Source organism: Pistacia vera, unplaced genomic scaffold (genome assembly GCF_008641045.1).
Source record: "Pistacia vera cultivar Batoury unplaced genomic scaffold, PisVer_v2 Contig432, whole genome shotgun sequence".
NCBI classification, from domain to species: Eukaryota; Viridiplantae; Streptophyta; class Magnoliopsida; order Sapindales; family Anacardiaceae; genus Pistacia; species Pistacia vera.
In genome coordinates this window covers 1386565-1458653 of record NW_022196260.1, presented here as the reverse complement: position 1 = coordinate 1458653, position 72089 = coordinate 1386565, and the positions used below count along the sequence as shown (strand labels likewise).

At 35.3% G+C, this 72089-nt stretch overlaps 4 protein-coding genes across 4 annotated transcripts; 2 read left to right on the top strand and 2 right to left on the bottom strand.

The window, feature by feature from the left end:
* The first annotated feature begins 5092 nt into the window (after positions 1 to 5092).
* Positions 5093 to 7289, top strand: LOC116143808 (WAT1-related protein At4g30420-like). The gene is made up of 7 exons (XM_031429267.1): positions 5093 to 5368; positions 5457 to 5522; positions 5617 to 5733; positions 5816 to 6050; positions 6143 to 6301; positions 6763 to 6914; positions 6996 to 7289. The coding sequence occupies exons 1-7, from the start codon at positions 5190 to 5192 to the stop codon at positions 7195 to 7197; spliced, it is 1110 nt and encodes a 369-aa protein (XP_031285127.1). The 5' UTR covers positions 5093 to 5189; the 3' UTR covers positions 7198 to 7289.
* Positions 7290 to 10560: 3271 nt separating this feature from the next.
* On the top strand, positions 10561 to 12727 carry LOC116143799 (WAT1-related protein At4g30420-like). The gene is made up of 7 exons (XM_031429257.1): positions 10561 to 10794; positions 10867 to 10938; positions 11028 to 11144; positions 11251 to 11482; positions 11621 to 11779; positions 11868 to 12016; positions 12114 to 12727. The coding sequence occupies exons 1-7, from the start codon at positions 10613 to 10615 to the stop codon at positions 12286 to 12288; spliced, it is 1086 nt and encodes a 361-aa protein (XP_031285117.1). The 5' UTR covers positions 10561 to 10612; the 3' UTR covers positions 12289 to 12727.
* A 39242-nt stretch (positions 12728 to 51969) lies between these two features.
* Positions 51970 to 54109, bottom strand: LOC116143721 (amino acid transporter AVT1I-like). The gene is made up of 2 exons (XM_031429155.1): positions 53615 to 54109; positions 51970 to 52488 (listed from the first exon to the last, which is right to left on the bottom strand). The coding sequence occupies exons 1-2, from the start codon at positions 54107 to 54109 to the stop codon at positions 51970 to 51972; spliced, it is 1014 nt and encodes a 337-aa protein (XP_031285015.1).
* Positions 54110 to 65667: 11558 nt separating this feature from the next.
* Positions 65668 to 69981, bottom strand: LOC116143719 (amino acid transporter AVT1I-like). Its single transcript, XM_031429154.1, has 3 exons — positions 69832 to 69981; positions 67665 to 67940; positions 65668 to 66194 (listed from the first exon to the last, which is right to left on the bottom strand). The coding sequence occupies exons 1-3, from the start codon at positions 69905 to 69907 to the stop codon at positions 65668 to 65670; spliced, it is 879 nt and encodes a 292-aa protein (XP_031285014.1). The 5' UTR covers positions 69908 to 69981.
* Positions 69982 to 72089: the final 2108 nt, after the last annotated feature.

Genomic DNA, 72089 nt, shown 5'->3' with positions numbered 1-72089 from the left:
CGCTTCAAGCTCTCAGATCATAGTCCTAACTCTCAGCACCTAATAGCGTCAAGCATAGTTCGAGACTACAGCCTATAGTGCGACAACCATTCAGATCTAAGACATGAGTTTTTGAAGTGCAATTACGCACTACAAAAAGGGGATCCGGGGGGGGGGGGGGGGGGGGGGGGGGGGGGGGGGGGGGGGGGGGGGGGGGGGGGTGTCTGTTGTGCCTAAAAAATCGCACTGATGTCAGCACCAACCAATAAGAGTTCATGAAGGCTTTGTGTCGTCCAGGAGCTATCACATCGCTCCAAGATAGAAGAGATACGACTGTCACTAACCCAGCAGATTCAAGTTTTGTCTATGAGTGGATGAGGATCACACACTTGTCCCAACTTTATCAAAATAAAAAGATAAGGATTAAGGAGTGATCCCTACGTGTCATAACAACTTACAGAAATTGACCTAAAATGTGTATATATGAGCATCTCTCTTCACAAAAAGAAGAGGTTGGACATATGAGAGCTAGACATAAATTTGAGTTTTATTATTTCTCTCTGTAAAGCAAAGTATTTCTTCATCTTTGTATACCTTATGGACAATATCATAAAAATAGTCAGAGAATAATAAAATAACAGTGAATGTAGGATTTGTTTTAAGTATTCGAACCACTATAAAAACCTCTATTATCAGTCTATTATTTATGTTTCTGTAACATATATAATCTCAGTACCATATTCAAATCTCATGGATCAATCACGTATAATTTTTAAGTTTTTTTAATACTTTATATATACGAGTCGTTGGTGTCTAAAATCAAGCATTAACACCTATCTAATCCCGGTCATCACCCTATTTTAAGATTTTTCAAGCTAATATGAACATTTATTTCTCGTCAAAATATCAAAGTGATTTGGTAAAACGAACAAATTGTCATATTAATTTCTTGCTGGCTCATTAAATAAATGTTGGTTAGGCATAGCTTGTGTTGCACAATGTATATAGCCAACTACTAAGACATTAATTGTTACCAGTTACCACACAAGGCCACGTTGAATCTTTATGCTTAACTGTGTTGAACATTTTTTCGCCTAATTAATGTGGACATTTAATTTCTTCAGGGTGCTGATATTACCAGACCGATATATCGTACATAGTTATGATTTTCCCAATAATAAGGTGGGGTAATCCATAAAATAGGAATATATTGGTAATTCTGATATACACAAAGAGAGCGTTTGAGAAATGATGTTTAACTGCAACAAAGAATCGTACATTTGTAAAAAATTAGGAATGGTCAAAGCTTTCCATAAACTTAAAAGGGCAATTTGTAATTGCCTATAACAATATAAAATAAGGTTTTTAAAATTGTCCTATGTTTAACAAGTAATAAATCTCATTAGTTTATTTAAAGAAATATTTTAAATGAAAATTTTATTTGAAAGCTTTACTATAATAAAATAGTAATTATAGTCTTTACAGGGTTATTTATAGTAACTCTAGTGTGTTTGGCTTTTTTTGGAATGAGCGACTGCCGACTTCAGAATCTCATCAATTCAACCATCAAACTTATTAACAATTTAATTTAACTTCCAAAAAATATATTAACCCTTTAGTATTGTTGGAGAAGTCTATTAATCTCATTTCCTTCAAACTTAAATAAAATATCCTAATGATCTGTAAAAAAATGAGAGTTAGTTTCTAAAACCAAAGAGTGCTCACTACAAAACAGGCCAAAGACTTTAGGGTTAGACTCATATTTTTAAAACTAACTGATACTCACTAAAAAAATGCCAAACACTTTAGGGTTAGACTATATTTTTAAAACTAACTGATACTCACTATAAAAATGCCAAATACATAGGGTTTACTATTAAAAAAAAAAAAAAAATTTAATTTAACATATACATAAAAGGAACCCAAATCATGACAACAAAACCAAAAAAAATATCCTTTATTGAGAATCATAGTTGGAGAGGCCTTGAATTAGGCCTTGGAATAAGATCCTCATGTAAATTGTGTGGGAAAGATAGTGTCTTTTGCCACCCCCAAGGTTTAGTGAAAATAATAATTTCCCCCAGATTTTTGAAATTAACATTGGCACCCTTGATGTTACTTTCCGTCAATATTATTTTACTTTTACTTTGGCCATCTCTTATCAAATTGAGGTTTAATGGAAAGACAATCTCCCTCCCCTTGGGCTGGGGTTTGATAATACATTAATAAATACTACCCCAACAAGCCATCTGGGAGCTTTGATTACTTCCTGACTAAGTATAATTACTTTCTCACATTTTCTTTCCAAAATTTTGTATCATTAATGCGACCACATTAATAATCCTAACTTTATAAATATGTATTATATATTCTATGAACAACTTCATAAAGTTCATCTATCTTCTTTAATTATTTTAATGAATCAATTAGTATTACATTAAAACAAAGTAAATATAAATAATGGGAAATATATTTTGATATTTCTTTCTTTCTGTCCAGGTTAACTTACGTGCACCTCAACTAATCTTCGGGATTCATTGAACATTCTACAAGTCCAAAGGATCAGGTAAGTCACGTTGTGATAGATGACTCTAAGATTCGAACCCAGAAACTCAATAAAGAGAACAAACCCTCTTGACCGAATATATAAATAATTTGTACTCATTTATTAAGTTTTTACAATGTAAGGGATAGGAAACATTTTGTATGTATGTACTATATTGTATAAGAACACTATATAAGAGTAATTAATACAATACAACGCTTGGCGTAATCTTAAAAATCGATAATATATTAAGGGCACAATTGAATTAGATGAGAACAGTAAGGGTTCAAAAAAAGTTTCTAATTTCAGGGGGGGCATGTGCACCTGTTGATTGTGTGGGGATGGTGACCCACTTGATATATAAAATATTAATTCAAGCCAAACTGCCAACAAATTGGTACGTGCTCCAAAATCTAGTGGCACATATCATGGCATGATCAAAAAAATTGTTAAGGACGGTGCTACTACAATTAATAGAATGGTCCAAGTTTTAATGTGACATGTCAATATATTATTTCAACTTGTAATAATTGATTAATTAATCCAAAGATTCAAAAAAAAAAAAAAAAACCCATTTCTACAATCATCGATGTGTTATTGCCAGCACTTGCATCCCCAAAAATATGGACCAAATTTGGCAATTTGCTTACCAAATAGCCTTTGATAATTAAAACTCATGACACATCTTCTTGATTGGTACTCAATTTCAACACATTTTACAATTAATATTATCGATTTGTCAAAAATTTTATATAGTAATCATGAGACACAATGGGTCGTTAGTTTTATTCAATTTAATTAAAAAATTAGTTATATTCAGTACGGTATACCAAGCATATCCTTAAAAATGAATATAGTAAATTAGCCTTTGATAATGTACTATATGGTTTTCACCAAACATTACCATAAAAGGCTAGAAAACAATTTTTAAGAAATTAATATAATTTATTGTGAATTTCATACATATTTCAAAAGCTAACTTTGAAATATTTAACAAATTAATAAAATTTGGACCTTAGCCCATTAGAGGTTGTAATTCACAGCCCATTTATGTATGAGAGATATTGCCTAGTCCCTATGAACTGAAATCTCTAAGCCCAAAAGGGATTCAAATTATTAAAAATTAAAAGAAAAATTGCTAGTTAGAATATTAAGTTATCTAGTTGTTCATAAAAATAATTAATAACCTCAGCTTCATCAAAAGATAATAAGCCACCATATTATAAAATTAAGAAATGAATCTGGACATAGAAGAATAGAAGGGAATTAAAATGGGATAAGAAGAATATCCATTGCATAACAGTATTATTACTATATAATATAAAATAATAATAAAAAGCTGACATTATATAATTATATATTAGTCTACCACAACTTGTCAATCTTCAAAAGGTATGTGCTGATTCAGATGAAATCGACAAACAGATATTGAAATTCATTTAATGATCTTTTATTAACATGGTGCCAATCAATAACCCATCACTGCCAACTTAGACCACATGCTTAATAGAGTAAGAATAATATTCATGGGAAATTAATATTTCAATTTAGTTATATGGTAAATAAAACAGTGTTTATCTTTCAACTTATACTGTGTAACATTCTAACGTTAATATAGATAATCAATTAACTATAATATTAGATTTTTTTTTTTTTTTAAGTACAACGTTTGTTTCATACTATAAGTATAACGTTTAGGGATTCAAAAATGTGTTCTAGTCAAATTTGCTAAGTTATTTTATGATTTAAAGAATAAATCGTATCATGTATGTTGCTAAGTTATTTTATGATTTAAAGAATAAATCGTATCATGTATGTTTGAAAGCATGGAATGTAAAATTCGGATTCCTCGAGAGCTTCCTCAATTTGTTCTTACATTTTTCTAACCAAAGGAGTAATGAATTTGAAGCCCGTGAAGTATCTCTAGGTAACTTAGTGGTTCGCTTGAAACTCTTGAATGTATTACTTAAGAGGTCATGAATTTGAATTCACATGACTACTAATAAGGGGTAACTACTGAAGGTTTACTTGACCGTTAACTTCAAGGTCTCAAAGACTAGTTCAAATACGCGTAAACTGTTTAGACACTTTGGATAAAAAAAAAAATAAAAAAAAAAAATTGAAGCCCGTGGATGATCTAGATGTAGCCAGACAGGCTGTTTAACGTAGTGACAAACAATAATTGTTTAGATTTGTTGAATGAATTTGAAGAGTGTTACACATGAAGCATGTGACAGCAGAGTCAGAATCGGAAGTTTCCTTTGGCTTATATTGGAAATGTTACGCGGAGCCACATCAGATACTTAAAATGTTACGTGGAGCCACATCAGGTACTTAAACGTGTCTCCTTTTCCATGTGATTTCATGGCTTATATTTTCCTATAAACATTACAAAACTGAACTTGCTTGTTGTCGCAGTATCCAAACATTTACCACAAAACCTTGATTCCAAATTAAAGAAAATCCATCGATATCCTACCGATTCCAAAACCAGCTCAATTCCATAATTCAGATTAATTGTCTTCTTCCACTAGCATTTTTTTTTTTTTTTTTTTTTGTTCACATGGGCATGCTTGAAAGTATATATATATAGAAACAACGAGCTGTACTACTTTCAAATGTCACTCAAATTATTGATTTTCTAAGTTGATCTTGCTGGTAAAAAATGGGTGGTTTAAGAGATCAAAAGCCGGCAATGGCGATGTTTGCTTTACAATTTACCTATGCTGTTGTGGCTCTCTCCACAAGAGCGGCTCTCCTGCAAGGAATGAGCCCTAGAGTTTTCACAGTTTACAGGCAAGCCATTGCAACTTTAGTCATTGCTCCCATTGCTTATTTCTCAAGGTAAATATAATGGCAACTCTCTCTATCTAATTTTTATTTCAATCAATTTGTTAATTGCTTTAATTTGTGTTGTGTTTATAATTGGCAGGGGAAAGTCAAGTTGTTCTATGGGATTAAAGAGCTTTTCTTTGATATTTTTGACCTCACTTATAGGGTATTATCATATGTGCTTTAATTTAACTTCTTCCTTTATTATTATTATTATTATTATTATTATTTTTTGGTTAATTAATTTTGAGTTGTCACAGGGTAACGATAAATCAGAACATTTATTTTGAGGGATTATATTTAGCTTCATCATCCATGGCAAGTGCAATGGGCAATCTAGTCCCCGCTATCACTTTTGTAATGGCATCCATTGTTGGGTAATTAAATAATAATTGTCAAACTTTAATTTGTTTAATTAATTAATAGAATATAACATAAATTTTTTATCTGATTTTGTAGGTTGGAGACAATAAATATTAAAAGCATTAGAAGCATTGCAAAAATTATAGGAACATTATTCTGTGTGAGTGGAGCCATTTGCATGGCAATTCTGAGAGGCCCCAAGCTTCTGAATTCAGAAATAATGCCACCACAGAAATCTTTATTTGCCTCTGGAAATAATGAGACCTGGTTGTTGGGTTGTCTCTTTCTCTTTGCAAGTGCTTGTTGCTGGTCACTTTGGCTGATTTTACAGGTATTTTGTTTTAATCGAAATTTCTCTTTCAAGATCAATGCTTCAAAATTTTATGGATAGATAATATTTGTATTATAATTTTTTGATTGCAGGTTCTAATTTCAGCCAGCTATCGTGACCACTTATCTTTGTCAGCTTGGATGTGTTTCTTGGCAACTCTTCAGTCAGTAATACTTACGTTATTCATTGAGCCAGATCCTGAAGCATGGAATTTTAATTCATTTCTTGAAATTGGTTGCTGTTTCTTCTCAGTAAGTATAAGTTCGGATAATTTTTTTACAGAATGGAACAAAAATATTATATTAACCCACCACGGACAGAAAAATAGTATAAGATAACCAACACCTGGATGACTAAGTGATTCAATAAGGATTTTTGGATGTATTACTCAAAAGATCCTGAGTTTGAGTCCCTGCTCAATTGCTAATAGGGGTGGACACTGAAACTCTTACTCAACCGATAGTTTTAGAGTTCCGATGGATTAGTTGAAGTGCACTTGGACACCTCTAACCATTAAAAAAAATATATATATATATATATAAGACAACAGAAATTTAATAGCGTATTTCTAGTGATAATATATGTAATCCGAGACGTAAAATTTCAATTACTGCATCAGAAAACACCATATTTCTTGTGATATTATATGCAATTGTTAAATTTGTCATTCAACACAATGCCTGTCGTAAATTTTTCTCAATGTGTGCAACAGGGAATTATAGGCTCAGGAGTTTCATTCATTGTTCAAGCTTGGTGCGTCTCAAAAAGGGGTCCCGTCTTCTCTGCAATGTTCAATCCTCTATGCACAGTTATTGTAACCATCTTGGCTGCTTTGTTACTAAACGAGGAGATTTACACTGGAAGGTAACATATATATTCAAAATAACCATGAAAATGAAAATTCTCTCGCGCAAACATCTTTCTTTATTTATTGTTTCATGGCAGTCTGATAGGTGCAGTTGGAGTAATTCTTGGATTATATATTGTGCTATGGGGCAAAGCCAGAGACAATAATGGAGAAGAAGATAAGAATGAAAAGTTACAGATTGAAGATTCAGAGAAAACAAGATACAGCAATGATTTAGGGGAGCCTCTTCTGTCAGATAAAACAAGAAATGTTAATGAAATTGATGTAGTACACTGCTAATTTTTGTCCTTAATTTTGTATTTTTCATTTTTGTTTTTATATAATCATTATAATTAATTTTTGTGGACAGAAGAGACCTACATACATGATTGGTCAACTCTTGTTACTAAATTTAGTTCATAATTTTAAATTATTGGAGCCAACATTAATCTTTATATAGAAATCTTAATCAATTATTTCATCTTTTTGTTCTGATTTGAGACTCAATTCTGTCGGGTATGCATGATATATAACATAACATTTATGTATAATGTCTTCATTATATTTTATATTCCTTTTCTTTTTAATATCAATATAAGAATGAGTAAATGGCTTTTTTCCACCCAAATAATGACTTACTGATACTTTTTCACCCACAGACTTTTAAAATACTACTTTATTACTCAAATTTATATTCCGTTTCTGATTTTGGTATCGTTGCAATCCCACTCCACAATCATCCTCTTCTTCTATCACCACTCATCAAAACCCCTCAAACCCTACTCCCGTTGATCTCGTCAATCGTCGGCAATCAAATGATTATGGTTTACATAGCCGTCCTCCTAAGTCAAATTCTGATCAATTCCAACCACTAAAATCTAACATTCCACCAAGCTAAAGGATTTGATATGGTAGTGAGAGGGTTGTCCCAGCTCAATTATTTATTTGAAGAAGGAAAAAAAATAAAATCAAAGCTGTATCAGACAAATAAAACTTGGGACCCTATATAATTACAATACAAGTCAGTATTGGGAATGAGAGATCTCACATAAATCTTGGAACGAGAAAAGATGTAATACTAGTTATCAGAGGAATTACAAGCAACGATGTGATCCTAGCTTTGTATTCGAACCCATCTAAAAGTTATTTTGATAGATTAATTTAATTATCATTTTATAATTAAAGAGAGATTGTCAAATCAAATTACATGCATTAATGTATCAATTTACATTCAAATTGAAATGAATCTTGGAATCAGAGTAACAATCATACATAAGCTTAAGTTTTATGGGCTTAAGATGAAGTTATCCCACAACAATCATAAGCTTAAGTTTAAGGGGTTTCAAGGAAAATTATCCCACAACAACACGTCGTGGCCTTTCAGATAAATCATAGGAAAAGATTTCTAACTGGAAATCGAACCTGGAATTGTTGATTGAAACCATGCACAACCTTTTTGGTTTGCCTTACTGTTGGACTATCCATCAGTGGGTCATATTTACTTTGATTGATGCTAAAAACATTTTTTCTTAACTGATTAAATTATTGATTACAATGTTTCGAGTTGATAAAAATTATAGTGATCAAACTGCAATTTAATTTGACAAGAAAAAAAAAAATTACTTCACTTAAATTACATGGAAAGAGGGAGAAGGATTTAAATCGAGTAACATAAATCGAATGATAGTATTCAAGTCAAAATCAAGCACCAATACAACAATTCGTGAAGACCCTTTTCTTTAAAAGTCCAAAAAGGGATCCTCTCTTATCTGAAGTTAATCGTCCAATCAACATGTTGAAAGTTTTTGTGACGTGTAGATTTAAACTTTAGTTGTGATTAGTACTTATCTTTTAAATTAAGCAGAGGATGTTCATGAATCTTGTAATGTGCCCACATACAAGTTTATAAAAATAATAACAAAAAACATATAATAAATGTCGTAAGACACACATGGTTCACCCAATTGTACTAGGCAGTATAGAGAATGTTTTACTATGAGTCAAAAGGAGTACAACTTTGCAAACACACAACTCATGATTACAAAGGCCCTATCTCTCAAACAATGGACGTTATCCTATAGTCTTGCTTCTGTGGTCTCTTAGTTAAGAATGAATTTCTTGTAGGGGTGAGCAGTTTCGGATACCTTGCATTTTTTGAAGGAATCGAAATCAGAATCGATGGGTTTTGATTTCTAGAACCCTGGAACCAGAACATGAAACATAAGTTCCAGTTCTGGTTTCGGTTCCAGTTCTGGGTACTCGAGTAAATTATTACCCCTCTACTTTTAAAAAATGACATATACACCCCCAATAGTTTACAAAAATTATAATTTAGTTTCAGTTCCTACTCAAGTAGCTAGACCTTAGTTTTGATTCTGATTTCGGTTCTGGTTCCAACACTGCAGGAACTTGAACTGGACCTGGGAATTCTTAGTTCCAATTTTCCAAAATTGAAACTGAACCCTAATGAGACCAGTTCCGGTTCAACCCTTTACCCATGCTCACCCCTAGTTTCTTGTGCCACAATTCTCGCTCACTTGAAACACACTCGTAAGACTATTTCACTCTAGGGCTAAAAATTACACTTATATAAATGGCTAGGGTATTCCAGTCTTGTCCCTAATGGTATGACTTCAGTTGGGGTACGAAATCATAAAAACAGAGGTAACAACTTCACTTACAGAGTTACATTCGCTATGGCGAACTTGGACTTGCTACTACGAATCTGACCTCATTACAATGAACTACTGAAATTTGTCAGTAAAAAATTTTTGTTATGGCGAATATGTAGCAAATTGGATTCGCTATTACAAATTAGAATTCACTATAACGAATCTGCACCCATACCAAATTCCTCTAATTCCTTCATACTCTGCAGCAGCCACACACTTCCAATTTGACGACAACTCTTAATGGCCATAAAATGGCATATGAATGAGCGACACATCACAGTTTCAACCCAGCACTTCAATTATTATAAAAGTTCAGATCAGAACACAATCCTGCTTCGCCCAAATAATTAACTATAAAAACAATTGTATTATTATATGATCAAAGCCAGCCACAAGGAGAATAGCTCCAAGCTTCCAACTCAAAGCTCTGTGAGAGCCAATCAAATTTACGTCGACAACACGTTCAGGGCCCCATCCGCTTTGCATAAAATATTATCCTGACAGCGCCAAACTCTATTTTTAAGCAGCCTGATGATGTTGAAACTAGCTAATAAATAAACAGTTCGATCCTTTCACTGTAATCTCGCCGCATCACCAACATTTGTTTATTTTATTCTTTCAACAAAGGCTGCCATATCTCTAAATGATTGTTGTTTTTATTTCATTCATTCTATTCATTTTATGCATGTACTTGGTGAATATTTTGTTCTTCCTGACAGCTCAAAATCTTATCTACAACACATTTGTCTCCTCTCTCATGCATGTCATGAATCTCCATAATTATATATATTTAGGTTATCTTAATTGTGTCTAAGCAAAAAGACTCTTGTTGATAAGAGTTTCACTAATAAAATAATCTATTTTTCAACATTATTCTTACAAGAGTCTTACATCAAACAACAGTAGTGATTAAACTCGATTTTTTTTTTTTTTAACATTTACCGTTTGAATACATGTTAAGATAACCCTATATTAAGCCCTATGGTTCTAGAACTTTCGTGTCAGGTGATTGCATTCTTCGAAGTCATTTTTCGAGAAAAAAAATGGGGGAATTGAATGGTTACAAGCCGGCAATGGCAATGGTTGCCTTGCAATTTCTTTATGCAGGAGTTGCTCTCTTCACTAGAGCTGCTTTTGTGCAAGGAATGAGCACCAGAGTCTTTGTTGTTTATAGACAAGGCATTGCAACTTTGGTCATGGCCCCTCTAGCTTATCTCTCCACAAGGTAAATAACTTAATATTCATCTCTTTATTTCTTTCTAGCTCTCTTACTTTAGTTGCTTTTGTTAATTGGAAGGAGATCAAATTCTTGTAGATCATCTTTAGGATTGAAGGGCTTTGGTTGGATTCTTTTAGCCTCTCTTATTGGGTAATTTTTTTTTTTTTTTTTTTGGAATCTATTGAATGATAATATAATGTTATTTCACTCAAACTTTGTGTTGTGAATTTCATTGGCAGTGTAACTGCTAATCAGAATGCTTATTTTGAGGGGCTATATTTATCTTCTTCATCACTAGCAAGTTCAATGACAAATCTGATCCCTGCAGTCACTTTTGTAATGGCATTCATTGCTGGGTAAATAAATATTCAGAACTCAAAAGTATATATATATCAGTTCAAAAAAATAAAAAAAAACTGAAAGAAATTGTTTGTTTCTAAAATAGTTTGATTGATTTATTAGATGGGAGAAAGTTAATATTCGGAGCTTGAGAAGTATTGCCAAGATACTAGGGACTGCCTTCTGTGTCAGTGGAGCTGTTTCCATGGCATTGCTCAAAGGTCCAAAGCTATTGAATGCAGAATTTTTACCATCAAAATCAGTATTATTCATTCCAGGAATTGATAATTGGTTACTGGGTTTCTTACTTCTCCTTGGCAGCAGCTTTTTCTGGTCCTTTTGGATGATTCTGCAGGTATTTTCTCTCAAATTCTCGGCATAATTCACATCGTACACGAGAAGCAGTCAAATAATAAGTTTTTGGGTCAAGTGGTTACTTAACTCATCGAGTTATATTCGATTACTGAGATTTTCTTTTCCAATCTATCAATAGGTTCCGATTTCGGCAAGCTGTCCAGACCACACATATTCATCCGCCTGGATGTGTTTCCTGGCAACAATAGAATCCGCAACTGTTGCATTGCTTGTAGAGGAAAGTCCTGAAGTTTGGACTTTACACTCATTTCTTGAATTGGGTTGTTGTTTATACAGTGTAAGCCTTCAATTTTCTCCATGGAGATTTGCAGATCACATTTATTCTATTCTCAAAATTACACTAAACTTGAAATAATTTTCAACAGGGAATTGGCTTGGCAGTCTCTTTCTTTGTTCAAGCTTGGTGCATTTCTCAAAGAGGTCCACTCTTCTGTGCAATGTTCAATCCTTTATGCACAGTGATTGTCACCCTTTTTGCTGCTTTATTTCTGCAAGAAGACATGTATATTGGAAGGTAATCTACACTCAAATCCATTACTTGTCTTCATGTTTTCTTTCTTAGATAATAAGATACTGATGTTGCAACGATTCGTCGGTGTTTTTCGCTTCAGCTTGCTGGGGGCTTGTGGTGTGATACTTGGTTTATATATTGTGTTATGGGGCAAAGCTAAAGACTTCGAAGAGATCAGAAAAGAAGAACATTCAGAAAAGAAAAGCAGTTGTAAAATTGATTTGGAAGAATCACTTTTATCTGAAAAATCACCAACTGTTAATTCAAATGTTTAATTTTTGAGCAAAAAAAAAGTAGATTCAAATGTTTACTATCTCATTTGATAGTTTTATCTTCAATATTTTCTACATATGTGTTACCGTTTGAGCAATAGATGAATATGAACCCAAAATTCCAAAAATTATTGCCATTAACATTATAACAGCAATGCCTGCAAGCTCAAATCCCCACTTCCTGTAAACTTGAAACATCTTCAAGTAACAAAGACATGGAAGCAAGAAGGAAACAACCATTATGAGTAATGCTCCACTGAGAGATGCCACAGACTGAAAAGATGGAAAAACTGCGGCACAAACCACAGTGCTCACCAGCAAAGCCACTCTGATGATAATTCCTGTTGGTTTACTGTCTTGATAATTGGCTGGCAATCCATTTTCAATAGCAGTGGCAATTGACATTACTGTTAATGCAAATTTGGCAATAGGGATAGCTATAACGGTGTATATTGCAACCTTTGAACTGACCTTTTCTGTAGGAAGATTTAATGTTACTTGGGATTGAACTTTCTGTCCATATATAAGGTATCCCAAAATTGCCAATGTAAGATAGGTGATGGTACAGATTATGAAGCTTTTAGCAGTAAGACCTGTGGCAGCAAAAACAGAGAAAACAGATTAGTAATCCTTCAATATTGTGACCGAATATGCTATAACAACCACAAATGGATAGAATTTGGCAAGTGGTTATTAACCCATATGCCAAGCCATTCATTAGGAATGTGGGACTATTAGGATCGTCAAAGTCTACCCCCTTGGAACCCACGTCCGCCCTTGGAGCCGATGTCCCAAGCAGCTCGATATACCCAGCCAGCAGTGGGTAGAACCTCCAGGTATTAACCCATATGCTGAGCCATCCCTTAGCAATGTAGGACTATTAGGATCGTTACAATCTACCCCGTTGGGACCAACATCCAGGCCCACTTAATAATAAAACCTCCCAAATGGTTATTAATAGAACCCCCCTAGTGGTTATAAACCCACATGTCAAACCATTCCTTAGCAATGTAGGGCTANGGCCAATTGATCCTCTGATCGAATCTTGGGTAGTTCAATAATCTTTTCATCCAGTTTTTCTTTGATGAAAAATCTATCTACTTCAACATGCTTCGTACGATCATGTTGAACTGGATTGTGAGCAATGTCATATGCTGCTTTATTATCACAATATAACTGGATTGGTTGATTAGGTTGATAACCCAAATCTTGTAGTAGAAATCTTAGCCACAAAGCTTCACAAATCCCAAGTGCCATTCCCCTAAATTCTACTTCAGCGCTTGAACGTGCCACAACATTTTGTTTCTTGCTTCTCCACGTAACTAGATTACCTCCTACAAAAGTGAAATAACCAGAAGTAGATAGTCTGTCATCCACTGCTCCAACCCAATCAGCATCAGTATATGCATGCACATTTTGGTAGTCCTTATTTTTAGAAAATAAGATTCCCTTTCCAGGAGCATGTTTTAAATATCTCAGGATACGCATAACTGTATTCATATGCTGCTCTCCAGGATTATGCATGAACTGACTGACTATACTTAATGCATAAGCAAGATCTGGCCTAGTGTGAGACAAATACATCAATCTTCCCACAAGTCTCTGGTATCTCCCTTTGTCAACTGGTACTTGATCAGTCTCGACTCCTAATTTCAAGCCTTCTTCGATTGGTGTATCAGCTAGTTGACATGCTGACATACCAGTTTCTTGCAGTACATCCAAGGCATACTTTCTTTGTGATAGAAAGATACCTCTGTTAGATCGCGACACTTCAATTCCGAGAAAATATTTAAAAGAACCTAAGTCCTTCATCTCGAATTCTTCTGATAAGTACTTTTGCAATGCCTTCCTTTCTTCTGGATCATTTCCTGTAACCACCATATCATCCACATATACAATAAGTGCAGTGGTTTTTCCTTGTTGTTTTTTAAGGAATAGTGTGTGATCTGAATTGCTCTGATGGTAGCCAAAAAACTTCATAGCTTTGGTGAATCTCCCAAACCATGCCCTCGGAGATTGTTTTAACCCATACAATGACTTCTTTAACTTACATACCTTTTAGCTACGCTTCACTGGTAAAATACACCCTGGTGGAGGATCCATATAAATTTCTTCAGACAATTCTCCATGTAGAAAGGCATTCTTCACATCGAACTGTTGTAATGGCCAATCCAGGTTTGCAGCTAAAGATAATAAGACACGTGCCGTGTTGATTTTAGCTACGGGTGCAAATGTCTCTGTATAGTCAATCCCGTGGGTTTGGGTATACCCTTTTGCTACTAGTCTTGCTTTGAATCTCTCAATTGTACCATCAGCCTTATACTTCACAGTGTAAACCCATCGACATCCAATAGTCTTTTTTTCGGGTGGACGATCAACAAGTTCCCAAGTCTCATTCTTCTGTAACGATTTCATTTCCTCATTCATAGCAACTTTCCATTTTGGATCAGATAAGGCTTCCTGCACACTGTTAGGAATAGATACAATAGATAATTGATTCACAAATGACATATTCGATTCTGATAGACGATGGTTAGACACATAATGACTCATGGGGTATTTGACTTTACTAGATAGCTCTGGTTCGTATGTTGGTTTGGGAATCCCTCTAGTACTACGTGGTGGTAACTCTTTCCTAATTGGTTCAGACTCTAAATCAAGAACATTCTCAACAAATGATGGTTGTGACATACCAAGAATAAGAGACTCGGACTGAGAAGCTTCTACGGCCAGGTTTGATACCACCTCCACATTACCATCATCCACTTCATCTTCTTGTCGAACAATAGGTCTAGTTTGTGGCTCATGGTCTACCACATCTTGAACGTCATCTTGAACTACATAGTCAAGAGTCTGAATTTCTTCTTGACAATACTCCCCCTGAAGTTCAGACTCAGAAGGAAAATACCTCAACTCTTCATGGAAAACAACATCCATCGTTACAAACGTCTGTTGAGTTGGAGGATGATAACATCGATACCCCTTTTGATGAACACCATACCAACATAAACACATTTCAATGCACGAGGGGACAACTTGTTGTGTTGATGTTTATGGAGGTGAACAAATGCAATACAGCCAAAAACATGAGGCGGTAAGTTCGGGACCATTGGAGTATTCACTGCTTTACCAAGAGCTTGAAAATGTGTCTCAAACCAAAGAGAACTAGAGGGTACCCGATTGATTAGGTAGGCTGCAGAAGTAAGTGCTTCTCCCCAAAAAGATAACAGCATGTGAGCCTCTATTAATGAGGCACGAACAACCTCTAATAAGTGCCGATTTTTTCGTTCAGCAACACCATTTTGTTGGGGTGTGTTGGGACAAGTAGTCTGATGAATGATACCATGTGTTGCTAAGTACTGTTGAAGATATGAACTTTGATATCCTCCTCCATTGTCACTTCGAAGGATCTGAACCTGTGCATTATACTGTGTACGAACCATTTTGTGAAATCTCTGAAAGAGTAAATTAACCTCCCCTTTAGATTTCATTAGACATACCCAAGTCATTCTCGTACAGTCATCAATAAAAGTAACAAACCAACGAGATCCACCTAAAGCAGTAACTGGTGATGGCCCACAGACATCTGAATGTATAAGCATAAAAGGACTTGGACTTTTAGTGATTGCTGTTGGAAATAGGACTCGATGGCTTTTTGATAGTTCACAAACATCACAACAGAAGTTACTGATATCATTTTTTTCAAACAAATTTGGAAAAAGTTTCTTCAGATAGCCAAACGAAGCATGTCCAAGGTGCCGATGCCATGACCAAATGTCGGATTTTTGTTTATCCCTTTTAGAGTAATCTACAATCAAAGCCTGTTGTAACACGGTAGAACTTTGTGACTCTAAATCCAAGTAATACAATTGCCCCAGTCTAATACCACAACAAATCGTTTGCTTTGTTTGAATACTTTTAAACTCACAAAATTCAGGCCAAAAAATCACCACACAAGATAAGCTTTTGGTTGTTTTGGAGACTGACAACATATTATAATTTAGGGATGGGACAACTAAGACAGAATCTAAGTATAAAGAGTTTTTTAGGGTTAACGAACCTTCCCCAATGACCCGGTTAGATTCACCATTGGCAGTAGAAACAAAGTTTTGTGAGGATGACTTAAGGTTAGACACATGCCTAGAATCAAATGTCATATGATCAGTAGCACCAGAATCAATTATCCATGCACTATTAGAAACAAATGTATACATATTTAAAGACTTACCATCATTTCCAACAGTAGCTACAAATGATGAAGATTGTTGGATATCTGCTTTCTTTTCCACAACAACATCAATATCAGTAGAACTTTTCATTTTGTCGTTATTGAGCATGCCAGGTTTAGTCGTCTCTGAGTAACTTGCTTCCAAATTTGGAACTGGGTTTCGTAGAATTTCTCCACACATCCTCTGCTGTTTATTTTATTTTATTTTTTTACTTTGTTGACCTTGACCCCCTTTTTGAACTATTGACCCTTTTTTGACTATTTGACCTTTTTTTTTTAATATTACTTAAAAAATATATAAATAAGGAAAAAAAAAAAAAGGAAATAAAAGCAACACCTAATGGGTAAGAAAATCCATCCAAACATGGAAGTTTTCTCCCATTTAAACTAGGAAATAAATAAAAAACAAATAAGCAAACAAAAAAGTTTAAAAAAACAAACTCTCAACACAGACATGTCACGGTGGTGCAGCAAGAGCTAATTAGAGTCGCCAGAAATAGATCGAGGTTGACGTCAACAGGTCAGCGACGGTAGCAGCAGTCGAAGATGGTGGCGACAGTGGCTTGAGACAGCAGCAAATCACGACAAGATGGCGGCAGATTGTTGAAGATGGTTGGATTTGAATTTTTTTTTTTCGTTTTCTGTGTAGTTTGGTTGTTAGTGGCTGCCAAAGTTGGTGGTTAGGAAGTTGGTATGATTAGATTTTGGTTGGAAGAAAAAAAAAAATTTTGGGTAAATTTTTTTTTTTTTGGTTGATTTGGAACTGGATTTTATGGCTGGTGGTGTTTTTCTGGTTTCAAGTTGCAGCAAGATCTGATGGTAGTAGGGTAGTAGTGGTGTTTGGGCTGGATTTTGGTTGATTTGCGGCTGGATTTTATGGCTGGTGGTGTTTTATTGGTTTTATGTTGTAGCAAGGTCTGATGGCAGTGGGGTAGTGGTGGTGTTTGGGCTGGAGATTTGTGTAGAGATGGTGGCTGATATGGCAGGAGATTGAATATTGGGAGATGATGATTAAGGTTTGTGAACTATCAAAAAGCCATCTAGTCCCATTTCCAACAGCAATCACTAAAAGTCCAAGTCCTTTTATGCTTATACATTCAGATGTCTGAGGGCCATCACCAATTACTACTTTAGGTGGATCTCATTGGTTTGTTACTTTTATTGATGACTGTACGAGAACGACTTGGGTATGTCTAATGAAATCTCTGAATCTTAACACTTTTCTGTAGGAAGATTTAATGTTACTTGGGATTGAACATTCTGTCCATATATAAGGTATCCCAAAATTGCCAATGTAAGATAGGCGATGGTACAGATTATGAAGCTTAGCAGTAAGACCAGTGGCAGCAAAAACAGAGAAAACAGATTAGTAATCCTTCAATAGTGTGACCAAATATGCTATAACAACCACAAATGGGTAGAATTTGGCAAGTGGTTATTAACCCATAAGCCAAGCCATTCATTAGGAATGTGGGACTATCAGGATCGTCAAAGTCTACCCCCTTGGAACCGATGTCCCAAGCAGCTTGATATACCCAGCCAGCAGTGGGCAGAACTTCCAGGTATTAACCCATATGCCGAGCCATCCCTTAGCAATGTAGGACTATTAGGATCGTTACAATCTACCCCGTTGGGACCAACATCCAGGCCCACTTAATAATAAAACCTCCCAAATGGTTATTAATAGAACCCCCCTAGTGGTTATAAACCCACATGTCAAACCATTCCTTAGCAATGTAGGGCTATTAGGATTGTTACAATCTACCCACTTGGAATCAACATCCGTAATGGTTTGATATACATAATTAGCAGGAATTTATACCTCTAGGTCGCGCCATCCTCTATGAGGGCCGTCCAACGTGGGTGCCAATTCTACAAGGTTTGCCCATAGGGTAGTCCTGCTCTAATACTAATTTTAACAACCACAAATGGATAGATTTAACTCTTAAAACTGACTTATAAAGGGAGAACGCCCTAGTGGTTATCAACCCACATTCCTTAGCCATATGGAACTATTAGTGATGTGATTTGGAAAGCAAATATTACATATTTACAAGATGGCAAGCTGGGATTAAGGCTTGATATCCTGAATTATTCTTCATTAATAGGTTGATTACATGTAATCTCACCATTAAGTGTAATATTGTATTACCTTATTTATACTCTAAAACATTGTATAAATTGAACTCTGTATAATCATACAAAACTCAATACAAAAGATTCAATTGGATTACTCACTGTCTCTTCTTTTAAGGCATACTCCTAGCAACATATTGCTTCTCTTGCCTCTCTCTCTGATCAGCTTCTAACATGGTATCAGAGCTATCTTGTTAATTTCTTGCTTTCACATTATTGATCCTCTCTAGCCAGTCTTCCAGATTTTATGAAGCAAGGCACTTGGGTCTCTTTCATCCAGCAACTCTTCTTTAGCCAATCTACCACACCCTACAGCAAACACATTGAGTCAGAGACTATTTTCCAATTTCCCACAACAAATTCCTTTTAGCCAATCTGTCAAAACCTGCAACCAACACATTGAGTCAGCCACATTTTTTTTTATGTTTTCTCCAAAATTTCCAGAATTAATCAAACAAATTTGCTTGAACCAAGACTTCCCACATGGAACCAACAGACAACAACCAACCCATCACATCACCAACCTCAAACCAGTCCACCCAAAATAACCAAACCAACACTCAAAATCCAGATCTATCGGGTCTGAATACCAACCCGACAAGTTCTAATCCTTACCCATTTTTCCAACTTGTATCACCCTCAGTAAAATGCCTAGAATCAGGTGATCCTCTCTATTTTCCGGCAACTTATGGCTCCGAGCTTGTGCTCGTGAAACAACCTCTCACTGGATCCAGCAACTACGCAACTTGGGCTCGCAATTTTTAGCGAGCACTGATCACAAAGGACAAAGAGAGGTTCATAGATGGAACCCTCTTGCCCCCAAAAGATCCGCAAATGCACAAATATTGGGTAAAATGCAACACACTCATCCGGGCTTGGCTGAGCAATTCCCTGACCTAAGATATTTCCGTCAGACTCCCACAAACAGAAGACGCTCACGAAATGTGGCTGAACATTCAAGAAATGTATGGCTAACTTGATCTCGCCAAAATCTTCACCCTTCGACAAAGACTTGCCGAAACAAAGCAAGGTACACTTACTGTCACAACTTACTTTAACAAACTTTATGCCCTTTGGAATGAATTAGATGCAGTAGCGGAGCCCTTTGAAGGACCGCCGGTGACTCTCCAGCAAATCCAGAGAGCCAAGGACCAAGATCGGCTCATTCATTTTCTCATGGGTCTGAACGAAGCATTCCTCCCACTTCGCACCCAAATATTGGCCACCACACTAATCCCATCATTACGCCGCACTTACCAATTGGCAATGCAAGATGAGAGTCAACACCAAACCACCCAAGATTCATCGCGACCTGTTGATCCTACCGCGTTCATTGCTACCCAAGGAGACTCTGATGTTGTAAAGAAAATTGGAAGGGGAGAAGCTTATGGGACAGCAAAGGCAGATGGTGTTTTGCGGAATGGAAATGGTGGTGGAGTTTTTGTGCAGCTGGGGATTCAAGAAGACAAAGGTTTTAACTCATATGGGGGCACTATTGTAACCAACGGCTCAGATCTAATTTTTTTCTTCCAATGGTCAAAATTCCACATCTCATATTAATGAATCTAATGGGTTTAGTGGATCTTTTCAAAATAACGGTTCTGGATCATCAAAAAGGGGTAAATTATACTATGATCATTGTAAGAGGAGAAATCACAATCGGGAAAATTGTTGGAAGCTCCATGGCCGACCATCCAATCAGAAATTTGGTAATTCATCTGTCAATCATACTTCCACTAATCCGGGAAACATTGTCACTGCACCCATGATCAGTTTAGAACAATACCAACAGCTCATCCAGATGATGAATAACAATCCTCGAGCAAACACGACATCCTATGCAGGTACTATTCTTTGTTTTAATTTAATTAAAGATGATATCTAGATTATTGATTCAGGGGCTAGTGACCACATTATTTGCAACCAAAAGTATTTTTCCCATATATCCACAGAATCCTCTACTTCCGCACGTTTGCCTAACGGAAATATCACACTAGCCACACACACAGGAACTGTTCAACTCACACAAAATTTAATTCTTAGAAATGTTTTATTTGTCTCAACTTTTAGGTTTAATCTCATTATTGTCTCCAAAATCTGTCGTGATAACAATTGCGTCCTAAAATTCCTTCCTAATATGTGTGAATTTCAGGACCCTTTGACTGGGAAACCAATGGGCTTGGATAAGGTTCAAAATGGTCTTTACTACTGGATGGGTGATTTGGTCGCAACTTTTCCAAAATTATCTTGTATTACCGAAAATAAACTTTCTGATTATAATGCAAGTATTAATAAAAAATCATTTATTATGCATCAAAGATTGGGTCATAGTGCGTCAATTCCACACCCTAAGTGTTCAATTTGTCTTCTTGCTAAACAGTTTCGCATAACCTTTCCGAATAGTGCCATACACACTACATGCCCGTTTGCTCTTATTCATCTCGATATATAGGGACCCTATCATACACCCAACAATGACGGTTCTAGATTTTTTCTAACAATAGTTGATGATTTTTCACGGGGAACCTGGGTATACCTCATGACCTCCAAAACACAAACACTGACACACATTCAGAATTTCCTATCCATGGTCACAACCCAATTCAATCTATTTGTCCAACGCATTAGAACTGATAATGAACAAGATTTCTTCAATTCCCATTGCTCATCACTGTTTCTATCCTTAGGTATCCTCCATGAAAGTTCCTGTGTCTACACCCCTCAACAGAATGGTGTCATTGAGCGAAAACATAGGCATTTGTTAGAAGTCGCTTGTGCCCTTAAACACCAAGCCAACATACTTGTCTCATTCTGGGGAGAATGTGTGGTCACAGCTACATACTTGATCAATCAGATGCCATCCCAAATTTTAAAAGGTAAAACCCCATATGAGCTACTCTTTGGAAAAGCACCAGACATTGGTCACTTCGGGTCTTTGGATGTTTGTGCTATTCAACTGTCCTTGATTCCCATGACAAGTTTGGACCTCGAGCTATTCGGTGCATTTTTATGGGGTATCCGATGCATAAGAAAGGATATCGTTTATATGATCCAGTTGAACAAAGGTTTCTAGTTTCTAGAGATGTCACATTTCATGAGGACAGTTTCCCATTTTCTGAGACGGCCACTGCTTCGGACAATAGTTCTGCACCTCCAATGCCTTTTCTGGAGGATGATCCCTCTCCAGTACCAACAAATCCTCTCTTCACCATGGAGCCTGCCACTGACACTCAGTTGCCTCCAGATCCTTCAAACAATACATCATATTCTCTCTCAGATGCTCTACTCACTCCTGAGTCTTCTCTATCTATCGACGACTCCTCTCCTACATCTCCTATTGTGGCACCTGAACCTACCCAACGGCGGTCTACATGTCCCACTTGACCTCCCATTTGAACTACTGATTATGTCTGTCCTACCATACAGGCCATTTCATGTACTCCTTATCCAACTTACAATTATGTCAGTTATGACCGACTTTCTCCTGCCCACAGGATTTGTGTTAGTCAGATCTCCGACAGCCATAAGCCCTCTAGTTACACTGATGCTGTCCAATATGAACATTGGTGGCAAGCCATGGCTGATGAACTTACAGCCTTGGCCCAGAACCATACATGGGATCTTGTCCCTTGCCCTACACACAGAAAGCCTATTGGCTGTAAATGAGTTTACAAGATCAAGCATCGAGCAGATGGTTCCATTGAACAATACAAAGCTGGCCTTGTGGCCAAGGGCTTTACTCAACGAGAAGGCTTTGACTATCAGTACATTTTTTCTCCCATTGCCAAACATGTCACCGTTAGGGCTTTCCTTTCCATTGCTGCCATTCGAGATTGGTCTCTCCACCAAATGGATGTCTATAATGCCTTTCTTCATGGTGATTTACATGAAGAGATTTATATGGATCTACCTCCGGGAATTCGCTGACAAGGGGAGAATACTGTATGTCATCTCAGAAAGTCCCTCTATGGTCTGAAACAAGCATCTCGACAATGGAACGCAGAATTCACAGAAGCTCTTGTTGGCATAGGGTTTATTCAATCCAAACATGACTATGCACCATTCTTTTGGAAAAGAGGTAACTCATTTATCGCCCTTATTATCTATGTGGATGATATCCTTATCACAGGAAATGATGATATGGCAATCAAGGCTCTAAAAGAGCGTTTACATAGACATTTTCGTATAAAAGATTTGGGGGAGCCAAAGTATTTCTTGGGAATTGAGATTGCAAGATATGCGGTAGGGATATCTCTTGGTCAACGAAAATACGTACTTGAGCTTGTATCAGACTCAGGATTATCTGTATGCAAATCAAGTGTCATACCTGTTGAACAAAATACCAAGCTCACCACTCATCAATATGACAATGCAACTTCAATCTCAGACAATGATCCACCGCTAAAAGATCCATCAAGTTATCAGAGACTTGTGGGACGATTAATCTATCTTACCATGACGCGTCTAAACATCAGCTATGCTGTCCACATCCTTAGTCAATTCATGCATGGACCAAAGCAATCCCATATGGATACTACAATAAAGGTACTCAAATATTTAAAAGGGTGCCCTGGCTTGGGACTTCTTTTACCTTGGAATGAAAATTTGAATATGGCGGCATATTGTGACTCCGATTGGGCTACATGTCCAATGACAAGAAAATCTCTTATTGGTTTCTGTATAAAGCTTGGTGGATCTCTGATCTCTTGGAAAATGAAAAAACAGTCAACAGTGTCCCTTTCCTCCGCAGAAGCAGAATATAGAGTTATGGCAAAAGCCACATGTGAAATCATTTGGATTCTCAGGTTATTAAAGGATTTAGGAGCTGAAGTAAGAAAACCAGTCATCTTGTACTGTGACAATAAGGCCGCAAACGACATAGCAGCAAATCTTGTTTTCCATGAAAGGACAAAACACATTGAAATTGACTGCCACTTCGTCAAGGATAAAATTCAGGAAGGAGTAATCAAGACCATGCATATTCGCACCTTAGAACAACCAGCGGATATCTTTACGAAGCCATTATGTAGTCGACAACATTCATTTTTGCTTGGCAAGCTTGGTGTTTTTGACATTTACAAACCACCAGCTTGAGGGGGAGTGATGTAATTTGGAAAGCAAATATTACGTATTTACAAGATGGCAAGCTGGGATTAAGGCTTGATATCCTGAATTATTCTTCATTAATAGGTTGATTACATTTAATCTCACCATTAAGGTGTAATATTGTATTACCTTATTTATACTCTAAAAAATTGTATAAATTGAACTTTGTATAATCATACAAAACTCAATACGAAAGATTCAATTGAATTACTCACTGTCTCTTCTTTTAAGGCATACTCCTAGCAACATATTGCTTCTCTTGCCTCCTCTGTTCAGCTTCTAAAAAATTAGCATGTACATGCATCATTAAATATTGTCTGAAATAATTACAGTTAGCTACTTATCAAACGTATAAATTAAGCCATACCATGGAGAACTATTTTTTTCTTCTCATGGAATTGTAGATAAGGAGGAGAAACATAGCATAAAGCACCATAGCAAAAAATGTACAAGCTAAGAGAAGTAGGCAATCCATCCAAATGAAGAGCCTTCCCTTGCCAGGAATCTGACACTCTTATCGTGCCAACGCAGAAAACACAAACAACAATAATCAATAAGAGAGCACCCCACCAGTAGAAACTAAGATAGAACACTGAGATCATTGAAGCACATAAAGGGTAAGATCATGACACCAGAAAGGATAACAAAAGCATGTCTCCATCAACTGGTAAACCCCAATCTTCAAGGCAAAGTGTTAAATTGTGATATTTTGTGGAATGTAAAGTTTGTTAAGTTAGTTTTTGAATCTGTTTTGGTGCCAAAGGAACTACAATCTGCCATCTTGTTTGTTTTGTAGCTGTATATGTTAGATTTAAGTGTGTACAACCGGGATATATGGGACTTGTCTATAATGGTTGTTGTAGTATGTCTTATGTATGTTAAGATTAATGTTGTGTAAAATATCCTTGCAAAGTGGTTGTAAACAGTGGATATTTTTGCTTTATTTGTTTTGTTGAAAAACTTGGTTATGCATGAATAAAAAAGAACATTCTCTTCAATTTCGATTATTTTTTTTTAGTATTCTTCGCATTAACAGCAAAAAAATGGTATCAGAGCTTGGTCACTTGGCCTGAAAATCTGAAACCTTTCTCCTTGTCGATCAACTTTTCACATCTCTAAAAAACTCCTCTGTATCAGAACTTTTTCTTGAACTTATGGCCACTCAGATAGCTTCTCTTTTACCTCCTGTCTTAATGATAAGCAGTACCACATATGGGCTGTCAAAATGAAGGCATATCTATGGGGTCAAGGACTTTGGCAGTACGTAGAGGAGGAGAAACAACCCCCCAGTTGGGACCAAATCCCACACTAAACCAAATCCAATGCATGAAGAAGAAGCTTCAAAGGCTCTAATAGCATTGTCCCACTTCACTCAACTATCACAGACCTGTTTTACAAGGATCATGGCATGTGAAACAGCAAAGGAATCATGGGAAAAGTTAAGAGAGGAGTTCCTGGGGAGTGATATTACAAGAATATGCGAGGTGGTGAATCTAAGAAGGGAATTTGAGACATTGAGAATGCAAGAAGTGAGAAAGTGAAGGAATATGTTGACAGATTGATGAGTGTAGTCAACAAAATCAAGTTGCTTGGAGTGAAGATGACAGATAAAAGAATAGTGGAAAAGGTGATAGTAAGCTTACCCGAAAGATTTGAAGTAAAAATCTCTTCTTTGGAGGACTACTTAAGGACCTGTCTAGATGCTTTGACTGAGGGTCCATGCTTTGTAAGCACAAGGCAGAGAAGGCTCCAGAGGCAAGAGGATGCAAGTGAGGGTGAATGTTAGCAGCTCACAAAGGCAAGCCTCACAAGGGAAAAACAAGAGGTTTGCTGGAGATAAAAAGGGAAAAGAAAGGTCTAATACTCAGTGGAAAAAGACTAGTGGAATGAAGAATTTTCACTTGTTTCATTCTAAGAAGAAGGGACATGCAGAGAATAGATTCTGGTTTAGGCCAGGAATACAATGTAAGGCCTGCAAGCAGTTTGGCCACATTGAAAGGGTCTGCAAAAAAAGGGGAGCAGACCCAACAACAAGCTCAATGGCTGATGAACAGCAGCCAAGACAAGGGACATAGTAGTTATTTGTGGCCATCCAGTTTGATTCAAGCATCGATGAAACTGGTTGATTGACAGTGGATGTACACATCACATGACACCAGACTGCAGAGTTTTATGAACATAGATCCTTTACACAGTCAAGAATCAAAGTGGGAACTGGAGGTTTGTGGAAGAAAGGGAGAGGAGATGTTATCTAGACACCAACAGGTATGAAGTTGTTATTAATGGTACTTTATGCACGACATTAGTTAAAGTTTCCTTAGTGTGGGACAGATGCTAGAAAAGGATTATGCATTGCATTTTGAAAATCAATATGCATAATCCTAGACAGTAGGAGGAGTGAGATTATGAGAGTAAGAATGGTAGGAAAGAGTTTTCCAATCATGTGGAAGAATACTCTACACAAAGCGTAATGCTAAGGAAGATAAAACTGAGATGTGGCATAAGAGATTAGGCCATGTACATTATAGAGAATTTAAGAGAAATTCAATCCAAAAATTTAGTTCAAAACTGCCAAACGTAGAAGAACCAAAAGGAGTTTGCTAGGCATGTCAGTTAGGCAAGTTAAGTAGAAAACCTTTTCCTGTGAACCAAGCTTGGAGAGCCTCTGAAAAACTTCAGCTTGTTCACTTGGATGTGTGGTGCCTTATGCAACCTTATCTCTAAATGGAGTAGGTATTTTGTGTTATTCATAGATGACTGATCGAATGTGTAGGGTCATTTTTTTAGGCAGAAAGTGAGGTGACTAGAGTATTTAAGAAATTCAAGTAGCTGGTGGAAAAAATAAACAAGAAAGACTATCAAAACCTTGAGAAGTGACAATGGCACTAAATATATTCTCAAGAGTTTGAATTGATTTGCAAGGAGGTTGGAATCAGACATCAATTCAGTAGCCCTTATACTCCACAGCAGAATAGAGTTAGTGAGAGGAGAATAGAACTGTTATGGAGATGGCAAGATGTATGGTGGCTGAGAAAAAACTTCCAAAATTCTTCTCGGCAAAGGCTATTAATATTAGGGGTGTATTTGCTTAAAAAACTTCCCACATGAGCCTTGATCAACCAAACCCCATTTGAAGCCTGGACTGATCAAGCCAGCAATGGAACCTTAAGGTTTTTGAAAGATATGCTATGTTTAGTACCAACTACAAAGAGAACAAAGCTGGATGTAAAGCTTTGATAGGAATTTTATTGGCTATAGCAGCCAATCCAAAGCTAAGGTATACATTCCTGAGTCAAAGAAATTCTAATTTCCGAGAGATGTTAAAGTTGATGAGAATGGAGTCTGGAATTGCGAGGAAGGTAACGTTGATGTAGAATCAAGACCCCAATTTGTGAAGCACCAGCTATCAGTTTGAAGAAGATCAAGGGATGAATCAGATGAAGAAATTTGTCAGAGGAACAAGATCTCTAGCTGATGTGTATGATAGATGCAATGCGGCACAAATAGAACTTCAAGCTACTCATAATTAGCAAGTAGAAGCCTGGAGGACTACCATGAAGGAGGAGTCAGCCATGATAGAAAAGAATCAGACCTGGAGCGTGGGAGAGACCAAAAAATAGAAAGTGATCCAAGTCAAATGGTTTTCAAGAAAAAGTAAAATGGATGGTTCAATCATAAGCTAAGGCTAGGTTGGGTGTTTAAGGATTTGTTCAGCAATATGAAGTACATTTCCTGGAGACATTTGCACTAGTTGCCCAGCATGATACCATCGATTGCTGCTTGCTTTGGCAGCTCAATTTTCCTGGAAAATTCATCAATTGGATGTCAAATTGCCTTCTTAAATGGCTGGTTGAATGAGGAGATTTATGTTGAACAACCAGAAGGGTATCAGATTCAAGGAGGAGAGGGAAAAGTTTACCTATTGAAGAAGGTCTTAATGGCCTAAATAGGCACCAGGCTGGTATAGTAGGTTAATGACCACACTGATCAGTTTAGACTTTATGAGAAGTCCAACTGAGCACACTTGTATGTTAGAGAATTTGAAGATGATGTGATGATCATTTCTCTGTATAGGAGATCCTCTGGTGACTGGAAGCAAACATGCTCAATTGGAGGATTCAAGAAGTCCATGACAGTAAGTTTGAAATGACAGACTTAGGGAAATGTCATACTTCCTTGGGAGGAAATTGATTAGGGTGCAGATGGAATTTTTGTGAACCAAAAGAGGTATGCAAGTGAAGTTTTAAGAAATTTAGCATGGAGAATTGTAAACCAGTGGATTACCATTGGTTCCAATGTGAAATATCAAGAATGATGAGGCTAAGAAGATTGATGAAGGGTTGTATGGGAGCTTGATTAGTTGCCTCTACTTGACAACAACCAGGCAACATAATGTATGCCATGAGTATGCTATCTAGATTTAAGAGTCACACCACAGAGATCATTCAAGGCTGCAAAAAGGGTGATGAAATATGTGAAGGGCCGCACTGACTTTGAGGTGTGGTTTAGAGATCGAAAGACTTCAAATTGGTTGGTTTCCTGACAGTGATTTGGTGGTTAATAGATGACATGAGGAGCACTTTAGGGTATGCATTTTCTTGAATTCTGGTGCAATATGTTGGTTATCTAAGATAGAAACTGTGCTCAATCCACACAGAAGCAGAATATATCTCGATGCCACGTTGTGAATCAAGCCATTTGGCTAAGGAAAATACTAGATATTTAAAATTGAAACAAGTATAGCCTGCTACAATCATGTGTGATAACCAATCAGCTTGGCAATGGCTAAAAATCCAGTGCACATGGACGTACAAAGCACATAAAAATTAAGTTTCATGTAGTGAGAGAGGCTGAGGCAAAATGGTGAAGTGGAACTGATTCATTGCAGGGGTGATTTCAAGTGGCTAACATTATGACTAAGACTGTTTCCAAAGCCAAGTTTGAAGATTTCAGACCCAGACTTGGTGTTTCCAGCAAATATATCAAGGAGGAGTGTTAAATTGTGATATTTTGCCAGAAATGTAAAAGTTTATTAGTTAGTTTTTGAATCTATTCTGGAGCCAAAAGGGAACTACAATCTGCCGTCTCTGTTGTTTTGTTGGGTATATATATGTTAGTTTGTGATAGATTTAGGTGTGTATAACTGGATATATGGGACTTGTCTATAATGGTTGTTTGTAGCAGGTCTTAATGTATAGTTAGGATTAATGTTGTGTAAAATATCCCTGCAAAGTGGTTGTAAACAGTGGATATTTGCTTAATTGTTTTGTTGAAAAACTTGGTTATGCATAAAATAAAAAAGAACCTTCTCTTCAATTTCGACTATTTCTTTTTTAGTATTCTCAGCATTACCGCACACACAAGTTTGGCGACAACTTATATAAATTGTCTCCTTCCAATTATAAAGGCCTGTGGAACAAAGTAAAGCTCTAAGTAGGTAAAATAGAAGCTAAACTATCCCTTTGCGACCGAAAGCATGGCGCAATCAATGTAGCTCATGATCTTATCGGGATTTATCCATACACAACTTTATCAGAAGCGCAGTGAAGCAGGTTGCAGCTGCAATCAACAGAAGAATGATCAAGCTTAACCAGCCTCCTGATGAGAGAGCAAATGGGACTGCTAATATGCCAATACCTGAAGAAAAAAAACAAATAAAAAGATAGCATAAGTCTCTGTTTAGTGTAAAGTTATAGTGGACTCGAAGCATTTGATAAGTGCTTTTATAGAAGACAGCTTCAAAGTACTTATTCAAAAAGTATTCTAGTCTAAAGCATTGTTTCAAAAGCATCTCAAATTGCACTTAATTAGGTTGAGTTTAAGAATGCTTTTGTAGCATTTGTAAGTGGTAACATAGAAACTTTAAAGTGCTTTTCTTTGTAACAAATGCTTTGTAGTGTATCTATCAGTGATTCTTAAAGTGCTTTTAGGGATTAAAAGTATTTAATAAAACACTGAAGATTAAAGTTAGAAGGCTTTATGTAACTGGAAAACATTTAAAGAAACTGTAGACAAGATATGAAAAGTAATACAAATTAAAAAATAAATAAATAAACACTAAACCATTTACTTTTTTTTTTTTTTTTTTTTTTGAGTTTTTTTTATCATTGACAATTTGATCAAGATCTTATAATAAATTCTCAAACATATATTTAAGATTCTATTGCAACAAAAACCCTTAAAAATAAGGTTTTTATAAATTATTCTAAAGACAAAAAATCAACAAGGGTAACTGAAAGTGCATTTAGGCATTAAAGCATGTTGAGGAAATTGGCTTCTCTCTTTCATCAATGGTCATAGATTGATTTTTTTTTTTTTTTTTACTTCGCTGAGTGAAGAAAGAGAGCCTTAGCTTAAATATACAAACAAGAAAGCAAGACTGGCCAAGAACTGAACAATCTTATTTTATCAAAAGAGTTTAAAGAGATTGAACTTCCCTCTCTCTTATAACAAACTTTGGTATTTTCTGATGGATAGTTACCAAATTTATAAAAAAAATCCAGTGACTTTCTAATTTTAGGAATTAACGACTTTTACCACCCAAATAATGGTTTAGCGACACTTTTCACCCACACAATTTAAAATATAATTTTACGACACCCAAATTATATTCTGGCAGCGACAGAGAGCAAACTCAGTGCAGGTAGTTGAGGCTTTTGAAGGGGGGAAATCGATAAGTCCTTTGGCATGGAAGGTTGGATTTGGTGGTTGAGATTGATCGGAAATTGACTTGGGAGGGATGGCTGCACAAATTTTAGTCGCTCGATTGTCATCTATTTATCAAATTTTAATTTTTATCATATCTTAGATATTATTATTAGTTCCTCTAATCTTTGTTATAATCCTTAGAGGTCTTAATTACATTTTGGTGTTTGATCAATATTTTCCATTCAATATCATTATACCAACTTTAACTTATTATCAATAATCAATTCTGTGTATAATGATTCTATTTTATTATCTTTTGACTTTGTATGACCCGTGGTGTGTATGTTCAAGCATAACAATCAACAAATTAATCTCTTAAAGAAACCAATAAACGAAAACAAGAGATGGATTTTACAGACATTGAATATAATAACATAAATGTGAAGGATTATTCGTTGATTTGTGATTGAAAAAAATCTTAAAATTTAAATAGATTCAAATTTTTATTTACATCTTAGTAGTTTTTTAATATCTGAAAATTGTTAGCTTAGCTTTAGCACTGAGAACCCTGAGGGTATGGGGGCCGAAGCTGATATGGAGACCAATTCGCTAATTTAGACAGGGGAAGGTAGGAGGATAACCTCATGGAAGGGACAAATGTGGAATCAGATGTAGCGTCAATACTGGTTTTATGAAATCAGAGAACAAGGATCCACTTGTAGCAATGGAAAATGACCAAGGGGAAGTTTGGCGAATGCCCCAACCAACTGTCCCTATCATGACTAGTTTTGCATGTTGGAATATAAAGGCCTTAACAGACCCACAAACAAGAGGAGTTCGTGTTTTTTATATGGGAGAAGGTCTCACAATTGTTCTCTCTTAGAAACTAGAGTGAAGAATCAAATGCCGATAGGATTTTTGATAAGTTTTTCGAAATTGGAAGTGGTCTTCTAATGTTGATCAGGGACTCAGGGATGCATGATTGTTTTGGGCGGAATCCAGCAATCTATGATGTTATTCAGGGGATGACAAATCAAGTTCTACACTATAAAGTTGGAAGGATGAGTAATGGTGAGGAGTTTCATTGCTCTATCATCTATGTAGTTATATATATATGGGGCGACATTACTATGGGTATTACTACGGGCATGGAGGATTTCGAAGTTGTTGGCAAATTTGAGATGGAGGATATCAGCCAAGAGGAATTATGTTCACGTGGAATGGAAACCCATGGTCTTAATGGAGTTCTAAAAAAACTAGATAAAGTTATGAGTAATGCTTGTTTCCTCTCTAAATTCCCGAGTTAACACTTTCTTCTAGCCTCAAGGGATAATGATCATAGTCCTTCAGTTATTGCTTTCCCTGTTCATGGGAAATAGAAAACTAAAGCCTTTCAAGTTCTTCAATTATTTGAGTACAAAGATGATTTAAGCCCTTAGTGCAACATGTTTGGTCTATGGATAGTGTAGGGGTCCCATGTTCTCTAGGTGAAAAAGCTGAAGTCTTTTAAACCTCATTTGTGGGCTCTTAATCAAGCCCAAGGAAACCTTAACCAAAATTTCAATGCTAAAGTTAGGAAGTGTAGCAAATCCAGCAGGCGTTAGATTGGATCCGCATAATCAAGAGTGAAGGAAGTGAGGCGGCCTTCTATAGTGCTTTCAAGGAAGCTCTTTTGGAGAGGAGAGGTTCCTTAAGCAAAAATAAGAATTCAATAGTTAAGTTGGGAGATCAAAACTCAGCATATTTCCACAATTCTCTTCGTTCTTACCACAATAGGAGAATAGTGAATCGATATTTCCGATTCAAGAGAGCTGGTTGAGGGGGGGACTTGGAAAATAATTTTGTTTCATATTTTCAAATCTCCTTGGAGTGCTCTCAGGTGAGGGCGTTGGAAAGCCTAAGGGACCTGGGTTCACGGAAGTCTCAAGTTCTAAGTGTTCGTTTATGACTAGGCCAATTACAAAGGAGGAAGTTGAGAAGGCTATGTTTGGGATTGTTGATGATAAGGCCCAGGGCCTGACAGGTTTTGGTTAAATTCTTTAAGAATCATGGGGAACGGTAGGGGAAGAGGTCTTGAAGCTATTATTGATTTCTTCATTAATCGAGAATGCTGAAAGAATTAACGTTACAGTTCTTGTCCTTGTCCAAAATTGGAGGTGTTTTATAGCCAGCAATTTCTGACCCATCTCATATTGCAAAGTCCTTATAATGCATCTCTAAAATTTTAGCTAATAGGGTTTTAGGATGCGGCTGACCTGTGGAGAATCCAAACAAACTTTTATCCTAGGAAGGCAGATTAGTGACAATGTTTTATTAGCATAGGAGCTTTCAAGAAACTACTAGAAAAATAGAGGGGCTGCTAAGTGTGCTTTTAAGGTAGACATAAGGAAAGCATAGACTGTGTGGACTGGAATTTTTTGATTTAGACGTGCATAGTTTGGGTTTCCCCACAGATGTTTTGGTTGGTCGGGAGTGTATACCTCAACCACCTTCTCGGTGTCTTTGAATGGAGAGCTTTACGGTTTCTTTCCTGGGAAGAGAGGGTTAAGGTAGGGGGATTCTTTGTCCTTATTTATTTACCCTAGTTATGCAAGTCCTCTCCCTATTATTCGTAAACGAGTTCATGTAAGTGTGGAGATTGTGATACCATTACAGATGTAATGCCCAAGAAATCACACATCTATGTTTGCAGATGATCTCTTTTTTCTATCATGGGGATCTTACTCAGTCCAAAGTGCTAAAAGATGTTTAGGTAATTTCTCGTCTGGATCAAGGTTATGACCTAATTTGACTAAAAAGCTCCTCATTTCTCTGGATTTGGGCAGCAAAACAACACCTTTATCAAAATATCCTGGGTTTTGAGGTTGTGTAATTGCCGTTAGTACTTGGGAGTGTCATTGATTGCTACTCATCTTCTACCACAAAGGATTGTATCCTCTTATCGAAAAGGTGTAAGAAAAGTGGGTGTCCCTTAGAAGAACAAGGCTCTCTTGTGGGTAGGCTTCAATTGGTGATTTTTGTTTTATCATCTATGCAGGATTGGCATTGGGCCTCAATCTTGTTCTTCCCTCTTCTGTCTCTAAGGTTATTAGAAGATCTAGATCTTTTCTTTGGGTGGTAATGATATGGGGAAAAGGAAAGCTAAAGTGGAGTGGGAAAGTATTTGGCCATACCAAAATCAGAGGGAGGTCTGGGTATTAGCCCTTTAAGCATGTGGAATTATCTCTGATAACTTACCATGCTTGGAATGTGATTTCCCGAAAGGACCTCTAATGGGTGAAATGGATCCATTCATATAGGCTCCAGTCGGATATCTTTTGGAGTGTAAATATCCCATGGGATACCAGCTAGTGTTGGCGTAAAAATCCTTTTGATGAGAGATTTGTTAAGGGCTCGTGTGGTAGTCAATCTACTGGCCAATGGACAAAACCTTCTCTATGGTTATGACTCTACCATCCTTTGCCTTGATAGCATTGTCCATGGAAGAATTGTCTTGAGAACCGAGGTTTTGGAATAATGCCAGAGTTAGTTAAGGTGGTTGATTAATGTCTAGCGGAGTGGCAACAAAAATTGTAGGGGAAAACTTTCCCTATGTTGACCAATCTCCACATTTATTTACACAAACTTATCGATGGATATCAACTTATTGGAGAACCGACAGAGGGTAAGACAACGCACATTTTTATCGAAGTACACTTGGTGGGATGTTAGAATGCAACCCCCCCCCCCCCCCCCCCCCACCCCATGCGAGTGAGTGGGACATTATCATATGGAATAGTACATGTATACTCCAAAAACCGCCTTTATTCTCTGACTTGCTATACAATGAGGAAACACTATTGACTCAGGATAGGATGCAGCTGGAACAGGGTCGGTCATGACTTAGCTTATGTCCTATGGGTAAAGCAATGGCGCATCATGACACATCTCCTTCTTTGATTTCGCCTTCCTCGAACGACCATTGGAGAGTTGGCTCAATCAATGTGTCATTTCTACGTAGATGTGATGGCTGGCATAACAGGTTGTTTGGGTTGCAACAATCCAAGTATTGAAGAACATTAGAGCTTTGATAGGGAAAGCTTTTGATTTGGGGCGGTTTGTGTATCTTATTGGCAAAAAGGAATATGCGCTACTTCAGAAGAAAATTCAAGAGCTAAACTACAAGAAACCATCAATGTTGAGGTTGTTCAGACAAGGTTAGAGCTTAAGCTAAAAAAGGATAGCACCAGAACATGTCAAGTGGTTGAAGAATGGAGGTCTTCCACAAAGGATTATAATATTAGTAGTAAATCCTACCAACAGTCAGAATGCGTTATGCAAAAGGATAGGAAAATTCTAGGATAGGTCTGCTCTTATCCTGTGAGGAATTGTCTGCTTTATGGTGATCCTTTCCTGGGTCAATTCAGATGGTTGCTAGAGGGTTGTATCGAGATCTTTGGAAGCGTTGGTTACTAAGTATGGTGGATATTGGTTGAGGATGGTGGATTCAATGGATCTGTTGTTGGTTCTGTATATGTTTTATCATCCTGGCAGGTACTAGTGCTGTGTGGATATAGGAGATACGGACCCTTCTTTCGTAAGAGAACCATTGCGATAAGGGTGTTTCTCGACAAGGCAGGATATGTGGTAGGTTGCGTTTGTATTGCTGATAATATAAGGGATTGGTGGGGCTGATGGTTTGATGGATTATGTTGGGATGGTAGATAGCACTGGAGTTACCAAATAGTGTGTTAGTTGGCTGCTATTGTGGTCAAATATATAAATATAAAGGGCAGATATAGTGGTCTCCTAGAAACTTTTTCTTTTGTTGATCTAGTGGTTTATTTGGTGACTATCGATATAATTCACAGGGTTTTGTGAATTGTTCTAAGTTGGACAGCAGTTGTTTATGGTTTGTTTATGCTTATATTTTTTTATATCTTATGTATAGGGTGGATTGCAATAGATAGCATCACTGACTTATATTTTTTTTCTTTCCTTTCCCTACTTTTGGCGTGTGATAATTGTACTAAAATTTTATATGCACGAATAGTGTTGGTCTTGGGATTGCTGGTTACTATTAGGCTTGCTTGGTGTAGTGTTGGCAGTTCAGGGGCACATGTTCCTTTGTGTTGGTTTTTGTAGATGCGTGTGTCGTGTGTAAAGGGTCTGCTATTCTGTTTGTTTTTGTGAGGGCAGCGCGTAGAGGTTGTTCTATGGCTATAGTTCCCGCTTTGGTCTATTGGGCTCACATGAGGGGTTTGGTCCATACTTTCTTTGGGATGACCTGTTTGTTTGTTTGTTTCGCATGAACCTGGATTGTCATGAATGGGTGGCTTTAGTAAAAATGTATAGAAATAAGTAAATGAAATGGGGGAATTGGTTGATGTTGCTAAATATCCTTCGATCACAAAGAAAAATAACCATATATAACATCAAAGAGAGAATAAATCTTGCTAATATAAGCCTATTGATAACAGTGATCACTATGCAAAGAATAGTTCCTAAAGTAAAAAGTCAACAAATAAAGAGAAATAACATACATATAATCTTGTGAATAATGTAGAAGATTCATAATACTCCCATCAAGTTGGAGAGTAATATCATTGAAGTGCCCACCTTGTTACGCTAACGTCATCACAATGGTCGCTTCCTTAAAGCTTTGTGTAAACCAGTCCGCCAATTGTAAGCGTATGGGCTGAGTACAGAAATCATTCTGGCGTGTTAGTTTCTCTCTACACTGTGGCAGTCTATCTCAATGGCTTTGTACGTTCATAGTAGAAACCGGGGATTTGTTGTCGATGTATAAGGGCGAGCTTGCCTGATGTCATCAAAAAGGTGTAGGAGTTTGTGTGAACCTTTAAACTCTGTCATATGTAATGTAACAGCTGTCAAACTCCAAACATGTGTTGCCATGGCTGGTATTCTGGCTTCTGCAGATGATCTAGAGACATTGGCTTGTTTCTTGGTATTTCCATGAGATGAGAGAACTCCAGAGAAAATGCAATGCAATCCTGTAGCCGATCTCTTATGGCACAACACCTCACCAATCTAAATCGCAAATGTCGCTTAAGAGTAAGGATGTTTGTAGAAAAATAGTAAACTTGACCAGGACTTCCCTGTATGTACTCTAAGAATCCGTAAAAGTCTAATCCAAGGGGGCTTTTGGGTTCATTGCATGGAATTGATCAATGTGGCGAACAGAGTATACTATGTCAGGGCGTTGTACAGTAAGATAATCAATCCTACCAACCGAACCTTGTATATTTAGTGGGATGCACTTAATAAAGCCCCATCTGTATGGAGTAAGCCTTCAAATTTGCTTCCATCCAGAAACTTGTTTGTGAGCGTTGCACAGAAGTCTGCATCTGGTAAGATGTATACTGCCATATTTCCTTTGAGCCCATGAAATTCCCTTTTTGATCAAGAACAATCAATGCCTAGAAAAAATATTTTAAGTCATCGAGATCGCTTCACGTCAAAGAAAAAAGTGTTTGAAGGAAACTTCTTGAGATTTTCGCATTTCTTGAGATCACAAACTGCCTGGTAAGGAGTATATCATGCAACACAGATCAAGGACGTCAATAGAAGATTAGTACCTCTATCTTTGGTAGAAAAGGGAACTAATCGGTTTATTGCATGACTGCTGATAACCAGGGGCATTTTGATCATCGTCCGCAGCAAAAAGGTAGAAAATCAGTTTCTTGATGCGTTGTTTGGCCGCATAGAGGGATGTATTATAGCGACATCCAAGGTTCTCCCGGTCGAACGAGACGCAGGTTGAAGGTTCTATATATTACCCCTCCGTAGGGGGGGGGGGAGCGCTGCACCATGCAAGCCAAAAAACATTTGGACATCTAATGTGACTGAACCAGTGACGTTGAAAGAACAGTAAGAGGTAACAGCGGAACTTAGAGCTTGGCTTGGGATGGGGAAGGTTTCATGGTAATCAATAGGCCTTCAACTTAAGTATATCCCTTAGCAACCAAGGCGACTTTTTTTTTTTTTATTGATGCTTTTGATGCAATAGTCCATAAATCGATATTTATTGTAGACCCCACTTGCAGCTCATGGGTTTATGCGAGCAGAACGGTAGAGGAAACATACTCCAAGTGTTATTATGTTCTACGCTATATATATCAGGCTTTCATCGCCAGTTTGGTAAGCCTTTAATGTAGAGTACATAGAATAGACTTGATGCATAGAGTGAGGTTGGAATATGTTATTATTTCAATAACCTGTAACTGTTAGCTAAAGGTACAAGCGTAGGCAAATATAGAACACCAGATATGAAAGAAAATAGAAAGAGGCATATCGAGTACGTGATGCTAACATTTGGTGTCGCGGTTGAATGATTGGCTTGAGCAGAGCAAATGTAGTCTTTGTGCCATGTCATGGATGCTTGTGAGTCGAGTGGTATTGATCGTAAAGGGGGATTAGGGGATAGCTGGGAGTTTGTATGTATCGGAGGGAAACGGTCGTAGCGTTATGGAAAGATAAGAGCTGTTTTCTGGTGAAGTTTCAGTTGCAACTGAGATTGTACATGCTGCACATCTATCCTTGAGTTTCGTGTGTTTCTAGTTAAGGATAGGACTAGTGAGCAACGAGGACTTGCGCGGTTGACATGAAGAGATGAGGAAGGGAAAGGTGAAGTGTCTAGGTTAGAATCAAAAAGGGTAAAGCAAGTGATTTGTGGCCTATCTTGCAAAATTTGGTGGGCGTAATCAGCACAAAGAAATTGGTAAATCATACCCAGAATCAGTTGAGAAAAAACCGAAGGACAATGTGGTTTTGTCAAAATTGACATTGCCGACTAAGCGAAAACAATTTTGTGTCTCCAAATGCATGAAAGTTGTAACCCTATTTGAGGCAGTGGGGTATCCCAATAAAAATGCATTGTTAACACGTGGTTCAATTTATAATGAAAAACAAGCGCTATGAACAACAGTTTCATAATAAACCACCAAAAATTATAATGATGTGGGATGTGTGAACAACTGTTCAAGAAGTCGGAAAGTTATCAGTTGGTATAGCAATGGGTGTAGGGAGTACGAGATAATTGAGGATATACAGCTGTCAATGGCATTCACCCCAAAAAATAAGAGGAGTCTAGATTGAAAAGGTAAAGCACGTGCAACAGTTAGAATATGACGATGCTTTCGTTCAACTACTCCATTTTGTTATGGAGTATAGACACAAGTACACTGATAATCTATACCATGTAATTGAAAATAATTTTGCATGGATAGAAATTCAGAGCCATTGTCTACCCGGATGGCTTTAACGGAAGCATGAAATTGAGTATGTACAAAGGTAAAGAAGGATTGTAAATTATTGAGTTTTTGATTTAAATTGCATGAGAAATACCATGTGCACCTTTTAAAATCATCCACAATAGTGAGAAAGAAACGTGCCCCTGAATGTGTAGGAATTTTGTGAGGACCCCAAATATCACAATGCAATAAATCAAATGGAGCATGAGTTGATATAAAACTAGAAGGAAATGGTAATCTAGTTTGTTTAGCCATAGGACAAACATTTCAATTATTATCAAAGGAAACTTTATTATTGGGAGACAATAACAATGATACTAATTTTAGTCGAGATGCAGACGGATGTCCAAGACGCATGTGCCATAGGTTGGAAGGTTGAGAAACTTGATGAGAGGTAGGTGTCCTTTGCAACGGAGACATATAATAAAGACCATCATATTGTTTACCCGAGCCAATCATCTTCCCCGTAGCCAAGTCCTACAAGACACAGAAAGTGGGAAAAAGAATGGCAAAACAATTTAGGGCAGTGGTGATTTTACTAACAAACATCAAATTTAAATGAAAGGATGGGACACACAAAACTTTATTTAACATGATATTAGAGTTAAATGGTATAGTTCCTGTAGACATTATAGAGGCTGAAGATCCGATAGGTAATTTTACAATTGGTGTTGGTGATATGTCTGTGTGGGTGAAAAAAGTGGAATCTGTGGTAATATGGTATGTTGCTCCGCTATCCAATATCCAAGGCTCAGTGAAAACAGAATTAATAGCATTAGAAGAAGAAAACAGACCTACAGCATTTGCATATGCGTTGTCATTACTAGTGGTGTGATTTTGTGTCATCTGAGACAAAGCATGAGCAAGTTGTTGCAATTGATCAGTAGTAAATCCATGTGTTGCGTTTAGCGAGTTATTGTCTTCAGAATTAACTCCATGCATAGATCGCGAAGACTCTGTTGCATTGGCAGCATGAAAAGGATGGGATCCATGTTGTTGTTGTTGTTGTTGTTGTTGAGATTGATTATTTTGATTCCTTGGAGTTGCTGAGTTGTTGGAATTCCAAGTGCCATTTTTTAATTTGCACCTATCTTCAGTGTGACCTCTCTTATTGCAAAATTTGCAATAAAATTTCAGAGTTCGATAGTTGTCAATTGTATGGCCATCTCTATTACAATGCTCACAATGTTTGTCTTTGGGCTTGCTGAAATAATTGCTCTGGCGGCTTTGAGTTGTTGCTGCAATGGAAAAGTTCTTTGTACTTTCTAATGTCATTTGTCGCTATGTTTCTTCTTGAATAACAAGGGAGTGTGCTTGACGCACATTGGGCAGCGGCGGCATCATGAGGATGTTGCTACGAACAGTGTTATAGGCATCGTTAAGGCCCATGAGAAATTGCATCATTCGATCTTCTTCTCTTTGCTCAATATGTGCTTTAAATTGATCACAATGAGGGATGGTTCGATATGAGTCTAGCTCATCCCATAAGCCTTTAAGCCTTGTGTAATATGAGGATACAGACATGTTACCTTGTGAGAGTGATGCTAATGATTTCTGAAGCTAATAGATGGCTGGTGCATTTTTTTTGTGAAAACTGATCTTTGAAATCTTCCCATACTTGATAAGCTATCTTTGCATGAATGACCCCTTTGGCTAAATCTGGTTCTATTGAGTGAGTGAGCCATGATAAAATCATGATATTGCACTGATTCCAAAGAGCAAACTCAGTTGGTTGTTTTGTCTCTGATGGAGGCTTGACAGAACCATTGATGAAACCAATTTTGTTCTTGGTTGTCAGGGAATGGATCATGGATTTACTCCATGATTGATAGTTGGTGCCATTCAATTTTGTCGAGACAAGCATGAGGCCAGGATGATCTGAATGATGAACAAAGAATGGATTTGATGGGTCCATATTTGAATGGATATTGCTGGAGTTTGAGTGTTTGGAATGAGACTGGTCTTCTTTGGACATTGGAATTGTTGTTGTTGGAGTTTAAGTGTTGCTAGAGTTTGAGTATTTGGAATGGAAATTGTGTTTGAAAAAAAAAGAACTTTAAAGAAAAATTTGCTCTGATACCATAATAAATTACTAAACAAAACTAAGAAATGAAATGGGAATTGGTTGATGTTTTTCTATATTCCTTTGGTAAAAGAAAAATACGCATATATACACAAAAGAGAGAATGAAATCTTTGCTAATTACAAGCCTATTATAACGTGATCCTATATCAAAAAGATATTTCCTAAAGTAAAAAAGTCAACAAATAAATGAAATAAATACATAAAATCTTGTGATAATGCAGAAAATTCATAATATTAGGATGTATTCTTTTATTCCTTTATAAAATTACCATGCTTACCGAAAAAAAAAACATTTAAAAACTATTTTTTAGATCTAAAACTATAGAAATCTATGAAAACTTATTTTTAAGAATAATGTTACATATACAAACTATTCCTTACAAAATGTATCAATCCTCCATGTTTAACATATCATCTACTGTTCAAATTATCTTTATTTTAACATTATCCAATCACATTAAAACACAGTAGTTTGTATGTATGGTTTTATATCAAAATTTGTANTATTATTAGTTCCTCTAATCTTTTGTTCATAATCATTAGATGGTCCTTAATTACCATTTTGGTGTTTGATCAATATTTTCCATTCTAATCATCATATATACCAACTTTTAACTTATTATCAATAATCAATTCTTGTGTATAATGATTCTATTTTATTATCTTTTAACTTTGTATGACCATCGTGATGTGCATGTTCAAGCATAACAATATCAACAAATTAATCTCGTAAAAGAAACAAATAAACGAAAACAAGAGATCGAATTTTCATGAACATTGAATATAATAACATAAATGTAAAGGGATTATCCGTTTGATTTGTGATCTGAAAATAAATATTAAAATTTAAAATAAGATTCAAATTTTTTATTTACATCTTAATAGTTTTTTAATATCTGAAAATATGTTAGCTTAGCTTTACCACCTGAGAACCCTGAGGGTATGGGGGCCGAAGCTGATATGGAGCCCAATTCCGCTAATGTTAAGACAGGGAATGGTATGGAGGCTGATTAACCCTCAATGGAAGGGACAAATGTGGAATCAGATGTAGCGTCAATACATGGTTTTATGAAATCAGAGAACAAGGATCCACTTGTAGCAATGGAAAATGACCAAGGGGAAGGTTTGGCGAATGCCCCAACCAACTGTCCCTATCATGACTAGTTTTGCATGTTGGAATATTAAAGGCCTTAACCAGGCCCACAAACAAGAGGAGGTTCGTGTTTTTATACGAGAGAAGCGTCTCGCAATTTGTTCTCTCTTAGAAACTAGAGTGTAGAATCAAAATGCTGATAGGATTTTTGATCGAGTTTTTCGAAATTGGAAGTGGTCTTCTAATGTTGACTCAGGGACTCAGGGATGCATGATTGTTTTGGGCTGGAATCCAGCAATCTATGATGTTATTATACAGGGGATGACAAATCAAGTTCTACACTATAAAGTTGGAAGGATGAGTAATGGTGAGGAGTTTCATTGCTCTATCATTATGCAGTTAATGATTATATGGGGCGGCGGAACTTATGGAGTGATTTATGCTAGTATAACTTGGGTATAGTTGGTCAGCCTTGGCTAATTCTGGGAGATTTTAATGTTACTCTCAATCCTAGTGAAAGTATAGGAGGTAACTCGACTATTACTATAGGTATGGAGGATTTTCGTAATTGTATGGCAAATTTAGAGATGGAGGATATCAGCCAAGTAGGAATTATGTTCACGTGGAATGGAAAACCCAATGGTCTTAATGGAGTTCTAAAAAAACTAGATAGAATTATGGGTAATGCTTGTTTCCTCTCCAAATTCCCTAGAGTTAGCACTTTCTTCTAGCCTCAATGTATTATTGATCATAGTCCTTCAGTTACTGTTTTCCCTGTTCATGGGGAAATCGAAACCAAAGCCTTTCAAGTTCTTCAATTATTTGACGTACAAAGATGATTTTAAGCCCTTAGTGCAACATGTTTGGTCTATGGATAGTGTAGGGGTTCCTATATTCTTTATGGTGAAAAAGCTCAAGTCTTTTAAACCTCATTTGTGGGCTCTTAATCAAGCCCAAGGAAACCTTAACCAAAAAGTTTCAATGCTACGTTAGGAAGTGTAGCAAATCCAGCAGGCGTTAGATCTGGATCCGCATAATCAAGAGTTGAAGGAATGTGAGGCGGCCTTCTATAGTGCTTTCAAGGAAGCTCTTTTGGATGAGGAGAGGTTCCTTAAGCAAAAATCAAGAATTCAATAGTTAAGTGTGGGAGATCAAAACTCAGCGTATTTCCACAATTCTCTTCGTTCTTACCACAATAGGAGAATAGTGAATCGCATTATTTCTGATTCAAGAGAGCTAGTTGAGGGTGGGGACTTGAAAAATGCTTTTGTTTCATATTTTCAAAATCTCTTTAGAGTAGCTCCTCAGGTGAGGGCGTTGGAAAGCCTAAGGGACCTAGGTTCAAGGAAAGTCTCAAGTTCTCAGTGTTCATTTATGACTAGGCCAATTACAAAGGAGGAAGTTGAGAAGGCTATGTTTGGGATTGTTGATGATAAGGCCCAGGGCCTGACAGTTTTTTGGTTAAATTCTTTAAGAAATCATGGGGAACGGTAGGGGAAGAGGTCTTTGAAGCTATTATTGATTTCTTCATTAATGGGAGAATGCTGAAAGAAATTAACGCTACAGTTCTTGCCCTTGTCCCAAAATTGGAGGTGCATTTATTAGCCAGCAATTTCTGACCCATCTCATATTGCAACGTCCTTTATAAATGCATCTGTAAAATTTTAGCTAAGAGGATTTTAGGATGCCTGGCTGCCCTTGTGGATGAATCCCAAATAGCTTTTATCCCAAGAAGGCATATTAGTGACAATGTTTTATTAGCATAGGAGCTCTTCAAGAACTACCACAAAAATAGAGAGGCTACTAAGTGTGCTTTTAAGGTAGACATAAGGAAAGCATATGACTGTGTGGACTGGAATTTTTTGATTTAGACGCTGCATATGTTTGGGTTTCCCCCACAGATGTTTGGTTGGATTCGGGAGTGTATTACCTCAACCACCTTCTCGGTGTCTTTGAATGGAGAGCTTTACGGTTTCTTTCCTGGGAAGAGAGGGTTAAGGTAGGGGGATTCTTTGTCCCCTTATTTATTTACCCTAGTTATGCAAGTCCTCTCCCTTATTATTCGTAAACGAGTTCATGTAAGTGAGAGATTGCGATACCACTACAGATGTAATGCCCAAGAGATCACACATCTGTGTTTTGCAGACGATCTCTTTCTCTTCTGTCATAGGGATCCTTACTCGGTCCAAATGCTAAAAGATGTTTTAGGTGATTTCTCGTCCGTATCAGGGTTACGGCCTAATTTGACTATAAGCTCCTCCTTTCTTTGTAATATTGGGCAACAAGACAACACCTTTATCCAAAATATCATGGGTTTTGAGGTTAGTCAATTGCCTGTTAGTTACTTGGGAGTGCCATTGATTACTACTCATCTCTACCACAAGGATTGTATCCTTCTTATAGAAAATGTGAAGAAAAGGGTGTCCTCTTGGAAGAACAAGGCTCTATCCTATGTGGGTAGGCTTCAATTGGTGATTTTTATTTTATCATCTACATAGGTGTATTGGCCATTGGACCTCAATCTTTATTCTTCCTTCTTCTGTCTCTAAGGCTATTGAGAAGATCCTTAGATCCTTCCTTTGGGCTGGTAATGATATGGGGAAAAGGAAAAGGAAAGCTAAGGTGGAGTGGAAAGATATTTGCCTACCAAAATCAGAAGGAGGTCTGGGTATTCGACCTTTAAGCATGTGGAATTTATCTCTGATAACTTACCATGCTTGGAATGTGATTTCCCGAAATGACTCTTTATGGGTGAAATGGATCCATTCATATAGGCTCCGTAGGCATATCTTTTGGAGTGTAAATATACCATGGGATACCAGCTAATGTTGGCATAAAATCCTTTCGATGAAAGATTTGTTAAGGGCTCGTGTGGGAGTCAATCTGGCCAATGGACAAAACACTTCTCTATGGTATGACTCATACCATCCTCTTGGCCCACTTAATCACATTGTCCATTGAAAAATGTTCTTGAGAACGGGTTTGGGGCATAAAGCAAGAATTAGTAAGGTGTTGATTAATGGCTAGCGGAGATGGCCAAAAATATTTAGGGGAAACTTTCCCCATATTGTTGACCAATCTCCACATTTATTTCCAAACTTATCGATGGATATCACTTATTGGAGAACCGCAGAGGGTAAGCCAACCACATTTTTATCGAAGTAAACTTGGGGGATTTAGCCAATGCAAACATGCGAGTGAGCTGGAGCACTATCATATGGAATAGTACAGATGTATCCCCAAACACTCCTTTACTTGACTTGCTATCAAGAGAAAACTATTGACTCAGGATAGGATGCAAGCTTGGAAAGGGTCGGATGAATTAGCTTATGTCTATGTGGTAACGCAATGGACACTCAGACCATCTTTCTTTGATTTCCCTTTCTCGCAACCCATTTGGAGAGTTGCTCAATCAAATGGTCATTTCTACGCTAATGTGATTGGCTAGGATAACATGGTTGTTTGGGTTGCAAACAATCCAAGATTGAAGAACATTAGAGCTGTGATAGAGAAGTTTATTTGGGGCGGTTGTGTATCTTATTTGGCAAAAAAAAGGAATATGCGTCTATTCAAAGAAAAATTCAAGAGCATAACTACAAGAAACATCAACTTGTTGAGGTTGTCAGACTAAGGTTAAGTAGCTTAAAGCTAAAGGATACAACAAGAACAGTAAAGTGGTTGAAGATGGAGTCTTCCAAAAGATTATAATTATTAGTAGAAATCCTACCAACAGTCAACTTATGAGCAAGGATAGGAAAATTCAAGGATGGTCTGCTCCTTATCCTTGTGGGAATGTAGCTTTATGGTGATTTCCTGGCAAATTCAGATGGTGCTAAGAGGGTTGACGGAGATCTTTGGGAAGGTTGGTTGACTAAGATTGTGGATATTGTTGAGATGGTGGATTCAATGGATCGTTTTGGTTTGTATATGTTTTATCTTCCTTGCAGGTACTTGCTGTGTGGATATAGGGATAGGACCCTTTTCGATAAGGGAACCATTGGGATCAAGGGTGTTTCTACAGGCAGGAGAGTGTAGGTTGCCTGTTTGTAGCTGTAATATAAGGATGGGGGGGCTGATGGTTTGATGATTATGTTGGGATGGATAATAGCAGCTGGAAGTACCAAATATTGTGTTAGTTGGTGCTATTGTGGTCAGAATCTATAAATATAAAGGGCAGGATAGTGGTCTCCTAGAAACTTTTTTCTTTGTTATCTAAGTGGTTATTTTGGTGACTATGCAGATATGAACTTCACTAGGGTTTTGTGCATTGGTTAGGTTGGACAGCAGTTGTTTATGGTTGTTTTTGCTTTAATTTTTTCTATCTATGTATAGGGTGGATTGCAATAGATTAGATCAATGCTATATGTTTTTCCCCTACTTTTGCTTGTGATAATTGTACTAAAATTTTATATGACAGATATGTTGTTTGGGATTGCTGGTTATATTATGCTTCTTGTGTAGTGTTGCAGTTAGGGGTCAATGTCCTTTTGCTGGTTTTTGTAGATCTGTGTTGTGTAAAGGGTCTGCTATTCTTTTGTTTTGTAGCAAGCTAGAGTGTTGTTTGCTATGCTATAGTTTGCTTTGCTAGGGCTCCAGGTTTGGTCATCTTCTTTGGTGACCTTTTTTGTTTGTTTCGCAGCACCTTGGATTGTCAAGGGGTTGCTTTAGGTAATAAATTATGTAATAGAACTAAGAAATGAAATGGGAATTGGTTGATGTTTTTCTATTTCCTTCGATAAAAGAAAAATCAAATATATACACAAAAGAGAGAATAAAATCTTGCTAATTATAAGCCATTAAACGTGATCCTATATCAAAGAGATATTCCTAAAGTAAAAAAGTCAACAAATAAATGAAATAAATACAAATATTGTGATAATGTAGAAGTTCAAATACTCCCCCCAAGTTGGAGAGTGAATATCATGAAGTCCAACTTGTTACGTAACGTCACAAATTGGTCCTTCCTAAAGCTTTTGTAAACACGTCCGCCAATTGTAAGCGTTGGGCATGTACGAAGGACTAATCATTCTGGCGTAGTTTCTCTCTAACAATGTGGCAGTCTATCTCAATGTGCTTTGTACGTTCATGGAAAACGGGATTGTGTGCGATGTATAAGGCTGCTGATGTCACAAATAAAGGTGGAGAGTTGGTTGTGCAACCTTTAAATTGCAATATGTAATGTAACCATGTCAACCCAAAATGTGTTTGCCATGGCTCGGTATTCTGCTTCTGCAGATGATCTAGAGACATTGGCTTGTTTCTTGGATTTCCATGAGATGAGAGAATTCCAAGAAAAATGCAATTCCTGTAACTGATCTTCTTATGGCAAAACACCCTCCCAATCTAAATCGCAAAATGCCTTAAGAGTAAGACTGTTTGTAGAAGAAAATAGTAAACCTTGACCAGGATTACCCTGATGTACTAAGAATCCGTAAAGCTACATCCCAATGGGGCTTTTGGGTTCATGCATGAATTGACTCAATGTGCGAACAGAGTATACTTTGTCAGGCCTGTCACAGTAAGATAAATCAATCTACCAACCAACTTCTATTTAGTTGGATACTTAATAAAACCCCATCTGTAGGAGTAAGCTTCAAATTTTGCTCCATCAGAAACTTGTTTGGACGGGCACCAAGAAGTCCTGAATCTTGTAAAATGTTACTGCATATTTCCTTTGAGCCATGAAAATTCCCTTTTTGATCAAGAAAATTCAATGCCTAGAAAAAATATTTTAAGTCATCGAGATCTTTCATGCGAAAGTGTTTGAAGAGAAACTCTTGAGATGTTCCATTTCTTGAAGATCACTGCCTGTAAGGAGTATATCATCAACACAGATAAGGACTACATGAAGAAGTACCTTTATCTTGGTGAAAGGGAATAATCGGCTTATGACTGCTGATAACCAGCTTTTGAATGGCAGCAAAAAAGGTAGAGAAAATCAGTTTCTTGATGCTTGTTGAGACCATAGAGGAGTTATTAAGCCGACATACAAGGTTCTCCCTGTCGACGAAGACCAGGTGAAGGTTTATATTGCTACCTCTGTAAATCACCATGAAGAAAACAATTTGGACATCTAATGATGATGAAACCAGTGACGTGTGAAAGCAACAGTAAGAAGGCAACAGAGCGTAATTAGCTTGGCTGGGGAGAGAAGGTTTATGGTAATCAATACCTTCAACTTAAGTATATCCCTTAGCAACAAGGCGAGCTTATGATGCTCAATAGTGCCATCAAATCGATATTTGATTTTGTAGACCCACTTGCAGCCAATGGGTTTATGACCAAACGGTAGAGGAACCATACTCCAAGTGTTATTATGTTCTAATGCTATTAATTCAGCTTTCATCGCATTTTGCCAATGTAGATCAAGAATAGCTTGATCATAAGAGTGAGGTTCGGTATAACCTGTAATGTTAGCTAGAAAGGTACAGTAGGCAAAATATAAACAAGAATATGAAAGAAAATGAGAAAGAGGATACGAGTACGTGATGCTAAATTGGTGTCGAGGTGAATGATTGGCTTGAGCAGACAAAATGTAGTCTTGGCCATGTCAGAGGTTGCTTTGGACGAGTGGATTGACGTATAGGGGGATTAGGGGAAGCTGGTGAGTTGTATGGAACGGAGGGGAAAGGTTAGGCGTATTGGAAGAAAGAGCTGTTTTGGTGAAGTTTCAGTCAACTGAGATGTGTAAATGCTCAGAATCTATTCCTTGAGTTTCGTTGTTTTTGTTTAAGGAATATGAGCATGACGAGGACTTGGCGGTTGATCATGAAGAGATGATGAAGGGAAAGGTGAAGTGTCTAGGTTAGAATCAAAAGGGAAAAAGCAAGCTGTTTGTGGCATCTTGCAAAAAATTGGTGGCATCATGCAAAAAATTGGTAAAACATAACCAGAATCAAGTTGAGAAAAAACCGAAGGAAATGTGGTTTTGCAAAATTTGACATCTCGACTAACAAAAAATTTTTGTGTCTCCAACAAATAAGTTGTAACTTTTGACCAGTGGGGTACCCAATAAAAAGCATGTTAACACGTGGTTCAAATTTATGAATGGCATGAACAACAGTTTCATAACATAAACAACCAAAAATTTTAAATGATGAGTGATGGTGAACAATTGTTCAAAAGTTCGAAAGGTGATTGTTGGATAGCAATGGTGTAGGGAGTCGATTAATGAGATATACAGCTGTCAAATGCATTCACCCAAAAAATAGAGGAAGTCTAGATTGAAAAGGTAAAGCACGTGCAACAGTAGAATATGACGATGCTTTCGTTCAACTATCCATTTTGTTTGGAGTATAGACACAAGTACACTGATAATCTATACCAGTGTATTGAAAATAATTTTGTGGATAGAAATTCAGAGCCATTGTCTACCGGATGGCTTTAACGGAAGCATGAAATTGAGTATGTACAAAGGTAAAGAAGGATGTAAATTATTGAGTTTTGATTTAAATTGCATGAGAAATACCATGTGCACCTTTTAAAATCATCCACAATAGTGAGAAAGAAACGTGCCCCTGAATGTGTAGGAATTTTGTGAGGACCCCAAATATCACAATGCAATAAATCAAATGGAGCATGAGTGATATAAAACTAGAAGGAAATGGTAATCTAGTTTGTTTAGCCATAGGACAAACATTTCAATTATTATCAAAGGAAACTTTATATTGGGAGACAATAACAATGATACTAATTTTAGTCGAGATGCAGACGGATGTCCAAGACGCATGTGCCATAGGTTGAAGGTTGAGAAACTTGATGAGAGGAGGTGTCCTTTGCAACGGAGACATATAATAAAGACCATCATATTGTTACCCGAGCCAATCATCTTCCGTAGCCAAGTCCTACAAGACACAGAAAGTGGGAAAAGAATGCCAAAACAATTTAGGGCAGTGGTGATTTTACTAACAAACATCAAATTTAAATGAAAGGATGGGACACACAAAACTTTATTTAACATGATATAGAGTTAAATGGTATAGTTCCTAGACATTTAGAGGCTGAAGATCCGATAGGTAATTTACAATGGTGTGTGGTGATATGTCTGTGTGGGTGAAAAAAAGTGGAATCTGTGGTAATATGGTATGTTGCTCCGCTATCCAATATCCAAGGCTCAGTGAAAACAGAATTAATAGCATAGAAGAAGAGAAAACAGACCTACAGCATTTGCATATGCGTTGTCATTACTAGTGGTGTGATTTGTGTCATCTGAGACAAAGCATGAGCAAGTTGTTGCAATTGATCAGTAGTAAATCCATGTGTTGCGTTTAGCGAGTTATTGTCTTCAGAATTAACTCCATGCATAGATCGCGAAGACTCTGTTGCATTGGCAGCATGAAAAGGATGGATCCATGTTGTTGTGTTGTTGTTGTGTTGAGATTGATTATTTTGATTCTTGGAGTTGTGAGTTGTTGGAATTCCAAGTGCCATTTTTTTAATTTGCACCTATCTTCAGTGTGACCTCTCTTATTGCAAAATTGCAATAAAATTTCAGAGTTCGATAGTTGTCAATTGTATGGCCATCTATTACAATGCTCACAATGTTTGTCTTTGGGCTTGCTGAAATAATTGCTCTGCGGCTTTGAGTTGTTGCTGCAATGGAAAAGTTCTTTGTACTTTCTAATGTCATTTGTCGCTATGTTTCTTCTTGAATAACAAGGGGGTGTGCTTGACGCACATTGGGCAGCGGCGGCATCATGAGGATGTGCTACGAACAGTGTTATAGGCATCGTTAAGGCCCATGAGAAATTGCATCATTCGATCTTCTTCTCTTTGCTCAATATGTGCTTTAAATTGATCACAATGAGGGATGGTTCGATATGAGTCTAGCTCATCCCAAGCCTTTAAGCCTTGTGTAATGAGGATACAGACATGTTACCTTGTGAGAGTGATGCTAGATTCTGAAGATTGAAGAATAGATGGCTGGTGCATTTTTTTTGTGAAAAATGATCTTTGAAATCTTCCCATACTTGATAAGCTATCTTTGCATGAATGACCCCTTTGGCTTAATCTGTGCTATTGAGTGAGTGAGCCATGATAAATCATGTATTGCACTGATTCCAAAGAGCAAACTCAGTTGGTTGTTTTGTCTTGATGGAGGCTGACAGAACCATTGATGAAACCAATTTTGTTCTTGGTTGTCAGGGAATGGATCATGGATTTACTCCATGATTGATAGTTGGTGCCATTCAATTTTGCGAGACAAGCATGAGGCAGGATGATCTGAATGATGAACAAAGAATGGATTTGATGGGTCCATATTTGAATGGATATTGCTGGAGTTTGAGTGTTTGGAATGAGACGGTCTTCTTTGGACATTGGAATTGTTGTTGTTGGAGTTAAGTGTTGCTAGAGTTTAGTATTGGAATGGAAATTGTGTTTGAAAAAAAAGAACTTTAAAGAAAAATTTGCTCTGATACCATAATAAATTACTAAACAAAAACTAAGAAATGAAATGGGAATTGGTTGATGTTTTTCTATATTCCTTTGGTAAAAGAAAAATACGATATATACACAAAAGAGAGAATGAAATCTTTGCTAATTACAAGCCTATTATAACGTGATCCTATACAAAAGATATTTCCTAAAGTAAAAAAGTCAACAAATAAATGAAATAAATACATAAAATCTTGTGATAATGCAGAAAATTCATATATTAGGATGTATTTTTATTCCTTATAAAATTACCATGCTTACCGAAAAAAAAAACATTTAAAAACTATTTTTTAGATCTAAAACTATAGAAATCTATGAAAACTTATTTTTAAGAATAATGTTACATATACAAACTATTCCTTACAAAATGGATCAATCCTCCTGTTAACATATCATCTACTGTTCAAATTATCTTTATTTAACATTATCCAATACATTAAAACACAGTAGTTTGTATGTATGGTTTTATATCAAAATTTGTACATGACATTATTCTAATTTTAAACATTTTCAAATTGCAATGCTTTGAGGATTAATACGAAATTTATTTTTGAGAATATTTTGATTCACTTCTGTATTGTATCCTTATTTCAAAACAAAAACCTGTATTTAAATTCTTATATATCGGGCAGGCCATTGGCATGTAGATTAGTCATGTTTATATATAAATCCTGGATAAAATGAACAAAAATATTCAAACTCTAAACATTCTTTACAGTTTGAGCAATAGATGAATATGTACCCAAAATTCCAACCAAAACCGCCATTAACGTTATGACAACAATGCCTGCTAGCTCAAAACCCCAATTCTTGTAAACTTGAAACATTTTCAAGTAACAAACACAAGGAAGCAAAAAGGAAACCACCACTATAAGAAAAGCTCCACTGAGAGATGCCACAGACTGAAAAGATGGAAACACAGCGGCCAAAACCACAGTGCTTAATAGTAAAGCCATTCTGATGATAAGACTTATTGACTTGCTGTCTTGGTAATTTGCCGGCAAGCGGCTTTCGATTGCAGTCGAAATCGGCATCACTGTTAATGCATATTTGGCTATGGGACCTGCCAAGACGGTGTATATTGCAACCTTTGCACTAACCTTTTCAGTAGGAAGATTTAATGTTACTTGGGATTGAACGTTTTGTCCATATATAAGGTATCCCAATATTGCCATTGCGAGATAGGTGATGGTACAGATTATGAAGCTTAACAATAAGACCTGTAGGAGAAAAAATAGAGAAAAATGATCGGTAATCTTGCAATAAAAAGCCTTTTGAGATTGGCCATCGCATTATATTCGCGCATCTCGTAATTATAACAAATAATAGCCTAAATTAGTTCATAAGGTCTTCAGTCCCCTCAACTGAAGTTTCGCTCTTGGCAAAGAATGGTCGCTTTGAAACCTAAAACCCACATCTATGCAGTTAGATAAAAGATTTTTGTTTTGGAACTTGAAGTAAATAATATCTACACCAAGGGCTCGGACTGTTACAATAAGAAAAAAACATTTATAATAACCCACTGTAACATAGTATGATAGAGTATGTTTTAGGCCTTGTCTGCGCGGTTTTCATTTTAAGAAGCCTGTAAAGACTTTATATACTTGACTTTGATACTAATTATTAAATCTCATATCGAACATATTAAACGTAGCTTGGATACCAATTATTAAATCTCAAGTCTTATCAAGTAGATATCGTATGCTTTGGGCTTAAACCTGCATAAGTTTGTTCTTGAACTTTACGCAAACGTCTTTCACCTAATCGCATCTATTTAGTTAAAAAGACCCAAAAGCCCTATAGATTGAATCACACGTTCAATTAGGGGATGTGTGAGGTGATAGAGTCACTTGCATATAAGGTCTAGCAACACCCCATATAATAAGGTTATGTGGAATGTTAATTGAATCTCCACTCTTACCTCATCCATCTTGACAACTCTAGAGCCTCGTGATGGGTGTTGTTGCATAAAATTAAACATTTGTTAATAAGGTGATGTGCATTTTTAAAGGGTGATTTTTGGTTGGTGGGTTTTGTTTTGGTGATAGTTGTCTTGTGTATGTTTTGAAGATGGTCTTGCATAGGCTTTCATTTTTGTCCTAACTCAAGGATTGTCCTGTGGTAGGATGTGCATTAAGAGAAAGTGTTTTGTATGTAGTTCTTTTGTCTTTGTTAGACTTTTGTTTTTTATCATATCCCAGTAGTTTGTCCTGTGGTAGGATGACGGTCTTTATAGGCTTCTTTATACATTTTTTTTCTCTTTCTATTTAAAGCTTAATTACCCAAAAAAAAAAAAAAAAAAACATTTGCTCAGCAAAAAATCAGTTAAAATAAGTTAAGACATACCATGGGGAACTGCTTCTTCTTTCTCATGGAATTGTAGATAGGAGGGAAAGTAGCATGAGCACCATAGCAGAAAGTGTACAAGCTAACCGCATTTGGCAATCCATTCAAATTAAAGAGCCTTCCCTTGCCATGGAATCCAACACTCTTCGTCGCACCAACGCAGAAAACACATACAACGACAATCAAAGAAGAGAGCACCCCACCAGCAGAAACATAAGACAAAACACTCAGATCATTCAAACACATAGAGGGCAAGATCATGAAACCTGAAAGAACAACAAAAGCATGCCTCCCGTCCACAGTAAGTCCCCCAATCTTCAAGGCAAAGTGTGGCGACAGCTTGTGTAAATTGTCTCCTTCCAAAATTAAAAGGCCTGTGGCAACAAAGTAAAGCTCTAAACAAGTGAAAAGAGAAGCAATAATTCTCCCTTTGTGGCCAAATGCATAAGCTGCAATGTCAATGTAGCTTTTGATATTTTCAGGATCTTTATCCATACATCTCCTGATGAGAATTCCAGTGAAGCAGGCCGCAGCTGCTATTAGAATAAGAATTATCAAGCTTAACCAGCCTCCTGATGAGAGTGCATAAGGGACTGATAATATTCCAATTCCTGAAAAAAAAAAAAAAATATATATATATATATATATCAAGTCTAATTTATAAAATAGAATAGGGATATTTTTTAAATTTCAATACTTTAAATCAACTCAAGTAAAATAGTTTATTTAAAATCCAAAATTGTTTATGATTTTAAATAAATTATTTTAGCTCGGTAGACAAGCACGTAGCCACATAATGAGTTGTTGGTTCAATTGAACCTACTCAACTTTTCAAAAATTTCAAAAATGTATTAATGTTTTATAGATTTTACCATTTTAACCCAATTTAACTTCATGTTAACCCTACAAAATGAATTATTAATTAACACATTTTAAACTTTTCTCTCTTCTCATTTCTTCTCATTTTCTCATATTATATTTTTATTGATAATTATTCTATAGCATTTTAACAATGTTATGAAAAAATTATCTACAACATTTTAAAAATGTAATATTTTCAGAATGTTACAAAAAAAGTAAGATCTAACAGTTTAAAAACGTTATGAAAAACTAATTTATAGCATTTACGAAGGATTAGCTACAATCATCTGTAACTACAAACAAGTGCTATAATATACTCAACAATAAAATTTAAATAATTATTAATAATATGCAAAAAATGTTACCAAAGCCTCATTTTTTAGAAACACAGGCTGTAACAACATGCTCAAAAATGCTACCTTTTATCTACGGTGGCACTTTTCGCATGTTAAAGTAGAACAATTTTGTTGTAGTGGTTGGATACTTATATTTTTTATATGTGCTCTAATAATGATTTTTTGACATTAAATGGAATTGCTACTCTTGCTGAAAAGTTGGTTCAAATAAAGAAGAACGTGGCATATCACTTGGTTTATTTACTTATGAAATTAGTATTGATATTATCTGTTACAACTGTAAGGGTTAAAAGAACATTTTCTGCAATGAAAATTGTGAAAAATCGACTACATAATCGAATGGGAAATCAATTGTTAAATTATTGTCTTATTACATATACTAAGAGAGAGATATTCGATAGAATTATCAATGAAACAATTATGCAAAGTTTTCAGAATATAAAAAATCATCGAGGACAATTGTAGAATTGATAATTTGTTATATATAACTTTTAAGATTACATTTTTTATGCTTATTACTTCAGTATATATTTAATTATAAATTTATCAATTTTGATGTTTTGAATCCATTGACTCAGAATACTAACTACGTCTCTACCGATAGATAAGTCCAACCAAACAGGCTCTCAGTGCTAACCTAAAAGCTAGACTTAAGGTTCTCGCTATCATGAACTTTCATATATAGATTTCATTGTTTTCTATCACTAATATTTATCTTTTCTCTTCTTTTTATTGTTATTTAGGAAAACATTTGATAAATGTTTACTTAGAAATATGTTTTCATATTGACAAAGTACTTTGAAGAATTTCTTTGGGAAGCATGCTTTTGAAAAACAGGCTATTAAGTGCTTTTACGAAAAGCAATTTTGTTCAAATGCATCTTTCATGATTAATGCACTACCAATCACGCATTTGAGGCTGTTATTGTTTAACTCAAGAATTTCAAAATTTGTTCTTATTTATCAAGTACTTTTCAAACAAGTATCTATATCAAGTGATTCTTAATAAAGTGCTTTTAGGTACTTGGAAAATATTTCAGCCAAACTCTGCAAAAATCAACTTAAAACACTGTATAACACATTTGTTCTAATAACTAGGGACAAGATCATACTTTCTATCGTCTAAATTATTATTTGATAACTTATCGAATTGATATATAATATCACTATTTAATATTCAACATACGAGATACTTGAAATTGTTTCTTTGAAAAGCATGCTTTTGTAAAACAGGCTTTTAAGTGCTTTTACGAAAAGCAATTTTATTCAAAAGCATTTTTCATGTTTAATGCACTCCCAATCACGCATTTAAGGCTGGTTTCGTTTAACATAAAATATTTTTTTCTTAATTATCAAACACTATTTGAAAAAGTATCTACGTCAAGTGAAGTGGTTCTTAATAAAGTGCTTCTAAGAATTTGAAAAATATTTCAGCCAAACACTGCAAAAATCAAATAATACTAGGAACAAGATCATGAAAGGTAAACACATTTTGAGATTTTTCCTATGGTATAAATTACTACCTGATAACCTTATCGATATTATAACTATCAATATCAATATTCAAGATTTTAATCCGGTACCTGAAAGTGTATTAATGCCATTGATGCATGTTTTGAGGAAGCTCACTTCTTGCTTTCCTTGAGATCCAACCGCCATTAATTTTCTTTCTCTCCTTCTCTTCTCTTAAAACACGATGCTCAGAAAATATAAAAAAATTAAATAATTATAAATAAGAGAAACCAAGATTTGGAAGGAACTGCAGTGAGTTTGGAAGAAAACAACTCTACTATTATATTGGAAGACAGTTATCAAATAAAATTAATTGCCAATCAAATCTTGCCACCTCTAAATCACAATGAAGCACGTTTTGTTAATCTTGAAAATAAATTTAAAGACAAGATCCTAGGCACAAGTTTATCAAAATATACAGTATATATGGATAAATCTAGAATGTTTTGGGTTTACCAAACATTAATGTTTACCAAGAAGTATATAATCTTGCTATGCAAGTAAACAATACAAATATGGGTTCGCTTTTTGGGTGCCCCGATACCATTAAGAAAATAATTTTTTTAATTATATTAAAGAAAATGCTTAAAGCACTCTTTCATTGACTAAAAACTTACACTACAATCCACTAAAACATACAAACCAACAGTTGCCCCACTAACTAGTCAAAATACCCTTGATGATGCCTCCACCTTTTGCCATTACATATATGCACATAAATATTTTAAGATTTTACCATTATATTTATGTAATTTGATAATAAAAATTATCTTTTTTTTTAATATGCATAAAGAATATAAAATAATTTATTAAAAAACTTCAATTTCTTTTAACATTTTATTTGTAAGCTTAAAAATTTTGAAAATGGAAACGTAATTCTTTTATATATATATTGTAAACTTATAAATACAGAATCAAAAGTTAAAATATCTTTTAAGTAAAAATATAAAAACTGAAAAAAAAAATTAAAATATATTTTTTTTAAATTTACTTTTTGTAAATTAAAAATAAATAAAAAGAGATCGTCAATCTGGCAATCTAAGAATTGTGGTTTTGACCATCTCTATTAAATCTTAAATATATTTTATTTTTTAAAAAAATTCAAGTATTTTTTATTATTTTGAACTAATTAATTTATAATTTTATGTTATAACATGAAAATGTCTATTTTGTCCTTCCCTCAGTTAACTTTAAAACTAAAAATTGATGGAAGGAAGTGAAAATATAATAAATTTTTTTTATTTTTCAATTTACAAAATATATATATTTCTTAAAAAATATATTTTATTTTTTATAAGTTTTATACTTTTACTTTACAAAATATTTTAATTTTTTATTTCGTATTTATTAATTTACCTAAAAAATAATGTTTCAATTTTTTAAAAATTAAAAAAAAATAGTTTACAAATAAAATGTTAAAAGATATACAAGTGATTTTAATAAATTGTTTTAATTATTTTTATGGATTTTTTTAAGAAACTGATTAAATATTTTTTTTATCAAATTACATTTATATAACCGTCAAATCTTAAAATATCCATGAGCATATATGTAATTGCAAAAAGTGGAGGCATCATCAAGGGTATTTCAGGGCCGTCTCTAGAACATTTGTGACCCTAGGCAGGAGTTACTTTGGGACCCTCTAATAATATAAGCATATATTAAAAAAATTATTTTTTATTTTTTATTTTTTTTGCCTTTTGAGATGAAAAATCACTAGGAGAGGTGGACAGCAACCGGCAGGCTAACAAGGTTAGGTTGGTGGGGGGTTTTGGAGAGTAGATGTTGGAGAAGTGATGAGTGGTGAAATGGGTGCCGAAAAAAAAAACATTTAAAAACTATTTTTTAGATCTAAAACTATAGAAATCTATGAAAACTTATTTTAGAATAATGTTACATATACAAACTATTCCTTACAAAATGTATCAATCCTCCATGTTTAACATATCATCTACTGTTCAAATTATCTTTATTTTAACATTATCCAATCACATAAAACACAGTATTTGTATGTATGGTTTTATATCAAAATTTGTACAGTAACTATTCTAATTTTAAACATTTTTCTAAATTTGCACTAGCTTTGAGGATTATATCCGAAATTTATTTTGAGAATATTTTGATTCACTTCTGTATTGTATCCTTATTTTCAAAAACAAAACCTGTATTTAAATTCTATATATATCGGGCAGGCCATGGCATGTGATTAGTCAATGTTTTATATAAATCCGGATAAAATGACAAAAATATTCAAACTCTAAACATTCTTTACAGTTTGAGCAATAGATGAATATTACCCAAAATTCCAACCAAAACCGCCATTACGTTTATGACAACAATGCCTGCAGCTCAAAACCCAATTCTTGTAAACTTGAAACATTTTCAAGTAACAAACACAGGGAACAAAGGAAACCACCACTATAAGAAAAGCTCCACTGAGAGATGCCACAGACTGAAAAGATGGAAACACAGCGGCCAAAACCACAGTGCAATAGTAAAGCCATCTGATGATAAGACTTATTGACTTGCTGTCTTGGTAATTTGCCGGCAAGCGGCTTTCGATTGCAGTCGAAATCGGCATCACTGTTAATGCATATTTGGCTATGGGACCTGCCAAGTGGTGTATATTGCAACCTTTGCACTAACCTTTCCGTAGGAAGATTTAATGTTACTTGGGATTGAACGTTTTGTCCATATATAAGGTATCCCAATATTGCCATTGCGAGATAGGTGATGGTACAGATATGAAGCTAACAATAAGACCTGTAGAGAAAAAATAGAGAAAAATGATCGGTAATCTTGCAATAAAAAGCCTTTGAGATTGGCCATCGCATTATTCGCGCATCTCGTAATTATAACAAATAATAGCCTAAATAGTTCATAAGGTCTTCAGTCCCTCAACTGAAGTTTCGCTCTTGGTAAAGAATGGTCGCTTTGAAAACTAAAACCCACATCATAGCAGTTAGATAAAAGATTTTTGTTTTGGAACTTAAAGTAAATAATATCTACACCAAGGGCTCGGACGTTACAATAAGAAAAAACATTTATAATAACCCACTGTAACATAGTATTGATAGAGTATGTTTTAGGCCTTGTCTGCGCGGTTTTCATTTTAAGAAGCCTGTAAAGACTTTTATACTTGACTTTGGTACTAATTTTAAATCCATATCAACATATTAAACCAGCTTGGAACCAATTATTAAACTCAAGTCTTATCAAGTGAATATGTAGCTTTGGGCTTAACCCATAAGTTTGTTCTTGACTTTACGCAAACTCTTTCACCTAATCGCATCATTTAGTTAAAAAGACCCAAAAGCCCTATAGATTGAATCACACTTCAATTGGGGATGTGTGAGGTGATGAGTCACTTGATATAAGGTCTAGACAACACATAAATAGGTTATGTGGAATGTGTAACTGAATCCCACTCTTACCTCATCATCTTGACAACTCAGAGCCTCGTATGGGGTGTGTGCATAAAATTAAACATTTTAATAAGGTGATGTGCATTTTTAAAGGGTGATTTTGGTTTGGTGGGTTTTGTTGGTGTTAGTTCTTGTGTATGTTTTGAAGATGGTTTGCATGGCTTTCTTTTGTCCTAACTCAAGGATTGTCTGTGTAGGATTGCATTAAAGAAAAGTGTGTTTGTATGTAGTCTTTTGTCTTTGTTAGACTTTTGTTTTTATCCTATCCCATAGTTTGTCCTGTGGTAGGATGACGTCTTATAGGCTTCTTTATCATTTTTTTCCTTTCTATTAAAGCTTAATTACCCAAAAAAAAAAAAAAAAAAACATTTGCTCAGCAAAAAAATCAGTTAAAAAAGTTAGACATACCATGGGGAACTGCTTCTTCTTTCTCATGGAATTGTAGATAGGAGGGAAAGTAGCATGAGCACCATAGCAGAAAGTGTACAAGCTAACGCATTTGGCAATCCATTCAAATTAAAGAGCCTTCCCTGCCATGGAATCCACACACTCTTCGTCGCCCAACGCAGAAAACAAATAAACGACAATCAAGAAGAGAGCACCCCACCAGCAGAAACATAAGACAAAACACTCAGATCATTCAAACACATAGAGGGCAGATCAGAAACCTGAAAGAACAACCAAAGCATGCCTCCGTCCACAGTAAGTCCCCAATCTTCAGGCAAGTGTGCGACAGCTTGTGTAAATTGTCCTTCCAAAATTAAAGGCGTGGCAACAAAGTAAAGCTCTAAACAAGTGAAAAGAGAAGCAATATTCTCCCTTTGTGGCCAAATGATAAGCTGCAATGTCAAGTAGCTTTTGATATTTTCAGGATCTTTATCCATACATTCCTGATGAGAATTCCAGTGAAGCAGGCCGCAGCTGCTATTAGAATAAGAATTATCAAGCTTAACAGCCTCCTGATGAGAGTGCATAAGGGACTGATAATATTCCAATTCCTGAAAAAAAAAAAAAAAACATATAAATAATATCTATCAAGTCTAATTTATAAATAGAATAGGGATATTTTTTAAATTTCAATACTTAAATCAACTAAGTAAATAGTTTATTAAAATCCAAAATTGTTTATGATTTTATAAATTATTAGCTCGGGAGACAAGCACGTAGCCACAAATGAGTTGTTGGTTCAATTGAACCACTCAACTTTAAAAATTTAAAAATGTATAATGTTTATAGATTTTACCATTTAACCATTTAACTTCATGTAACCTACAAAAGAATATTTAATTAACACATTTTAAACTTTTCTCTCTTCTCATTTCTTCCATTTTCTATATATATTTTTTATTGATAATTATTCTATAGCATTTTAACAATGTTATGAAAAAATTATCTACAACATTTTAAAATGTATATTTCAGAATGTTACAAAAAAAAAGTAAGATCTAACAGTTTTAAAACGTTATGAAAACTAATTATAGCATTTACGAAGGTTAGCTACAATCATCTGTAACTACAAACAAGTGTATAATATACTCAACAATAAAATTTAAAAATTTATTATAATATGCAAAAATGTCCAAAGCCCATTTTTAGAAACACAGGACTGTAACAACATGCCAAAATGCTACCTTTTATCACGTGGCACTTTTCGCATGTTAAAGTAGAAACAATTTTGTTGTAGTGGTGGATACTTATATTTTTTATATGTGCTCTAATAATGATTTTTTGACATTAAATGGAATGCTACTCTTGCTGAAAAGTTGGTTCAAATAAAGAAGAACGTGGCATATCATTGGGTTTATTTACTATGAAATTAGTATTGATATTATCGTTACACTGTAGGGTTAAAAGAACATTTTTGCAATGAAAATTGTGAAAAATCGACTACATAACGAATGGGAAATCAATTGTTAAATTATTGTCTTATTACATATAAGAGAGAGATATTCGATAGATTATCAATGAAAAAATTATGCAAAGTTTCAGAATATAAAAATCATCGAGGACAATTGTAGAATTGTATTGTTATATTAACTTTTAAGATTACATTTTTTGCTTATTACTTCAGTATATATTTAATTAAATTTATCAATTTTGTTTTGAATCCATTGCTCAGAATACTAACTAGTCTTTACCCGTAGATAAGTCCAACCAAACAGGCTCTCAGTGCTAACCAAAGCTAGACTTAAGGTTCTCGCTATCATGAACTTCATATATAGATTTCATTGTTTTCTATCACTAATATTATCTTTCTCTTCTTTTTATTGTTATTTAGGAAAACATTTGATAATGTTTACTTAGAAATATGTTTTCATATTGACAAAGTACTTTGAGAATTTCTTTGGGAAAGCATGCATTTGGAACAAAGCACGTGCAACAGTTAGAATATGACGATGCTTTCGTTCAACTACTCCATTTTGTTATGGAGTATAGACACAAGTACGCTGATAATCTATACCATGTAATTGAAAATAATTTCGCATGGATAGAAATTTAGAGCCATTGTCTACCTGGATGGCTTTAACGGACACATGAAATTGAGTATGTACAAAGGTAAAGAAGGATTGTAAAATAGTTTGAGTTTCTAATTTAAATTGCATGAGAAATACCCATGTGCACCTTGTAAAATCGTCCACAATAGTGAGAAAGAAATGTGCCCCTGAATGTGTTGGAATTTTGTGAGGACCCCAAATATCACAATGCAATAAAGCAAATGGAGCATGAGTTGATATAAAACTGGAAGGAAACGGTAATCTAGTTTGCTTAGCCATAGGACAAACATTTCAATTATTATCAAAGGAAACTTTATTATTGGGAGACAATAACGATGATACTAATTTTAGTCGAGATAGAGATGGATGTCCAAGACGCATGTGCCATAGGTTGGAAGGTTGAGAAACTTGATGAGAAGTGGGTGTCCTTTGCAACAAAGACATATAATAAAGACCACCATGTTGTTTACCCAAGCCAATCATCTTCCCCATAGCCAAGTCCTACAAGACACAGAAAGTGGGAAAAAGAATGGCAAAACAATTTAGGGCAATGGTGATTTTACTAATAGACATCAAATTTAAATGAAAGGATGGGACACACAAAACTTTATTTAACATGATATTAGAGTTAAATGGTATAGTTTCTGTAGACGTTATAGAGGCTGAAGATCTGGTAGGTAATTTTACAATTGGTGTTGCTGATATGTCTGTGTGGGTGAAAAGAGTGGAATCTGTGGTAATATGGTATGTTGCTCCGTTATCCAATATCCAAGGCTTAGTGAAAACAAAATTAATAGCATTAGAAGAAGAAAACAAACCTACAGCATTTGCATATGCGTTGTCATTACTGGTGGTGTGATTTGGTGTCATCTGAAACAAAGCACGAGCAAGTTGTTGCAATTGATCAGCAGTAAATCCATGTGTTGCGTTCAGTAAGTTATTGTCTTCAAAATTAACTCCACGCATAGATCGTGAAGACTCTGTTGCATGGCAGCATGAAAAGGATGGGATCCATGTTGTTGTTGTTGTTGAGATTGATTATTTCGATTCCTTGGAGTTGCTGAGTTGTTGGAATTCCAAGTGCCATTTTTGAATTGGCACATATCTTCAGTGTGACCTCTCTTATCGCAAAATTTGCAATAAAATTTCAGAGTGCGACAGTTGTCAATTGTATGGCCATCTCTATTGCAATGCTCACAATGTTTGTCTTTGGGCTTGCTGACATAATTGCTCTGGCAGCTTTGAGTTGCTGCTGCAACGAAAAGTTCTTTGTATTTTCTGATGTCATTTGTCGCTATGTTTCTTCTTGAATAACAAGGAAGTGTGCTTGATGCACATTGGGTAGCGGCCACATCACGAGGATGTTGCTACGAACAGTGCTACAAGCGTCATTGAGGCCCATGAGAAATTGCATCATTTGATCTTCTTCTCTTTGCTCAATATGTGCTTTAAATTGATCACAATAAGGGATGGTTCGATATGAGTCTAGCTCATCCCATAAGCCTTTAAGCTTTGTGTAATATGAGGATACATACATGTTACCTTCTGAGAGTGATGCTAATGATTTCTGAAGCTGATAGATGGCTGGTGCATTTTTTTGTGAAAACTGATGTTTGAAATCTTCCCATATTTGATAAGTTGTCTTCGCATGAATGACCCCTTTGGCTAAATCTGGTTCTACTGAGTGAGTGAGCCATGATAAAATCATGCTATTGCACTGATTCCAAAGAGCAAACTCAGTTGGCTATTTTGTCTCTGATGGAGGCTTGATAGAACCATTGATGAAACCAATTTTGTTCTTGGCTGTCAGGGCATGGATCATGGATTTACTCCATGATTGATAGTTGGTGCCATTCAATTTTGTTGGGACAAGCATGAGGCTAGGATGATCTGAATGATAAACAAAGAATGGATTTGATGGGTCCATATTTGAATGGCTGTTGTTGGAGTTTGAGTGTTTGGAATGGGACTGATCTTCTTTGGACATTGGAATTGCTGTTGTTGGAGTTTAAGCGTTGCTGGAGTTTGAGTATTTGGAATGGAAATTGTGTTTGAAAAAAAGAACTTTAAAGAAAAACTTGCTCTGATACCATAATAAATTACAGAACAAAATTAAGAAATGAAATGGGAATTGGTTGATGTTTTTCTATATTCCTTTGATCAAAGAAAAATACACATATATACACAAAAGAGAGAATGAAATCTTTACTAATTACAAGCCTATTAAAACGTGATCCTATCAAAGAGATATTTCCTAAAGTAAAAAAGTCAACAAATAAATGAAATAAATACATATAATCTTGTGATAATGCAGAAGATTCGTAATATTAGGATGTATTCTTTTATTCCTTTATAAAATTACCATGCTTACCGAAAAAAAAAACATTTAAAAACTATTTTTTAGATCTAAAAGTATAGAAATCTATGAAAACTTATTTTTAAGAATAATGTTACATAGACAAACTATTCCTTACAAAATGTATCAATCCTCCATGTTTAACATATCATCTAATGTTCAAATTATCTTTATTTTAACATTATCCAATCACATTAAAACACAATAGTTTGTATGTATGGTTTTATATCAAAATTTGTACATGTAACATTATTCTAATTTTAAACATTTTCTAAATTTGCACTAGCTTTTAGGATTATATACGAAATTTATTTTTGAGAATATTTTGATTCATTTCTGCTATACATATTTTTATAAAATTTATTGTATCCTTATTTTCAAAAACAAAAACCTGTATTTAAATTCTATATATATCGGGCAGGCCATTGGCATGTAGATTAGTCAATGTTTATATATAAATCCTGGATGAAAATGAACAAAAATATTTGTTATGCCTGGGAGAGTAAGGGCTGACGTGGGAGGGTCACGTGGGGAATGACCTGCTCCCGTCAGAACAACAAACACACGTCAGGCCTGCCAAACGATATGGAGCTCCCACGCGTCCATTTTCCTGCTGTAAACCGTGCGAAGTCAGCTTGGGAAGAAGGTGATGGGACATAAAGCCGGATTGTATCCTGACAATCACACCAACCCAAGGATTTAATGATGATTACACGCTTCAGCTTGATATAAGAAGAGGAAGACCCCTTCATTAAGGGGATTCGACCATTTTTACAAAATATCAGTCTCTCTCTCCCCTGTAAACAACACATTTACTTTTTCTAAACCTCTTGTAAGTCAGTCCGTTGTTGCGACCTGACCCACACTCACTATCAATACAAATCAGTGGACGTAGGACTTGCTACCTTAGCATCCGAACCACTTTAAAAGTTCTCATAGCATTTATTTCCCTTTATATATTCATTTTTACGTGTGCTTTTTGATCAGTCAACATTGCATACGTATTGATTAGTTGGTGCCCAAAATCTCGCATCAACAATATTCAAACTCTAAACATTCTTTACAGTTTGAGCAATAGATGAATATGTACCCAAAATTCCAACCAAAACCGCCATTAACGTTATGACAACAATGCCTGCAAGCTCAAAACCCCAATTCTTGTAAACTTGAAACATTTTCAAGTAACAAACACAAGGGAGCAAAAAGGAAACCACCACTATAAGAAAAGCTCCACTGAGAGATGCCACAGACTGAAAAGATGGAAACACAGCGGCCAAAACCACAGTGCTTAATAGTAAAGCCATTCTGATGATAAGACTTATTGACTTGCTGTCTTGGTAATTTGCCGGCAAGCGGCTTTCGATTGCAGTCGAAATCGGCATCACTGTTAATGCATATTTGGCTATGGGACCTGCCAAGACGGTGTATATTGCAACCTTTGCACTAACCTTTTCAGTAGGAAGATTTAATGTTACTTGGGATTGAACGTTTTGTCCATATATAAGGTATCCCAATATTGCCATTGCGAGATAGGTGATGGTACAGATTATGAAGCTTAACAATAAGACCTGTAGGAGAAAAAATAGAGAAAAATGATCGGTAATCTTGCAATAAAAAGCCTTTTGAGATTGGCCATCGCATTATATTCGCGCATCTCGTAATTATAACAAATAATAGCCTAAATTAGTTCATAAGGTCTTCAGTCCCCTCAACTGAAGTTTCGCTCTTGGCAAAGAATGGTCGCTTTGAAACCTAAAACCCACATCTATGCAGTTAGATAAAAGATTTTTGTTTTGGAACTTGAAGTAAATAATATCTACACCAAGGGCTCGGACTGTTACAATAAGAAAAAAACATTTATAATAACCCACTGTAACATAGTATGATAGAGTATGTTTTAGGCCTTGTCTGCGCGGTTTTCATTTTAAGAAGCCTGTAAAGACTTTATATACTTGACTTTGATACTAATTATTAAATCTCATATCGAACATATTAAACGTAGCTTGGATACCAATTATTAAATCTCAAGTCTTATCAAGTAGATATCGTATGCTTTGGGCTTAAACCTGCATAAGTTTGTTCTTGAACTTTACGCAAACGTCTTTCACCTAATCGCATCTATTTAGTTAAAAAGACCCAAAAGCCCTATAGATTGAATCACACATTCAATTAGGGGATGTGTGAGGTGATAAGAGTCACTTGTATATAAGGTCTAGCGACACCCTATATAATAAGGTGATGTGGAATGTTAACTGAATCTCCACTCTTACCTCATCTATCTTGACAACTCCAGAGCCTCGTTATGGGTGTTGTTGCATAAAATTAAACATTTATCATTAAGGTGATGTGCATTTTTAAAGGGTGATTTTTTGTTCGTCGGTTTTGTTTTGGTAATAGTTGTCTTGTGTATGTTTTGAAGATGGTCTTACATGGGCTTTTGTTTTCGTCTTAACTCAGGGATTGTCCTGTGGTAGAATATGCATTAAAAAGGAGTGTTTTGTATGTAGCTCTTTTGTCTTTGTTAGACTTTTGTTTTTATCCTATCCCAATAGTTTGTCCTATGATAGGATGACGACCTTTATAGGCTTCTTTATACATTCTTTTTCCCTTTCTATTTAAAGCTTAATTACCCAAAAAAAAAAAAAAATCATTTGCTCAGCAAAAGATGATATTCTACAGCAAAAAATCAGTTAAAACAAGTTAAGACATACCATGGGGAACTGCTGCTTCTTTCTCATGGAATTGTAGATAGGAGGGAAAGTAGCATGAGCACCATAGCAGAAAGTGTACAAGCTAATCGCATTTGGCAATCCATTCAAATTAAAGAGCCTTCCCTTGCCATGGAATCCGACACTCTTCGTCGCGCCAACGCAGAAAACACATAAAACGACAATCAAAGAAGAGAGCACCCCACCAGCAGAAACATAAGACAAAACACTCAGATCATTCAAACACATAGAGGGCGAGATCATGAAACCTGAAAGAACAACAAAAGCATGCGTCCCATCCACAGTAAGTCCCCCAATCTTCAAGGCGAAGTGTGGCGACAGCTTGTGTAAATTGTCCCCTTCCAAAATTAAAAGGCATGTGGCAACAAAGTAAAGCTCTAAACAAGTGAAAAGAGAAGCAATAATTCTCCCTTTGTGGCCAAATGCATAAGCTGCAATGTCAATGTAGCTTTTGATATTTTCAGGATCTTTATCCATACATCTCCTGATGAGAATTCCAGTGAAGCAGGCCGCAGCTGCTATTAGAATAAGAATTATCAAGCTTAACCAGCCTCCTGATGAGAGTGCATAAGGGACTGATAATATTCCAATTCCTGAAAAAAATTATCAAGGTCTAATTGGTACGCCTTATTCGAAATAAAGCTTCTAAAAGAAGATCCTATTTAGAATAGAGCTTATAAAAACATAGTCCAAAATTTGTAAAACACAAGAACAGATCAAGTCTAATTTATAAAATAGAATAGGGATATTTTCTAAATTTCAATACTTTAAATCAACTCAAGTAAAATAGTTTATTTAAAATCCAAAATTGTTTATGATTTTAAATAAATTATTCTGGCCGGTAGACAGGCACGTAGCCACATAATAAGTTGTGGGTTCAATTGAACCCACTCAACTTTTAAAAAATGTATTAATGTTTATAGATTTTACCATTTTAACCTCATTTAACTTCATGGTAACCTTACAAAGTGAATTATTAATTAACATATTTTAAACTTTTCTCTCTTCTCATTTCTTCTCATTTTCTCATATTATATTTTTACTGATAATTATTCTATAGCATTTTAACAATGTTACGAAAAAATTATCTACAACATTTTAAAAATATTATAGATTATAAATCTATGGCATTTTAAGAATGTTACAAAAAAGTAAGCTATAACAGTTTATGAATGTTATGAAAAACTAATTTATAGCATTTACTAAGGGTTAGCTACAATCATCTGTAACTACAAACAAGTGTTATAATATACTCAACAATAAAATTTAAATAATTATTAATAATATGCCAAAAATGTTACCAAAGCCTCATTTTTTAGAAACATAGACGGTAACAACATGCTAAAAAATGCTACCTTTTATCTACGGTAGCACTTTTCGCATGTTAATGTAAGACAATTTTGTTGTAGTGGTTGGATACTTATATTCTTGATATGCGCTCTAATAATGATTTTTTGACATTAAATGGAATTGATGCTCTTGCTGAAAAGTTGGTTCAAATAAGGAAGAACATGGTATATCACTTGGTTTATTTACTTGTGAAATTAATATTGATATTATATGTTGCAACTGCAAGGGTTAAAATAGCATTTTTTGCGACGAAGATTGTGAAAAATTGACTACATAATTGAATAGAAGATCAATTGTTAAGTTATTGTCTTATTACATATATTGAGAGAGATATTCGATTGAATTATCAATGAAACAATTATGCAACATTTTCAGAATATGAAAAATCATTGAGGACAATTATAGAATTGATAATTTGTTATATATAACTTTTATAATTATATTTTTTATGCTTATTATTTCAGTATATATTTTATTGTAAATTTATCAACTTTGATATTTTGAACCCACTAACTCTGGCTGTGTCCCTGCCGGTAGATAAGTCCAACCAAACAGGCTCTCAGTGCTAACCTAAAAGCTAGACTTAAGGTTCTCGCTATCATGAACTTTCATATATAGATTTCATTGTTTTCTATCACTAATATTTATCTTTTCTCTTCTTTTTATTGTTATTTAAGAAAACATTTGATAAATGTTTACTTAGAAATATGTTTGAAGTATTTCTTTGGGAAGCATGCTTTTGAAAAACAGGCTATTAAGTGCTTTTACGAAAAGCAATTTTATTCAAAAGCATTTTTCATGTTTAATGCACTCCCAATCACGCATTTAAGGCTGGTTTCGTTTAACATAAAATATATTTTTCTTAATTATCAAACACTATTTGAAAAAGTATCTACGTCAAGTGAAGTGGTTCTTGATAAAGTGCTTCTAAGAATTTGAATAATATTTCAGCCAAACACTGCAAAAAATAAAATAATACTAGGAACAAGATCATGAAAGGTAAACACATTTTGAGATTTTTCCTATGGTATAAATTACTACCTGATAACCTTATCGATATTATAAATATCAATATTCAAGATTTTAATCCAACAATTGAACTTTTTATAAAAATAATTTTTCAAAAATGGGTACCTGAAAGTGTATTAATGCCATTGATGCATGTTTTGAGGAAGCTCACTTCTTGCTTTCCTTGAGATCCAACCGCCATTAATTTTCTTTCTCTCCTTCTCTTCTCTTAAAACACGATGCTCAGAAAATATAAAAAAAAATTAAATAATTATAAATAAGAGAAACCAAGATTTGGAAGGAACTGCAGTGAGTTTGGAAGAAAACAACTCTACTATTATATTGGAAGACAGTTATCAAATAAAATTAATTGCCAATCAAATCTTGCCACCTCTAAATCACAATGAAGCACGTTTTGTTAATCTTGAAAATAAATTTAAAGACAAGATCCTAGGCACAAGTTTATCAAAATATACAGTATATGGATAAATCTAGAATGTTTTGGGTTTACCAAACATTAATGTTTACCAAGAAGTATATAATCTTGCTATGCAAGTAAACAATACAAATATGGGTTCGCTTTTTGGTTTCTGAGCATAATCTCTTTATCAGCTATGCAAATAAACTTAACGTTTTTATGTCTTTTTAGTTAACAAAGCCTTAACAGAAGTTAAGGGAGTGGGATGTCTCTGTTAACCTAATCTCTTTATCAGTAGTTTTAGTATTATATTTTCATCAAACAAACAAATATTTGGAATAAAACAAAAGATTCAATGATTATGAAAATTTAGGGTTATGGTTTATGTAAGATTAAAGTTAAAAATTAAAGCAAAAATATAAATTTAGGAACAGAAGTGTATTTAAAAATTATAATATTATTTCTAGTAATTTAAATTAAGAATAAATTTATCAAAACAATAAATAAATTTAAAAGCAGGGGGCTAAAACTCACTTCTCTTTGATTATATAGCCAAGGAATGTAGCCCAGCCCAATTTTTATTAGTCCATTACCTTGTTAATAAACTTATGGCCAAACATTTTAAATTTTTTATTTCTACTTTAATGTCATATAAAACTTTATCTTAAAAAAACAGATATGTCGATAAATCATATTTTTTATTATTTTAAAAATAAAATAAATAAAAAAGCATAGACTATAGAGTGTATAAATTTGAGTACAAATAGTACCATATATTTTGTTTACAGATATGTACACATATTTATAATAAGAATGTTAATGGATAAATTAATAATTTCTACAACAAACCGATGAAATTCTAAGATTAATAGCTCCAAAAAGAAGTTGAATATAAAATATAAATAAATAAAATGGATTTTAATTGTTAAACTTGTAATTATAATTATAACATGTAATACTGAGCTTGCAATATGTTAGAAGTTGCCTTTTGACTATTATAAAATTTTATGTGAGGCATCGAATTATTGAATAAATAAAGATAAGGGTCTCTTTATTCCACGGCCAAAAAAAAAAAAAAAAAGTTGGTAGTTGAAAACCAAAATTTGCAACAAAAATTGAAATTGACAGCTTTAATTAATAATATAAATCGTGTCATTGCTTTAAATCCCTTCAAGTATATCTAAACTAAAAGTCCTTTATCTTTTTCTTCAAACACTCAATCCAATCGGTTGCATTTTGATGTTCCCCACTTCCACAAATGTCCAAAGAGATTAGTCAAATATTATTTGGAAATCTGGGTGGTGGGACTAATAACCAGACTTATGTTAATGTCACCATCAAATATCAATTATCTAAACAAGAATGATGTATCATATTATATATTTGTTTATTAAAAATATGTAACGTATGTGTTAATTTTCTATAAGTACGTACCATCGAAATCATACTTGTAAAAATTTTACATAAAGGAGTGGTACTGAACATACGTGAAATGAGACCGTTAACTACTTAGCCAAATGGAGATTTTATGAATAGATAGTCATGAGAGTCGTGTTTGTGGGTTAGACGCTTACCATTAGAGTAAACGGCTTTTTCCCACCTAATTAATGACGTAATGAGATTTTATGTCCAAGGATTTTTAAAATATCACTTTATTATCCTAATTTATATTCTGTTTCCGATTCCGACATCATTGCGACCCTACATCACCACTATTTTCTTCCCCGATCATCACTTACCAAAATCCCTCAAATCCTACTCTCATCGACCTCATCAATCGCCAACAGTAGAGCGATTAGGATTTGCACAATCACCCCTCCCAAGTCAAATTATGATCAATCTCAATTAACCACCAAAATCTAACTTTCATCTATCAAAAGACTCATTGGTCTCCCCTCTTCAAAAGCTCCAATAGTGTAGACCGAGTCTGCTCTCTGTTCATCACTGGAATATAAATTTGGATAAT

Coding starts and splice junctions, on each gene's coding strand:
- LOC116143808 (XM_031429267.1), top strand. CDS start 5,190: ATGGGTGGTTTAAGAGATCAAAAGCCGGCAATGGCGATGTTTGCTTTA. Junction 5,734..5,815: donor GTAATGGCATCCATTGTTGG/GTAATTAAATAA, acceptor CTGATTTTGTAG/GTTGGAGACAATAAATATTA. Junction 6,051..6,142: donor CACTTTGGCTGATTTTACAG/GTATTTTGTTTT, acceptor TTTTGATTGCAG/GTTCTAATTTCAGCCAGCTA.
- LOC116143799 (XM_031429257.1), top strand. CDS start 10,613: ATGGGGGAATTGAATGGTTACAAGCCGGCAATGGCAATGGTTGCCTTG. Junction 10,939..11,027: donor CTTTTAGCCTCTCTTATTGG/GTAATTTTTTTT, acceptor TTTCATTGGCAG/TGTAACTGCTAATCAGAATG. Junction 11,780..11,867: donor TGGGTTGTTGTTTATACAGT/GTAAGCCTTCAA, acceptor AATTTTCAACAG/GGAATTGGCTTGGCAGTCTC.
- LOC116143721 (XM_031429155.1), bottom strand. CDS start 54,109: ATGGATAAAGATCCTGAAAATATCAAAAGCTACATTGACATTGCAGCT. Junction 52,489..53,614: donor AGAAGAAGCAGTTCCCCATG/GTATGTCTTAAC, acceptor TTTCTCCTACAG/GTCTTATTGTTAAGCTTCAT.
- LOC116143719 (XM_031429154.1), bottom strand. CDS start 69,907: ATGGCGGTTGGATCTCAAGGAAAGCAAGAAGTGAGCTTCCTCAAAACA. Junction 67,941..69,831: donor TGGCATTAATACACTTTCAG/GTACCCATTTTT, acceptor AATTTTTTTCAG/GAATTGGAATATTATCAGTC. Junction 66,195..67,664: donor GGACAATTTACACAAGCTGT/CGCCACACTTCG, acceptor CTCTATTTTTTC/TCCTACAGGTCTTATTGTTA.